The sequence below is a fragment of the Polyodon spathula genome, chromosome 21 (genome assembly GCF_017654505.1).
Source record: "Polyodon spathula isolate WHYD16114869_AA chromosome 21, ASM1765450v1, whole genome shotgun sequence".
NCBI classification, from domain to species: Eukaryota; Metazoa; Chordata; class Actinopteri; order Acipenseriformes; family Polyodontidae; genus Polyodon; species Polyodon spathula.
Genome location: NC_054554.1, coordinates 7,012,326 through 7,084,414, shown reverse-complemented (window position 1 = coordinate 7,084,414; position 72,089 = coordinate 7,012,326). Strand labels below are relative to the sequence as shown.

General features: G+C 37.4%; 2 protein-coding genes across 3 annotated transcripts; both read right to left on the bottom strand.

Moving 5' to 3' along the window:
* Window positions 1-16,808: 16,808 nt before the first annotated feature.
* Window positions 16,809-33,281, bottom strand: LOC121296126 (cysteine-rich secretory protein LCCL domain-containing 2-like). Its single transcript, XM_041221362.1, has 15 exons — window positions 33,027-33,281; window positions 30,859-31,186; window positions 29,339-29,457; window positions 28,391-28,523; window positions 28,032-28,147; window positions 27,598-27,698; window positions 27,346-27,504; window positions 26,772-26,832; window positions 26,611-26,677; window positions 26,369-26,499; window positions 25,790-25,833; window positions 24,759-24,831; window positions 24,165-24,240; window positions 22,362-22,495; window positions 16,809-18,638 (listed from the first exon to the last, which is right to left on the bottom strand). Exons 2-15 carry the CDS (start codon window positions 31,102-31,104, stop codon window positions 18,587-18,589), a joined length of 1,512 nt encoding a protein of 503 aa, XP_041077296.1. The 5' UTR covers window positions 31,105-31,186; window positions 33,027-33,281; the 3' UTR covers window positions 16,809-18,586.
* A 7,853-nt stretch (window positions 33,282-41,134) lies between these two features.
* usp10 (ubiquitin specific peptidase 10) lies at window positions 41,135-71,495 on the bottom strand. Of its 2 annotated transcripts, none has more exons than XM_041221653.1 (14): window positions 71,392-71,495; window positions 62,937-63,005; window positions 61,322-61,367; window positions 59,246-60,601; window positions 54,801-54,892; window positions 53,152-53,261; window positions 52,684-52,742; window positions 52,497-52,600; window positions 51,531-51,630; window positions 51,141-51,315; window positions 50,089-50,296; window positions 48,432-48,576; window positions 46,573-46,638; window positions 41,135-43,014 (listed from the first exon to the last, which is right to left on the bottom strand). In XM_041221653.1, exons 1-14 carry the CDS (start codon window positions 71,440-71,442, stop codon window positions 42,827-42,829), a joined length of 2,769 nt encoding a protein of 922 aa, XP_041077587.1. In that variant the 5' UTR covers window positions 71,443-71,495; the 3' UTR covers window positions 41,135-42,826. The 2 variants fall into 2 exon arrangements, with proteins under 2 accessions (XP_041077587.1, XP_041077588.1); XM_041221654.1 differs by having other exon boundaries at window positions 50,131-50,296.
* Between the last annotated feature and the right edge of the window lie 594 nt (window positions 71,496-72,089).

The window sequence follows — 72,089 nt, the reverse complement described above, 5'->3', positions numbered from 1 at the left end:
TTCATGCTCTATCTTATCCTGTATGCTGTTCACTCACTCAAACAGCTGTCCGATGATGCCTGTATATAGTATTATGCTGTAATTTTAAAGGACCTTTTTTCTTTGGTTATTGTTATAGTGTTTGTGATCATTTGTTAGTCAAAAAAAAAAAAAATACAGAAAGTCACTGCAAATATTATTAGCTTATTTTAGCCTATATTTATTTCATTTTATTTTATTTGATGCCACTTGATTTATTTGGTAAAGTATGGGTGAGTTCAGTTTTGGTGTGGCTACACCTTTCAGATTGGCTGTGCTGTTACAAATATGTGGACACTGATGTCAGGAATAGTACCACAAAGCACCAGTACATCCAACTAAGCAGTAACCATTAGCACATGGCAATTCCAGCGCAATGAAGTCCAGCTCTGTTTTACATTCATCTCTGACTCCTGTAGTAATTATGCTTTTGTAAAATGAACACAGTCTGAGCCAAAGTCTCTTTAATTCCTAGAAATGCCATAACTGTAATTCCAGGGGAAAAAAAAAAACAACCCACATGGATAAACAGTGTTGTTGAAGGTGCTGAAAACCACATTTTCCAAACTGCCTTGATCAATCTCCCCAAAGAAATTCTCAGCTGGCCATGTCTCTCTGTTGGTTTGCAGCCCTGCATAGTTAATTCCAGCTGTTTTTGTCTGAAATTCTGTCCCGTTGCTTCAGCATACAAGGGTTTAAAGGATGAAGAAAAGCGTCTTCAGATTGGGAATGGCGCAGATTTGTCAGAGAAGTATAGAATAGCAAAGTTCCTGATGCCAGGCCTTCATACATTTCCTTGGACACTGTCTCCCTCTATTGGCCAATCTATGAACAAAAACTACAAAACTATGAAGTCATAGATATCTGATTGAGATTAAAACATGCAGACCCACGACAGTCATTGTACAACCCACTAAATAAAACGTACTCTGGTGTGCAAAGGTTTTAGACATGTTTCATTCTTCTACTCTGATGCATATGAGCATCAACAATTTACTCAAATCCTCCACTAGTGTTTTCTACTTTATAACAACTTTGACTTGCATAAAGAAGGAAAAACATTGCGTGAAATAGCTCACATCACTCACTTTTCAAGGTGTGGTATCCGAAGCATAATCAACAAGTACAGAGAAACATCATCTGTAATTGACAAACCCAGGACTGGAAGACTCAAAAGCTGTTTAACAAGGATGAGTAATACTTGAAAATAATATCCTTTAGGAATAGAAAGAAGACAAGCATTGAATTGACAACAGTCTTGCTTGTTAGTAAAACTAAAACAATGGTTTGTTGTAGTGACCTGTTTGCAATATTATCTCCAGGGCATTGAATAAAATGTTCATTCATTCCTGCATCTCCAGGCTCCTAATCTAAAGAACGTTGCGGCTCTCTGGTTTACTTAAGCCTCATGTCAGCCCCCTGCTTCATATTCAATTGATGCAGTAATATATTATTTGATCTGGATAATATGTGTTATATATACGTGTTTAGTACTGACTTGCCCATCCCTAACCAACCCTTTTGGAAATGGACTCCACAGGACAAAGAAACACAAGTTGTGTAGATATTATTCTCACTAGTTCCTTTGACATATGTTTTGAATGTTTCGTTTTTGAGGTGAACTAGGGATCCTCCTAATCGTGTACACCTGTATAATTGGACAGTGGAGGCTGACATATGATTGGTGCTCTGGTCTATTTTTAGCGCATTTGAAGATTGGGTTTAGTATACATATAATATATATATATATATATATATATATATATATATATATATATATATATATATATATTGTTCCCAGTCAAGCATGTGTGACTCAGTGGAAACATTTATTTCAATAAGAGACCGCTATGGGATAAATCAGATCATATCCCCCACAAAAAAATATGTATTACTGATATTTTTCTGAAAAAGGAATTCAACAATGATCTTTCATAATGGATTTTGAACTGCGAGTCCATTAACAAGTGATCACACCCTATGTTCCAATACAAAAAAGCATTTTATTGCACTACGATTTAATGCAATAAAATGTACCATCTATTATCTTTTAATAGTGTGCCTAGAGAACTTGTTATCCCATAGTAAAACTTTGTTGTTATAAATGAAACTGGATTGTCTGTCACATAGACTTCCTAAATTCACTCCTTTTTGGCAATAAATGCCCGTTGAGAGACTAGAAGGGTCAGGAATAAGTCAGATCCAGCGTTGCCAAAAAGAGGAACCAAACTCATAAAAAATGAGACTTGGTTTCCATCAGGGGGAGCATCTGACACCTGGAGGGAGCAGCCAGAGAGAAATAGTTCGGTTAATGACAGGGGCTCTGGTTTGATTTAGTTTTATTGATCAACAACATCATGTTCAGACATCTGGTTAAAGAACAAAGCGTACAATATTCTGAGAACTTCTACACTTGCTGTAACCATTGTTGAACATTCAAACTCCCAGTAACCATTTTAAAAAGATAAGAAAATAAGCAGCCAATTTTCAAAATGTCTGAAAAATGCATGTGTTGAAAATACTCCCAGTCAAGTAGTAATGTTTCAGCTCATGTCATCCTGAGAGTCAAGCCATTAACCAGGCCTGTGGTTGACTTACATAGCCATTGTTTTGTAATCATTAACCGTATGTGTGAAAGCTAGCGGTTAGATGTTTCTGGTTTGATTGCTTCACATTACAAACACGTCACTGCTCCAGTTGCATTTTGGATAGGATTGGAAAGATCTGCCAAAATTGTTGTGTACCCAACGATCTTAGGTCATTTGGAAATCCTGAAATTGACTTAATGTTTTTACATATTACATTAAAAAAAAAAAAATTAACACAATTTAATTATATGATTTAGTTGTAACACAAATTAAATTGGCTATTCAGTCAAGACAATCTTGCATTGAATAACCACCTTTATTATAATACAAAATCTTACAGATTTCTAAAAACACTGAACCCAAACAATGGGTGAAGAAAAATAAGTAGAGCATGTTTATTAGAGCTAATGTTGTGTGGATTTCAGTCTCAGTGGAATTTGATTGGAGCCGGGGTGTAGGAGGGGCTTATTAGAAGTAGACCTACAGCTGAGCACCCTGTTGTTTCAAATGTAAAAAGAATATAAAAAATCGAATTAATTCCAAATGGAACAATTCAGATTTGGCAAATAACCAGCAGTGTGTGCTAGTTAGGGCGTCTCCTAGCTGTAATGAAGCTGGGAAATTACTGTGGCTGCCCCGTTGTAACGTAACAGAGGCTGGCTGCGAACAGGGACAGAAAAGGTTGTTTGCTTGCTCTGTTGTAGAGCAGTAGTGTACCACACATGGCTGCCTCTTATTCCAGCAGTAGGGGTGTTGCAGGGGATGGATTTGGTTCCATGGGGTGTTCAAGGTTAAATGAGGCTCGGGTCTGTCCAATGGGATGGGGTGGGCATATCGAAAGCAGGGGTTAATTGAGGCCTGGGTTCAATACAGATCATCAATGGTCCTTTTTTTTAAAATCTAATTGCTCCAGGTCCTGTCAAATAGTTAATATATGGTTGATATTGCATTAAAACTATAGCAAATAAAGTCAAGTTGAATCAGGTTTCTTTTTGTTTTACATGCATATGCGTGAACTGGTCAAGTTACTTTTTTGTATTTTAAAATATACTTCTCTGACTTAAATTCATTGTTTGGTTGTAAAAGAACACAAACATCAGTAAGTTTAACTAGGGTCAGCATGTTTGTTCAAAAGCCTTTGTTTTTGCTAATGAGTTATGAGTTTGGCTGAACAGATTTTTGGCTTCCTGTCCACAGTCAGTCATACTAACCATAATCCTGTTCTTGGGCTTTGGGAAAGAATGGCCAGCAGTCATCATAGAGCATTAAGACCCATTAATGAACTGATTACCTACAAAAAAAGGAGACAAAAGAGAGAGAAAGAAGCAGCAGCATTCATTAAAGAGCTGTTGACAAGGTGGGAATGTTTTTTGGTTGCTATGGTTCCTATGAAGTAAAAAATAATCAAATATAAGATGTAATTATCAATCAAAATGATATCTAGGAAATACATATACATATATTTTTGGCCACTTTTTAATATATTTGGAATTATGCTTACACCTTTATCATTGTTAAAATTGACGAAGACAGCAGCCAAAACGTTTCAGATATATTTGTTTTCCTGCCCCCAAATACAGACATGCACCACATATCGTAAACGTTTAGGTGCTGTCTCAGCAGTCTTTGAAAAGTGAGTCTTTGAAAGTGTTTGTCCAAGTCTGGGGTCTGGTCCATTATCATCTGAATATCTAATAAACAATGGAAATTATACACATGAAGACAGATTAAAAATAAACCAATGGCAGATGATAGGATAGCACGAATGAGGATGGATGAATAACCATCGAGACAGTTATTTCAAACCATGCTCATGAGCGAAGAAAACACTCCATGTGCCCTTATTTCAAACACATTCAGTGGTTTTAAAGTAACACACAAGATTGTGTCATTGTCCACATTCAGCTGACTAACTGGACTGAATAAAGGAAGTCTTGAACTTGAAATGATAGGTCATCAGAATCTAGGATAATGCTGGTTTGGCAACTCCATTGTAAATACCAAGTTACTGTTTTCTACAGTGTAGTTTTACAGCAGTACTTTGTTGTGATACAGTAAATGTTTGTGACTCATAGTCCCCAGCAAATACATGACTCGATGAGTTTGCTGGTGGGCTTCTTGTGAAATTTTGGAGGTAGTATTTTAAAAGTGTTTAGTGCGTTTTTATAAGAGGTTCTGATCTGGTTTGGGAATTAGAGTAAGCTGTTGCATAGGATCCAATAACACAAGCTGTTTGATCCACATGTGAAGAAGATGTAAGACATGCATTGCTGACAGTTTTACTGGACAGCTATGCATTTTTTTCTTTGCTAACTGAAAACCTATTGCCAGTGTTTACAAACCACACATGTGCTTCTTCCTTCAGAAGGGTGTATTCTTGAATTTATGGAAAAGCACATACTTAAATAAAATACTGTCCTCCATATATATATATATATATATATATATATATATATATATATATATATATATATATATATATATATATATATATATATATAGTTTGTTATTACCAAAGTGCATTACAAACAGTTAGTCTAGCATGCAGACTCAACTTCTAAAAAATCATTTACAAGAAATATGCCTACAATGATTTATTTCAGCAATTTTTTGGCAACACTCAAAAAATACTAATTGAAAAGTATTCATACCCTGACAAGGAAAATGTAATGAATAGTTAGTTGAGGTACCTTTAGCAATAATACATCTTTTAAACGATTAGGATATTTGTCAATGAGCTTTTGGCATAATTCCTTGATGATTTTTGACAATTCTTCAAAGCAAAATTATTCCAGTTCATTCAAATTCCAATTCCAAGAACTTCTCCTGTGTACAGCCTCCTTCAACTCATACCAAAGATTCTCAATCAGATTTAGATGAGGACATAGACTAGGCCATTCCAAAACCTTGATTATATTCTTCTTTAACTATTCTTAAGCAGATTTTGATTTGTGCTTTGGATTGTTGTCGTGTTGGAACGTCCAATTGCACTTTAAACCAAGTTTTTTTGTAGTGAAGGTTTTCAGATGATTGGCTAATATCTTTTGGTATGCTATGGAATCTATTGTACCATGTATTGGAACTAAATTTCCTGTGCCATTAGAATAGAAGAAAAACAGCCCAATAGAAGGATATTACCACCTCCATGCTTGACAGTAGGTATGTTGTTCTTTTCTTTTTATGCCTCACCAGACTTTCTCCAAACGTAACAACCATCAGTGCGACCAAATAGCTAAATTTTTGTTTCATCACTCCACAAAACCTTTGACCAGAACTCATATCCATCATTCAAATGCCGTTTTGCAAACTTTAAGCGATTGTCCTTGTGGCGTTTTCCTAAGAATGGCTTTTTCCTTGACCTTCGACCATTGAGACCTTCACCAAGCAATACTCGACCTGTGGTTGAAATGGAAACCCCAGTCCCATTTGCAGCCAGTTCACTTTGAATATCTCTGGCAGTCAATCTTGGATTGTTATTAACCTTTCTCACAATTCTTTTACTTGTTCTTGGTGAAAGAACCTTCTTTTTTCCAGACCAAGGGATTGTTGTGACAGTACCATGAGTCTTTGCTTCTTAATGATGAAAACAATAGTTGAAATTGGGATTCTCTAATGCTTGGAATCCTTCTTGAATCCTTTTCCAGCTTTATGACAATAAATAATGCCTGTCTGAGGTCTTCAGATAGCTCTGTACTTTTTCCCATATTGACTTATTGGTAATGACAGCAATCATCCTATCCGTTAAACTCTCTCTAAGAATGTTTATCTACAATCCAGCATTTTCTGGACTTTTCTAGAATTAGGTTCTGCATTATCATATTGACATTTCTAGCACCTTGTAGACAATACTATCACAGCATCAAAGAGTATGAATACTTTTGAATTAGCATTTTTGGAGTTTTGCCATATATATATATATATATATATATATATATATATATATATATATATATATATATATATATATATATATATATTATAGATATATATATATAGTTAATCAGTTCTAGTAACTGTTGTGTAACTTGAATAAACATGAATGAAGAGATCAAAACAATTAAATATATTGGTAGCAGTCCTCAGACGTAGGAACAGTACGTACTGAGATTTAAAAACATACACTGTGTTCCAGAGTTTGGATTTCCTCATACTGTACTATCCACTGGAGATCCCTTGGGATACGTTCCTGTAAAATACTGATGTGCTCCCGTTGGCTAGAAGAGCAGATATTGTGCAAACACTGCAGACATTTTTTTTATGATTGTTATTCAGTGTAGGTTCCTATTTCTTTTGGAAAAACAACATCATTAGCTGGTTATATTATCCACCACTTCATTGTTTTTTAATTTGTGTTATATTGGTTTGGAAAGGAATGGCATCTTATTGAAATTCAAGAGGCCCTGTCTAGAGGCAAAGCACTACGCACACGCCAAAACTCAGTACAATTTTGGGAAGCCTTTCCTGTCCTTATTCTTTGCTATTACATGCTTTACCATACCTTCACTATGCTGTGCTACACTGGTACATGGTGAGTTTAAAACCTAAACTATAAGTGGTGTTGGCAGATCCAGAGATCACATGCTTTGAGGTTGCTTGCCAGTGATGATTCATCATGATGGGAATGGAAGTTCCACACAAGGCAAAGCCAGGCAGTATCGTCACAGATGATAACTGATACCACAGTGTCACATGTACTTGTATGTTCCAATTGCAGCCTGGAAACTGTATTGCAGTTTGTATAACGCAGATTTGTCTGGGAGAAAAAAACTTTTCCCAGAAAAAAAAGATAAAACCATCAGCTCTTTCAAAACTATGGGAACAGTATTTACGTTAACATAATTTAGTGTCTTTTATTACAGTTTTACTCAATCAGAGTACGTCAATGTAACCCTTTTTTTTTTTTCAAATGTATTGATTCACAAGCTTGATGAGTTCCACTTTAACATGTAAAATGTACTAAACCATCCTCGTTTGGACACATCAATGAAAGTGTGTTATCCCAAGTCGTCTTGTCTTGTAAGTTACTGACTTAAATGGTAGTAATATTGAGCAGTGTTTATATTACCCAGTCTGTACTAGACACTTAATACAAACACAGACCATCAGTCGTTTCTAACAAGTTTGTTTTTTTATATACTTCCAAACTGATGGCTTCATTTATTTGTAAACCCAGAGTCACAGCAGTCAATTGGTGAATAGCACAAATGTACTTACCAAAGGGAAATGCCCCTTTTCTTGCTTCATTGTGGACTTTTATAGATAGGAATAGCAAGCTGGAGACAATCCAGCACTCTATTTAAACGCCTAACTGCGTTGCTCTTAGAAGGGGACTGAAATGAAGATAAAGCAGTAAAATAATGTATTACTTTTTATTATGATTACCTTGTCCTGATAAAGAAATTCCCAGTGTCACTGCTGCTAAAACATTTAAATATAATTAAGAAAAATCATATTACTGACTGCATGAAAACAAGTACCATTATGAAAATGATTCTTATTTTATTTGGCATGCATCCCACATAGCTTTCAAATAACTGCAGGTGTAGGCTAACATAGAGAAATTTCAGTGGTCTTAACACGTTTTTAAAAGTGTATTGGGTTATGTGGCAGGGTGGTATGTTTTTTATTTTGGCAGGGATGGGATGAATTCTATCCCTGCCAAATACACATGTCGAATGTGGCTAGGTCTTGATTGAGTCATTGACCATCAATCAAGACCCAGCCACATGGTATAAAAGCAAGGAGAAATCCTTTGTTTGGGGAGAGGAGTTTAGGTGAGTGTTTGTACTTTGTTACTAAGTAAAGTGACAAAACGACCATACATGAAAAGAGAATAATTACAGAAACCTTTACCAATCATAGACATCACTGAAGGGCAAAGGCACAAATAGAACCTTCTACAGCTTGCAAACTGTTCCTGATGATTTTAATATAATCACGGTGACATGTGCACGTTGACCCTGGTAAGGATTGATTTGAAATCAGTCTTGTTCCTTACCTTCAACAGCTTGACAAAATTATATTGTAATTTGGACTGTAGATCCTTGTTCAGATTGCTGGTATATCTACAAATCTATTTCCCCACCTTTATCCCCAAAACATTTCCTATCAGAGGTGTTTCATTCCTGATACTATCAACCAGGCTTGGCAGTGAAAGCAGTAAAACCTGTTTTATCCAGGCCGTCTGTATATCACATTCCCAAAGACTCCAGTGCATATGGAAACAATCACCTACCAATTTTAAGCTGATGTTTCACATCCTTCTGTCCAGAAACATTTTAGAGATGTCTTTCTCTTTCATGGAAATATTTACACTTGTCCAGCATTAGTAGGTGGCCAACTCTTCTCTATATACAGTAGTGTGTGCATTCATTAGATCATCTCAAGATTTATCATTTATATCCTTTATATACCTGCCTGCATGAAAACCTCTGGTTGGGAAAATTCCAATTTTCAGTAAGTATCAGTGAAACAATAGACACCTGTGTGAAAATGTTAGACAACTTATTGTGCTTTATTTAAACATCTTAAATAACTTCTAAAAAGTCTCCGGCATTTTATCATTTTACATTTGTGGCTATGTGTTCCTTTTCTCTTACAATTTAAATGAATTGCACGCGTGGCCTATTAAAGTCCTCAATTAAATTATACAATCACTAATTTGCCTATTTCGAGAATTCTCCAAGATTTTCAGTAACAGTGGTTTGATTTCATAAGCACAACCAATTAAACCCACAGAAGCAATGGGGTGTTCTAATCCAGTTGCACAGTACTGTTTATATAACTCATTTAATGGGACTGTACAGCATAGAATCAGGTTGGTACCAAGCAGGATTTTGTGATACACCATTTAATATAACAATGAACATGTTAACATCAGGGTAGAGTATGTATTTAGAGTTTATTCTTTCTCATTGTAATCTGGGGAAGGGAGTTCCGGCACTTTGATATGCACAGCTATGGCTTAAGCATTTTGCCTCACTCTCTAGAATTAACTAATTTGGCTTCATAAAGTCGAATGAAACCTGCTGAAAAATGTTATGCGATCATATTAAATTACATACCGCTTTGTAGTTTTCCATATATCTTAACAAAATTTGACATTTCGAAATCTAACATGAAACACTATACTGCTATTATGGCTCCTGGTAGACTTTTGCAATATAATTTTGATTACATAAATGTTAAATAAAAGATCTAAATTATATTGACATAGTTTTTTTTTGTTTGTTTTGTTTTAAATCATGTCTCAATCCTAAAATTCTAGGTGATGCAAAACTTTTGGCCATAGCTGTACATGATAGTGGCTCATTTCAACTCTGTATCATCAGTGTATAACAATTCTGCTGAGTAATCGTAACAGGGTTTCGATATGATTCCCAAGGGATGTATTCCTTGAGCATGTAAACACAGTAGGTAGCTGCTAGGCGAGCTAGACCACCTAGGTGTAAGACCTGCAATCCAGATTTTCTCTTTAAACTGCAGTTCCTCTCCGAAGTCTACAATTGGTTGGAAATAACTCCTCAGCCGGTTCTAATTTAGACCAAATTGAACCATTGAAATTTTGAGGTTTTGAACCAAATACAGTGTTTCCATTCACAAAGAAGTACTGTGCACAAAATCCCATGAACAGCATTTAAAAGAAACCACGAAGGTTGCCAGACAGTGCATTAGTATTACTGACTGCGTTTACAGAACACAAATAGCTGGTGGTACAGGGGGTTTCTCTTACCAAAATAAAACAGGCACGGCGCATGCAGATTTAGGTTTAACAAGATACATGTGTCCCAAGGCTCTACCTGATTAGCCCTTTCACCACAAGAATCCACTGCCCCATAGACTATGCAACATTCTGCAAATAGGTTGAATTGTTCCCATATGTTTCCAGTCTGTACATACATAGAGGGCTTTCCAGAGCAGCTTGATGTACATGCTTATAGTATAACTTATAGAATTGGCTCAGCATCAGCAGGCCTTTGAAATGATGGACTGCAAAACAACTTTTCAACAAGCATTGACAGGAGGGATTCGTTTACCCCCAGGAATGTCAGCAAGGGAATATAGAGCCCCTGAATAATCATTTTTCCATAAGCCGCAGCTTTTTGTATATGTGCTTTCTGGGGTTAGTCAAAAACCTCTCCCTCTTAGGAACTTGTTTCCCACAAAGATACTGAAGACAGAATAACCATTTCTCCTTTTTGTGATTCCCCAATAATTGACTGTATTAACGTCTAACAACCCATATTTCAGAGACAAAAAAACAACAAAATCAGTTAAAGACATTTATTAAACGCAATCATTAGACACAGAGATCCAGTGGCGCCAAATAAGAAAGCCAGTGAAGTTGTGGATTCAGTGATGATTGTCAAACAGTTTCCAGTAAGCCTGAAAGACTCCACACTTCATATGCACAATTAAACTCAATCTCCTCCCATTCCAACATCAAACCTGGGGCATCCACCAGTTCCATCTGCAGTCTGCCACCCACTCACCTTACACAAACATACACATACAGCACCAGGAATTTGGGAATGAGATTGCTTTACTGTGTATATTATGATTTCATTGTATAAGATGTTTTTGGTCTGTACCAGTACTTACTTTTGCTAACGTGCACCAAAACATTAAAATAAACCAATTGTCAAGTTCTTATCAGTCGATTTTTGTTAAAAAATATTGCAAAGAGGATCAGTTGACAGAAGGATGAGAAACAAAAGACACCTACAGGTCACTTTGTGCTCCCTTGCATCCACATCCATAAAGTTGCTATTGTTTTCATTTTGCTGACAGAGAGACAGCTCTGTCATGATATGTAAGTTGGTTTCTTGTTGACTTGTTTTTCTTTAGAAGAAATGCTTTGAAACCCAAATCCTGACCCAAAGAAAACCAATTGTCCTAGAAAACCTCCCTGCATTTCTGCACATAAGAGTCAAATGCAGGTCCTGTGTCATTTAATTAAAATAGATGGAAAACACCCTTATCCCATAGCTGTGAAATACAGCCATCGTAGCCTTTTAAAAGCAATTTTTTGTTTATGTTACTTAACTGAAAAAGAGATACTGTATGTCTGGGATATGTTAACTTCACGTCAGAATAAAATCACTATATCTGTAAATGAACATTGCCACTTTCACACAGCATTAGTAGTACAGTTAAATACTCTACTGTGTGTGCAATTATTTAATGATACATAAAATGCCCCCCAAAAAACCCAACTTTATCACTGTTGTTTTTTGTTTTTTTTAATTATCATTTATTTTAAAAGCAAAACCAATTTGCTAAATATGTATTTGTAAATTTGCAACACATTTAAAAAAGATAATTGGAATTATAGATTACTAATTTCTATAATGTTTGAAGAAATATATTTTATAAGATTTATTTCACAACATGTTGCAGATATCTATCGTGAGACCATAAAACACTTCTGAGTTTGATATTTGTATTTTTTATTTTTATTTTTTTATAGCTTTCCCGTCTGTGTGGAAGCTTGCCTGGTGATTTACTAGCACCTCCTGTCTTTCTGCACAAGTGCTCCTCCAGGGCTCCCTGCTTCCTCTAACATTGTTATTTAGGACTCCCCAGTGACCCTGGGCCTTCAGCTCTCTCCCTCTATTCAAATGAAACCACTAGCCCTGACCCCACACTCTGTTATGTTTATAATAGGAAGAAAATTGTTACCTTGCTTACACTTTATCAGCTTACCGTCCTCATAAATGTCCGTGTGCACGTTCACTCTGTCATCATCTTGACCCACAGAAAGAATGAAATATGCAGTATATTATAAATAAATAAATAGATGTTTGAGTTGATTGGAAAACAGATATTTTGTATTTCCACGAGATCTTTCAAAGCTTTTATTTCTATTTTAAATGTTTTCCTTTAACAGTTTTGTATAATTGTCCTAGCCTCTAAATCCAGTCCTTCTTCGTATCTGAGCCTGGGAACGTGGCTCATAATACCAGAGTAAATGTCACAGATCGTTCTGGAGCCCCCAAACACACAGCTCGCACTGACACTGAGCCCTGCTATAACTCATATACTTCATGACTGAGCCCTGCTATAACTCATATATATATGAAGATACTGACTCATATTTCCTACAAGCTGTAGTATCAAGCACATTTGTTTACAGCCATTAGTGATAAATTCTCTTTTACTTGTAAAGAGGGCAATTCTGTATTATTTTAATTGTTATAAAGACATGTTGCAATATTCACAATTGACCTATGTAATATATTGATAATAGTTGTATTGCATAAGAGTAACAGAGCAGTTACAAACAGACACAATTAGGGAATAAAAGTAGTAGATAATAATAAACAAATTGACAAATTGTCTTAACAGTTGGTGCCAGAAAGAATAAGTAGAAAGGATGAAGTTAACCATACTGAAACATTGGGCTGCTGGCAATTCTGAACTAAAGAATAAGATTTTGATGCATCTGTTTCCATATGGAAACATTTGAAATGTAAGTCTGTTCTGTATTATAATTATGTTGGAATGTTGTCCAGCATGATAACATGGCTCCAAGTCATATTGTTACTTTCTTGTTTACTTCATCTATCTCAGTTGGACTGAAACCCGATGGATTTTTTCAGACAATTTGTCATTTACTGGATGCCATTTATACTGCTATATGCAGTTAGAGAAAGGGTCAAACAGAAGGCATGACGAATAAAAAATCAGAGACCAACTTGAACTTGAATCGCAAGGCTATTGACAGGCTTGAATCATCAAGACTTGAGCTTAGAATTCCAGATCTGAGTGCATCTCTCTGTAACTACCATTAATATATGTACCGGTATGTAGTTTGGACTGATTTTCTGTACTTGTTTTCCCCTTACTTCAGATCCTCCAGGCTCCTGGTTTTTCCAGTTGGCTGTTCTGAAAAGTTTTTGGCTGGGTTTTTTCTTTCCTTCGTTTGAGCATTCCTGAATATTTTTGAGTGGATGAGGAGACAGTCACATCCATGCTTTGCTCCACTAGCCCCCCTAGCCACAGAACTGCCACCACAACACCCCCATTACATCACCTCAAAGCGCACATTGTGACTGCATTTTAATTAGAAGCAGGGACAGTGGATGTTTTGTGCATTGTAACACTGATTGGTCAATTCAGTTAACAGCTGGCACTCTTTTCATATGGATGGACTTGCCTGTTTTGCCTTAGTCAGGCCATTTTTGCTACAGTGAGTTGGTGTGAAGAACAAATGCCCAAACCCTACCTAAAGTGATAATAATATTCACAGTTTGGGTCCTCCAAATTATTGTTAGAATTGCTAAAATTTGCATGAACTGGGTCCAGTAGACTGCAGTTTGCAAGCCACTTCCACTAGCACTTTAGAATTGGAAAGCCTGGTTTGCTGAACTGCGGGCTACCAAGAGAATTTATTATTCCTTCTTTTTAATTAGTCTCTAATAACCTTTTAACAGCTATGGTGGTATGAACTGGGATGTATGGTGTTGCTGTAGTCTGCAATGACAGTAAAAGATTTTGAAGAGCACTGAGGCTATAGATATCAGAGGGACTTGGGAATTAATGCATGCACACGAGGGATGAAATGTATTTTATTGAGCCGCAAAGCAATGTGTAAAAGAGTCTAAATAAATAATTATCAGTATGATTTTAACCGAGGCCCATGCCTCATAGCTGGCTAAGGCCTTATCCATACCAGTAGTTTCTTTGTGACCAATAGATGGAAAATTCACATTCAAGAACATAAGTAAAACACACAGCTGACATTTTAACATCAAAGCAGTTGTATTACCTTCTTCTATTCATAACTACTGTTTTCAAACCAAAGCAAAATGCAATTGAATTGAACTCCTCATTGATTGCACTGGGTTTCCTTACTGCAAGTGTTTGAATCTTGCAAACAGCACAACTGTCACCAAGACCTGTGCTTATTTGACCTCTTGAATTCCTTCCATTCATTCAAGGAATCTGACCTTTGCAGAGGATTTGTGTACCAGGGTTAAAGGAAGGATTCCTCTGCAGTTAATAAAGGCTGAGGAAAAATGTTGGGTAAATATTAAAAATGAATTATGTCAGATCTTCATTCCTTCCCCGTCTTGGTTTCAATGATTATGTTCTTGGACAGTCTCATGGGTCTGACAGCACTGAACTATGGGTCTCAAGGTATTTACAACTGGAGTGCATAAAATTCTTCATGCCAAGAACACAAGTACTCTATTAGCAACGCGATAGTCAAACACACACGGTACTCACCAAGTTTCAAAATTATTTTTATTGTTAAATTGTGTACAACATTAAAAAATAACTTGAATACATATATTCATCTTAAACTTACAAAATACAACACATTCACAAAGAGGTCTGGGAGGCATTTTTAAATAAGACAAAGACCATGCAACAAGAATAGCAAACATAATTACACACAAGACTTATTTTTCTGCTGTACGAGGTGGATTTTCATCGAGTTTCAGAGGAGACAGATTGCAATAAGCCAATGTGTTATCTAGTTACAGAACTTGAGGACATTATAGCATCAGCAGAAAAGCCATTCTTATCAATAGTAATGAATTATGTTTGATCTATGCTGTTAGCTGTTTTTATGTAATCACTCAAAACAGTAAAGAGCAGGTTTGATTGGGGATTGTATACACATCCATGAAATAGTATTGGCTTGTTTTATATTGCATCACATTATATCATGCTTGCATGCCAATAAAAAGGACACTCAGGAGACAAACAGCTCCCTTACGTTCAAGAAGGATATGCAACCATACAAATATGCGAGGCTGTGTATATGATAAACCTTCCATACTGTAGTAATTATTTATACTGTAGTATATACATATTTCAACACATTTCTTAATTATATTTAGTATTATACTTCAAGACATAATAATAATGTACTTTTATTGAAATGTGTAATTTCAGTACAGGCTAAGTTTCAACTAATGTAGTTACTAGCAGTAGAACAAGCCTGATTGAACACTGTTCATGAGATCTTAATGATTGAGAGAAAGTCCAAGTTAACATGTTAAAGACAGAAAGCCAAATCCAGGCCCAATGCGATCAACACTTGGGTTGCCACCTTGGGAAATTTACACCGATAGACAAATTCAGCATTTTGAATTAGATTGGCTTTTACATAAAGAAGTGATGTAAGAGTCGCTCATTATAAACCGTATTTTTTTATTTCTGAGCTAGTTAGATATTTGTGATGTGTGAAGCTGTGCCATTATACAGTAAAAGCTTGAATTACTTGTTTTCAGCTCTTGAACAGTTTGCATATTTCAAGTTAGCAATAACATTTGATAAGTAACTTGAACTGCAACTGTTTAAGATCTGGAAACAAGTAAAAAGGTCTAATTAAGCAAATTATCAGTTCAATTAAGGATATAGTTAAGTAATTGAGAGCTTGTTTGGAACGAAAACCAGCAGCCACTGGGGGTCCCCAGGACCGAGTTTCAGAAGCCCTGACCTAGAGCATCGATTCACAAAGTGGGGGTCGCGACTTGCAACCCAAATATAGGTTGTGGCAAGGTTTCTGATGGGTCGCCAAACAATCTATAATGACGTTTAGTGCACACTGTTAAGATTTAGTTTCACAATACAACTTCTTATGCTTATATTCAAAGTAAATATAATTTGCATACAAATCATTAGCTGTAATTATGTAAACAATGCATCTGCTTTAAATATGAACCAAAAAAGATAAAGTATAAGGTATTATGTGCGGTTAATTGATTTTGAAAACAGTTAGATGCAAAACAAAAACAAAAACAAAAATAATCATATTGCAGCTCAAAGAAAAAGAAAGAAAGAAAGAACTCAGAATTGCCATCTTATATTAAGTTCAGTTTTTCTTCCATTGGTGACGAGAATGATCCGCGTCCTCACATGTCATTTGTTGTGAAGTACTACTGACTCGCGAAAGCTAAGGCGTCGGCACCTTGAGACACGGCATTCAGATTGCTGATCAATTAGCTAAACAGTAAGACTTTCTTTAAAAAAAAAATCAGTCAATCTCAGAGAAGGAGATGGATGTATGCTACCTGGCTACAATGCATACTGCAAAAAAAAAAAAAAAAAAATGCACAACTTACTGTTATCACTATGTTTGCAATGCTTGATGTTGAATTGAAAATTAAAACTGGTATTCAGTATGTTGCAACACAAATTTAAATTGATATTGTAACGTGGAGGTAAAGGAAGCAATCCAGGCAAGTATTCTGGTCTCAAATGCACGGTTTATTTTACAAGAATGAGCAGTTCAATAAAATAAATGCAGTATATAAACTGTGGCGGCTTGTCAGCAAGTGGGGCATGGCCTCACCAATAATACCCAAAGGCTAAAAAAACATTTAGCATGTATTATTTAACTGAGAAAAATAAACACATGTATGCATATTAAATAAATTTAAGTCCACAGAAGTCTCAACTTGCTTTCACCAGTAGCGAAAGCGCAGCGCCAGAAAGCTGGAACAATGTAGTGCTGATGTACTTCCGCGTGACGCACAATCCTTCCGTGCCTCACAAAGCTGCACATGCTCTCAGTGGAAGCATATATGCAATCAGCTGAACAAAGTAAACTTACCTTTAGTACGTTAGCCATTGAATGGGGATGGTAATAACTATTTAGTGATTTGTGCCTCACCTGTCAAAAAAGTCACAAGCCGCCACTGAAATACAATAAACAATAACAAACACAGGGTTTAAATAAAAGGGTTTAATAAACAGTCTAGTAACACACACAAAGCTATCACTCTCAGCGTATCTGACTCGGTAATAAAAAATAAAAAAAACCCAGCAGATTATCCCACATCGCCAAAACTCATACTCTTCAACCAGCCCCTCCCAAACTGCCAGGCTTGCATTTCGCTGCGTCACGCGCTACCCCAATCACAGGCATGCATTCCTGTCCTGTCACCCATTATCTCAATGCACCCACATTGTCCTTTAATCCCCATGGGATATCTCTCCTGCAGATTCATGTTTGCGATCAGCTGCAGTCCCGTAATCCACACGAAGGGGGGCCTTCGTAGAATGTCCGCAGAAGTGCCACCCCCCGCAGGTTTGACTGCCTTGCCGTTGCAATACGTTAGTTTAATACATTTTTTTTTACTAATAATGAATTTGATAAAAGGAAATATTTTAACATCCTGTAAAACTATCAAAGTCTAAATGCTTATATAGTGTAGTGGAGTTACAAATAAATTACATGTCACTTTTTGATTGTTTAAGAAGTATTTCAGTTGCCGAATAGCGAATAATGTTGGGTCGTGGGTTCATTATTCCTGTGTTTATTTGGGTTGCCAATCAAAAAGTTTGTGAAACACTGAACATGTTTGTAAAAGAAAAAGAAAAATATTCAGGAAAGTTTAAATAACTGGAAATAGAAATACTACAAAGTTTAAGCCTATCAGAGATTACAATTTATCAACATGAACTACCATAGTACAACAACATGACCCAGAATAGCACCATTCATTAGTACATGCAATACAAACCAAACAGATACAAAAATATAACAATCAAAAACCGTTCTTCCAAAAACTGTACAAAGATGCAATTGGCATACATTCCTGTGTGTTTGGTACACTTTTAAGTAAACAAAATATTCATAATAATATATGTAAAATTAAACTGCACCTTAATAGAGATATAACCAGCACTGCTGTCAAAATCTGAATATTAAAAAAAACAATATAATTGTTATACAGTCATTGTTATATACAGAATTTTGAATTTGTTTCCTCACATCCTTATCATAATAAAAAACAACAACTGAAAATGAAACACTGTTATTTATTGAAATAAATGACCAGTTATTTTGCCATAATAACTTTTCTTCTTTGTATTTGAAGTAAATTGCGACTGTAGGGGTTTGAGGGAGGGGTACCGACAGGTTACCGTAGTAACAGGTTAGGGCACTTCCTGTTCCTGCTCGGCAGACATGGGGGCCCTGAAGCAGCTGTGTTTAGGCTCGGCCCAAATGGCGTATCTCTTCACCCCCTCACTGAGAAGAGACGGAATGATTTTCCTTCTGGATTCTTCTTACTACAAAAAATGAAGCGATACTGATTTAATGCCAGAAGCTCAAAGCTATTTATCCAAATTGTTCTCAGCAACATTTCTTTCTGAAAGGAAATTACACCAATTATGATTACGATAACTAATAGCAACCTCTGCACAAAATGATCGAGAAAGATGTATGTCAGGGAAATGCCCATGCACAGGTTCACCAAAACAGAGGGTTCAAGACAAGGTGAAAGTATTGTCAAAAACAGAAAACCCCACAAACCCACATGTGACAGTCTCATGATAAGCACTGAAAAGACAAATATGATTGTATGTAATTCAAAATGGGTGGAAAATACAGCAGGATTTATTGATTGAGTCTTACCCTAGATCTGCATTGTGCCTTCACACATATATAAGACAACAACATATCTAGCTGAACTGTAACATAACAACAGCACACAGTAGCTGAAGAGTCATGGCTGTATTGATAAGAGCAATGTGAGCCAGGAATGTATTGATCTTGATAGAACAACATTAGCTAGGTCTCTAACCCTGTCTTCCTCAGCGAGCAGTGTGGATGTTATTGTGCCTGTCTGTGATCTCCTGTTTCCTCAAGCCAGGTCCCTTAAAGCCCTTTGGGAGAGTGTGTGTAAGAAACTTGATCCTGAGCCGTTTCAGGGCACGTTTTGTGATAACTCAACCTCGCAGAGCGCACGCGTACATAAACAGAGTTAGCCCGTTATATGGCTTTCAATATTTTATCTCCGTGAAAATATTATATGCACGACCAGCATAATAGAATTTTTTTTTAATGTGATAACAAAACAAAAGAAAAACGAATTAGCTAGCTAGACAAAACCTCTATGCTGATCAAAGATCACATCTTGTAATATCTGGTACAAAATGTGCCAGGACCTTATTGTAAGTCACATTTTACTAAAACAGCACGAAAGGGGCAAAATAAAAACTAAACTGCAAAACAGTTTCTAAAACGTAACATCGTTCACGTGTGTATTTTGGTGCTGACCAACAACTTTTTAATGGGTCTCTTTTAAATATTCCATTGTCAGTGGTCTAAAAAATATATTTTAGAAAAAAAAAACACTATCTTACACAGCTCTGTAGTTAATATTCAACTACTTGTCTAGTTCAAAATGCTTTTTGTAAATGTTAATTCACTGTAGTTACATCTGTAAATGTACTTGCGCAATTAGTTATGCATGTGTAATTAGAGATATTTAACAAAAAGTGTCAGCTAGATAAATCAAAATGCAACCTCTACACTTAAAATAATACTGATGTCACACCATCAGTGTCAGGACCCCTGAGGGGGTTACAATGTGTGATAGTGTGAGTTGACTGCGGTGCCTGTACAAAAGTGTGCCTTCAGTCTGTCAGCACTTCATCACTGCAGCACCTCAACATGGCAAAAGCACATTCAGCTTGCATTAACAGCTAGCACACAACCAGCACTCAGCTCATAATTATTATACTATATTACAAATCTCCCCCTTTGAACATAACCCTGGGAATTTACTCAGGCACTGAGAGCATGAGAAATATCAGAAACTCTGTAAAGTACAACTCAACATGGTACTGGGGATCAAAGACCCAACTCCTTCAAAGCTATGTAACTAAAGGGGGGGGAGTTGAGAGCCAGCAAATTCAGTATAGATAAATAGACACAAATACTGAAGATATGAGAGCTTACAAATGTACTATTGTGTAGTAAAGTAATCTCAGTACTGGGGAACTGCAAGCCAGTAAATTCAATATTGTACAAGTCCTAGAGTGTATAATTATATGATTTAGCAGTTTAGGAATTTGACTGGAGTTTAACTGTTTCAATTTAAAAATGGTTGGTTACCCCTAGAGTAGACAACTATGGATATAAAAGCCATCTAACTGAGACACACATAGACAACTCATTACTGGGGATCTGAGAGCCAGCAAATTCAATACAGTATCGACAACTCAGTAATTGGAATATTAATTAGTGTTATGTAATTTATTGGCAGTCGTTATTTTGTAGCAGCTCCTTTGAAAATGGAAAGACTTTATTAAACGTGTGAAAGGAGGGAGTTTCATGAACTTCAACTTTATGACATCACTAAATATTTTGAGTTTAATCAGTGTACTTCTCACATGTTCTCACTGATACAATTTGCATTTTGACTCTTCCTGTGCCCCTCATATACCCTATCCCCACTATCTAAATAATGTCTGGCCAACACGCGTTGAAACCACTTGATTGCCATTCACTTCATTCAAAATGGTCACACACTATAATAATCATTTGATATTCATCCTTTATTTAGGTAGTGGGAATGGGGTATTAGACAGGGTGTGAAAGCAATTCCATTCCTGCTCTTTATATTGATCGCCCAGCAGAATGGGCTAGAATTTACACATTGCTTTGGATAATGATTCCATTAGATTCAATCACACACCTACACCTGTGTTATAAATCTCATTTCACTTTTTACAAAATAGTGCCAATCTGTCTTGCTATTTATAATGCATGTTCCAGGTGTGCCAGTATTATAAACATCCAAGAATACTGAAGCAAAAAGGCAATAGAAAGTGGTACTGCTCAACATAGGCAGCTACAGCATGAGAAAGGGTACTTTCTAAACTATTATATTGAATATAATATAATATATTAAACATTGGACTTTCACTGGTTCCACTATTTATTGTAGTAAAAGAATGATACACCGTTTTTGTGTATCTAACTAAGTTGTGGTTAGACCAAGCAATCAGTAAACAAACAGAGTCATACATTAGGTACCCATGTTAAGACTTAAATTTGAATTCGGGAAACATGGGTTTTTACACAGCAGGTTATTTTAGGTTGTTAGTGATAGTCCCAGGTTGTTATTTCCACTGCCCCAAAGTGCCAGTCACACAAAAGCATTTCCAGACTGTGTGAAGCCGGGCTGTTTGAGATTCCTGTATATGGAGATACAGTACTGGCAGAATGCTTTCAGAAACATCAGTCAGGAGGAGGCAGATGAAAAGGCTGATGGTTAGATTGGGGAAACAGGTTTTGTGTTAAAAAGCTTTTCCATGTTGGTTCTGTTTTAAAAAGTGTACAGTAGCTATAAGTTCATGCAAGTTGTCTTGTAAGCTAGTGGCTTAAAAGCTAGCAGTAACAATATTGACAGTACCTAGTCAGAGCAGAGTCAGTAGTGGTTAGAAAAATGTATGAAGTATTTGCAATGAAAGCTCAAGTTGGTCCACACTAAGTTGGTTCCAGATTCCTCCCATGTCAGCGCCTTGCTGCACGTAGAGGAGTCAGTAAGGAGAGCAAGTTCAGCTTTGGAACTGATTTATCTTGCTGTCAAATACAAAACTGAAATGTCTGCGAGCCCTGACCTTTCCACAAACGATAAGGCATGACGTTGGAAAGCTGTGCTCTTGTTTATTTTATGCCATGTGTTCCTTAATGCTCCTCCCTCCTTCCTTTGTCCCCTAAAACCATATGCATATAACAAGTACAAAGAGGATCCTCGCAAATATGGCTGCCAAGATAGCCCAGTCAAATCACTGAACTCACTACCAACTCCAATGGGCAGCAATGCGTCTCCGTGGGAACCAACACCTACTGTATCAACATGCACTAAGCGTTTTGGTATGGTTTAACAGAACACATTATTTGTTTGGCTAAGTGTACAGTACATATGGGCCATTTACTTTTCTTCATGGAAAAGTGATTAAAATGTAGGGGGGGGTTGTTTTTTTTAAATAAGCTGGTACCTTTCTGAGCGCACTCCGTACTTCAGAGTTCCCACATAATGTTTCTTCTTGTCCACAGGCAAGATATCCACGTAGCCCCCGTCCGAGTCTTTAATCAAGCCTGCGTGGACTGCTGATCGGCAAATACTGGAGCTCTGCAATGGTGAAAGAGATTAATACTGTGCCATGGAAACGTATCATTTTACTATATCAAATATTATTTACATTACTGTAGTTCTCTTCTCTCTTGTCTATATTTGCAGTTCAGTTATTATTATTGTTATTTTTAAATAGCTTGAGAACGGAAAATAGTGACATTGAAAGGGTCAGGAAAAAAAAATGTGGCAGACTGTTGGTATGCCCTGAATGCACCCCAAGCTGCTAAAGAGACCAGGATGTCCTCTACAAGTGAAATGCAAGCTGAGAGAAAGCCTCTGTAGGGCATGAAGGCCCTGGAGGTCTCAGTTTTCATTAAGCCTGGGGATTTGACAATTACTAGTTGTTTTTTCAGCAACCTCCACCCTGATCCCTGAATTCGTTGCTCAAAAATTATTAATTTGTTTACAAGGAAAAAAAATCTAATATTTCAGATTTAATTTCCTATATTTCTGTTTTTCTTCCCTCACATCTGTCCTAGAGTTAGAGACACAAGGTACCCTGGCTCACAGCTCAAACTGCTCAGAAGCTTTGACCCAAATTCTGTATTTTGAAAAACAACATGTTCAGATTTGTATCGCTGCCTTGTACAGTGAGTCACTTTCCTTGCCTGGGGGCTCTATGCAGGACCTGATTCCCACAGTACAGCCAGCTCGGCAGCTGTGGAATTGCTTTCACATCACCCTGCTGCCCTCCCTCCTCCCCTTTTTATGTTTTTTGTGCGAATCACTTTGTGAAAATGTTGTCCTTCTGAGCGTTCTGGGTAAAATGATGCACTTGCAAATGCAAGCTTGGCTATAGCCCAGGTGTTGGTCTTTGTGACGTGTGCAGCTTTTACTCTGTACTGACCTTGCTGCGGGTTTGTGAAGCAGAATATTAATTGTTCAGCACTGGGAATGCTCGAAAATGCCTCCGTCAATTCTGCTTCAAAAACATGCAGCTCAAACACTTGGCTGCTCCTTTTGAATTCAAACTTCACTGGCTTCCCAGATGTAATTATATTGGAACAACTAATTCTGCTTCCAGTAAAGCTTATTCAAGTAAATGCTGTATCTGCATCTTTAGGCGACCCACAAGGCTGATCTACTGTATGTATGAGTCAAACTGCAGTTACAAATAAGAAGAAACAGCTGTGAATTTCCAAACCTATCCCTGTCCTCATGCTGGCCAGTCACTCTACACTAGCAGCGCCCGTGTGCCTCACCTCACTATCTCGCATGCCTTTGATTAATGAAGTCGAACCCCCTCTAATATGTAGCACTATGAGAGAAAATATTTGCAAAATGAAGCTGTATATACTCAACACATGTTTTGAAATTAGGAATAAAGGCGTGTTTGCCAAAAAAAGAGCTAAATATTGGCTGTGTATGTTTCAAAATATTTAATAAACATTTACATTATTCCATTTTAATAAATCACATAGGATGACTGAGAAAACCTTATAAGTATCCCCTTCTAATTCTGAACTGGCATAACTTCAGCAACTTAAAATCCAATGTAGGACTGCTTTTAAAAACATCTTAAAGTGCATTAATGTTATACTGGGTGGTGTTTTGAAGTGATTTCCAGTAGCTAATGTATTGTGGTATTGCTGATACACATATAACTCATAAACACAAACTGGAGTTCTTGCTTGTAAATGAGAAGGGTTCAAAGGGAGTTACTTACATCTGAGTAGATGTTTGAGCCAATAACTGGAGCCCAGTTTGATGGCTCATCCTTACATCTCGGCGGGCAGTGCACTCTGGGGAATAAAAACCACTGATTGCTATTTAAAAGATACAAGGCATGATGCATCAGCACATCTAAAGTAACTACTTTGAAGAGCATGGTTGTAGTCCCTTCTCCAGATCTCATATAGGTCAATACAGTGAGTCAATGTCGTACTGTCACAACATTGTGTGAACGAAACGATAAACAAATTTCAGAACACTTTGTGGACCCTCAATCTTAACACACACACACACACACACACACACACACACACACACACACACACGTGTCCTGATGAAAGTCTTACACACACACACACGTGTCCTGATGAAAGTCTTACTGAGCAGTAAAAGCACGGATGATTCAAGTTCATTTGTCAAAAAGTTCAGATGCTGATGATTCATGTTCAAAAAGATACTGTATAAACCACCATGTACTTTACAGTCTAGTACAGGAACATGGATTTGACTCATCAGGGCTTGCGCTTGAGACAGCAGTCTGAAATGCAGCTCTCCCATGCACACAGTCACTACTTCCCACTCTTCTTACCTTGGGCAGTGAGTGGAAGGCTTCTTGAAGGCACACAGCTCAGCAACAGTTGTGTAGCAGTCCACTCTCTGCTCTGTAGGGAAGATGGCAGGTACAGGTTACGTTCTGAGAAGAATCTCATATCATCATGTGGTTCAACTTACAGCAATCTACAATTTATGGCCCGACGCATCCCTGTTGCTGCAAACTGTCTTGCAACAATGGACACTATTTCAATGAACTGTGCTTTATGGCTTTTAAAACCGGCTATAATTTATTACTTCTAGCTTCTAGTACTCTAAGGAATGCCACTCCCAGAGAAATATGTGAAACAGACTCGGTTCAGAAGTTCAAACCTTATTTCAAAACGTTCTGTTTAGTTGAGTGTATAATGCAACAGGCACTGAATGAGATACAGACACATGTAAATTGAACTGTAACTGCCTAGTCCTGATGTGGAAGGAACATGTCTGGGTGCCTGGTTCCCACACCCTTGCTAGTATTCTTTTTTTTATAGTACCAATGCTGTGCCTGTTGATATGATAGGAATATAGGAATATAAAACACAGGAATTATAGAATCTAAAGGGCCAAAGTTTACATGGGTTTTTTTCATTAATAACAGTTAGTGCAACATAAACAAAGCTATATATTACAAAAGAATTATATATATATATAGGGTTGCTAGTTTTCGGGTTTTATTTTTGATCATGTGATGTCCCTTTAAACATATTTTGAGCCGATTCGCTTTCTTAATCAAACACTAATTACCAAAGGAAGTTGTTTCTTTTTACCCTCATATCTTGATTGAGTTAACAAGCGACATGCATTGATCTCACTTGATTCTATTTGAACCTGCATTTTGTTATGGCTCTAATAGCTGAATTCAGCTTATTAATTTCCACTGCGTTAGTATCTAGTAGTGCGTCGTTAATTTAAACAATCTGGTATTCAGTTTAAAGGGAGGGAGGGAGAAGGAAAATAAAAACCGAAAACTAGAAGCCCTAATTATATATAAATCAAAAGATTTAAAAAAGCAAAGTGAGCTCTTACCTACAACTTTTGAAACAACAAAGGAGTTTGATGCTTTAAACTTACTGTGAAGAAAAAAAAAGATTATGCTTAGAGCTTATCTATCAGTGATTACACATTCTGTACAGTTAACCCCTCTTAACTTTAGATTAAGAGCCAGATTCTCAAAGCTATTTATTCCAAATTATCATTGCAAAGCGCGTTCTTTCACGAAAAATAAATTTCACACGGGGTTTAGTCATTTTTTTGAAAAAAAAAATAATTCTTCGACATTCATCACAATAACACAAAATTTTGTGTTGCCACAAACCGTTTTAACACAAGTTTATATTTTTATGTTTTTTGTTTACTTTCAATGAGTTACTGAATGATATATAAATATAGATATATATATAGATATTAATATATTATATAATATATATTATATATATATAATAATATATATATTATATATCACTGTCCATAACTGTCCATAAAATATTTTACAAATAATGTTAGGGGTCATAATTTTAATTCCGAACCGACCAATCACCAAAATGTGTTGAATATTTGACGAGTGCATTTCCTACATGGTCGATGCGTTCCAAGTCATCTAATTACCTGAACGACTCCACTCCGTTCCTCGTCGACTTTACAAAGAAGGGCAGTTGGCCTTTCCGTGTGATATCCACCAGACCCCCATTGTTATCAATCACCCCATAATGCAGTGCCGCTCTGCAGATACTGGATTGCTGAAAACAAACCAACGCAGCCAGGCTTAATATCCTGTCAGTATCCACTGACCCCTGGGCTACACCATTCCCGGTCTTCAACACTGAGAAAAGCCGCTGCAATTTACTTACTGTGTCATAAAACAGGGTCCCCCAGATTTTTCCTTTGGCATTCTTGCAGTTTGCTGGACATTTGTACCTGTCAAGAGAAGAGGTGGACATCACGAAACATCTTACTTTTGCAAATAGATCATATTAACGTACCTATGTTTACATTATTAAACAAAGCATACCTGTTACATGTTGACCCTTTGCATTTGTCTCTCATCTTGGTTTCACACTTAATCACCTGGGCTGTAAAGTAAAAGTGAAATATGCATTCATACACTTCATCAATGCAGACACACTTATGGTATGGGCAATGGCAGCTGTGCAGTCTCTGTACACAGCCCCAGTGTAGCCCTGTGCTTATGTGCTGATGGCTTAATGTGTCCCTTATGCCCTAACTGCTCAGAACTCTTGTCCCGTTCACCAGTTCCCTTTGTCTTTGCTTCCTCATCCTGTTTCTGCAACCAGAGACATTATTAGCTCTTATTATTGGCTTTTATCAGAAAAGCTGCTTATGGTTCAGCAAGAAATGTCAACTGCTATTTTAATCTTTATTCACTTTCATATTTTTATCTTGGGAAAAACCTGGGTCATTTCTCAACCTGTGTGCTGATATGGCTGCCCACCTTGTCCCTTACTGATTTAATGTTGGTCCTTATTGTTAGTTATTTTATGAGCTGCAGTCCTTTTACCACTTGTATCAATGCCCTATCCCTGTGCTGCACTGGGACTCCATTCCCACAGTATTAATGTCCTTACTCATGAACTTGCTGCTGGTAGCTCCTGGTGTTTTCCCAGGAGTTGCCTTGTCGGGAGTGGTGCGAGGTCGGGCCCAGCCTGGGATGTCCTCGGGAACCTGTGGTTTCTCCACCTCGTTCATATCCTCTGTCTCTGGGTGCTGCGGGGCCTGACTGTCTGCTACACAAGGACAAAAGGGGGGACACGATGTTATTTTCAGTTAGTGTGAAACACGTCTCTCAAATTATGAACTATGATTCTGAGTGGACGTACCTTTGTAGCACAGGTTCTCCTTGCAGCCTCCTCCATAGCTGGGGGGGCACTGAGAGCAGGGTCTGCCGTGCTGATAAGGAGCCTCTCCAATCCAATTCCCTCTGATGACAAGAACAGAGAGGTCAGAAAATCTCAAAGCAAGGAGTTCAATGTAACTAAGTTCATTAAAAATGAACTAATCACTTGCAAAGTAAAAGAATACCAAAATATCAACTTGTTAAAAAAATTTATAAATAAATGAATAAAAGTGAAGCTCACACTTAATATCCTCGTGGACACATGAAAACAATAAGTGGGAACTAAGAGAACTCTGTAAACAGACAGTTAGGGAAAGATGGGGGTGGAAGGTAATAGGTAAAACATAGGAGAAGGAAGAAAAAGGGAGGAAGGCAGAGAGGAGTGATAGAGCTAGGAGGAAGGGGTGTTTCTCTTACTTGGGCGAGTAGTTGCAGACAAGGTAGACAGAATTCTCCCAGATCTCCCCCCAGACGTTAATTCTCTTGCACACATGCACGGCACAGCCCACCTTGTTAGTGGTGGCCCACACGAGCTAAAAACAAACAAATACGTTCTTTAAATTAACAATTCTAAACTCCTCTTCCCCTCTACTTGATGTGATTGAATTTCAGTGTACCTGTACTGCAGCATATTATAACTATAATGTGTTTGGATGGTGCTATAATACTTTTATTATGTGGGATGTGTGCAGTAAATAACTGGATGTGTTGTAATCTTTTACCAGTGGATTAACCTCACTTGATAATGCAATGAAACGCTCAATCTCCTGCCTTACCTGAGTGTAGTGGGTGCACATGGGCCCGGAGCAGCGTTCAGGGCACCAGGGGTTGCACTCCTGGGGGTAGGGGTAGGTGTAATCCTTTACCTCGTCATACCAGGCCTGTACATGGTGGGCTGGGGCGCGGTACCTGAACAGAGACACAGAACATACACTCTCATTGCTGGGAATGAACATTGCATGACTCTTTATTATAAATATTTATACAGAGCAAAGCCTTATCCAGCTGGCTTCTTTCGCAGTACTGCGGAGTTGCTTGGCTCAAGTGCGACGTTTGGACCATTTGTTATTAACCCTTTCATGCATTGATTCATTTATTTATTTATTTATTTATTCTTAATAGCTGAAAAAGTTTTGGACACACAACAAATGTATTTTTTAAAATTATTTATTTATTTTTCATTATTCCATTACTGTATATGGGGAAGAAATGTCATCCTCATATGAGGCTATCAGGCATTTGTGTCTACCATATGTCCCCATATAAAGACTAAAGGGTTTTTATTTAATTTTTTATCTGTCCCATGAAGCTGCCGTGCATGAAATGGTTAAATAGAATAAACTGTTCATTTTACAAAACTTGCAAGTAACAATGATTAGGAATACAGACCCACAATTGCATTTCAGAGTTTCTATTTCATTTTAGTCAGCAATGGAGAGTTATTTTTCGATTAAAATTAATAAATTAAGGCAGCTATAGTATTAGTAATCTATTTATAGTATATCTTTTTTTATGATATTCAATTTTTTTTTTGTTTTTTACAGTTAATAAAAAATAATCATTTTATTATAGATTTCTTTTACGAGTACACACTGCCAAAGAATAAACGTTGCCATGCAGGACAACCGCGTCATTCTAAAATTGATTATTATAGCAATACGTTATCTTGATTATTATTGCTGCAAAGTCACAATGAGCAGAATTCTGCGGTGTTCTCCTCTCACCTCCCCCAGTGCACTGCTAGGTTTTGCCCGATGGACATGAGCAGCTCATTGGGGCCATGATCCCAGATGCACTGCTGGGCCCAGGCTGTGGCAGAGCGCTCCAGCTCCACATCCCAAACCTGCAGGGGAACAAGGACACACAGATATGCTTACACCTTCTGAAGGACATGTGTTCACTACAAGTAAAAAAAAAAAACATGCAGTTATTTTATGTCAATTGGTCCACTAAATCTCTAAACAGCCTGTAACCCCCACATACTCAACACGCCACGGCACAGGTATGCCAGACATTCTTCATAATATGAATCAAAAACATGCACACTGTGCTGGCGAGCTGGTAGATGGAGTAGGCTCACACACAGGCGCATGTACACACAGGACTGGTATCCTGTGCCACTCTGTAAATTTCCAGTGTCCTGGAGGTCCTGAACTCTATGCCCCCCCTCCCTTCACAGCCTGCCTTGTGCAGTTAGCTCGCCTTCATAAAAACCCTGCTTGTTCGTGTCTGGCAGAAACTTTCTTTTCCGTGCTGCTGGAGGATTAGACCTGGTTACACACTGCAACCCACAGACAGACTTATAAAAACTTCTCCAGTTCACCCTGTCTGCCTCTGTCAACATGCATCCTGTAATCACTTTAATTATTGCTCTGATATATTATTCCTTGAGAATCAATGGAAAGGATCTCCTGTTTCTGCTCTAGCAAACTACTTATTTATTATTTTTATTGTTTTTTATTGTTATTGTATTATTATAAAGTGTTTTATTATTTCTGTAGCTACTTTAGTTAATTCTAGTCAAGACAACTATTAGTCTGGGTATCTTTGATTCAAATCCCAAACCCACTTACCCACAAGACATTTTTAAAGCGTGATGATGGAGAATTATTTAGGTTCTGTGAATAAAGTAATAGTTAGGCTGTCTGCAGCTTGGGAAGTCCTTTCTGTAATAAAATTCAGTGCTGTAGCCGCAGCCCACTGAAACAACAGTGTTTGGGCAAGTGCCTGTGAAAGCTTCTGTGTGCAAGCCTGTCCGGCAGAACCAAGGGTCTGTCTGCACCGCAGAGCAGGTTATTGACGACCCCAGGAAGGCTCCTTGTCCTTGTCCAGGCAGCCAGGAGACCCGACCAACCCAGCAGCAGGTTAAACGTCATAAAAATGTACCACTGTCATCTCGCACTGTATTGTTTTCCCATGCTTTTCTCATGGTTATATTCTACATTTACCATAGTTTACCCAGGTTTGGCATGCTTATTAGCATGCTTTACCATACCTCTCAGTGCTTTACAATGCTGCCCTATGCTTTACCATGCATTCCTTTGCTATGTTTTTACTATGGAGAACCTTTATAAAGGAACATCGAAGAGAGCTGGCCAGGCCTGAAAGAAACTGCAGACAATGTGCACAGTAGAGGTGTATATCAATGGATCATGATACGACCTAGCTACTTGTTTGTGTCGGTTCTCAGTAGTGCCCCCTGTAATTGCAGATGACCTGTGGTTTCAGGCTTAGCATCACTCACCATGTATTCCATGTTAGAGGAGGAGGGAGAAACCTGTCCGCGCAGTTTGTTGTGGAGTTTCAGGATCTCCTCTCTGTCGGACCACTGGATGGCACGCCGGGATCGAGTCAGGGTTTCGCTCTCATCCTGGTATCGGCTCAGCAGGTGCTGCAGGGATGTTGAGTTGGGCAGGAAGAGGGCGGTACCATCCTGGGCAGCAGAGGCCAGCAGAGCGAAGGCGCAGAGCCAGGGCAAAGCTGCACTCATCTTCCAGTGCAGTGTCTCACTCTTTCTGTGGAATACAGTAGGCACCCTGGGCTTCTCCTCCTAGGCAGCTTTGTGTCAGTGTCTGAAAGAAAGACATATCCTGAGTAAGCTACAGGGCTCACAAGGCTGGTCTCAGTGAAGTTAACACACCCAGACAGACAGCTAAGTTAGCTTATGCACACCGCCTTGCAAACAAACATTCTGGATTGCAAACATCACTCTCTCTTTACTCCCTCTCCCTCTCCTTCTCTCAAACTACTGCATCACAAAGGCAAACAGCCAGTGAATTGCCCAGCTTTAAGCATGTGCAATGCACAGTGGTAAGATTCCCACTTGCGGCTTGTGTGCTGTTACATTGGTGCCATGATCCCGATCTCATATATTGGCTGCATACGATCCCTGTGGTTAAAGGGGGAACAGTGTAACAGGTAGTGTTGTGTGATTTATTGCCATTGCAGATTCTGACCCCTGTCAGTGAGCTGTTAGCTCCATAACCATATCTCAGGGCAGCAAGTAGACCAGTGCTCCTATAGACCTCAATAAGAAACTAGGTACATAAAGAACTTAAATAAGGAGAACTTAAATTAAATACGAACATAAATCAATTATTTAGAGGCTTTCAACAGTGACCTAGTCTCTGGGCACTGAACTACTATGTCAAAGACAGGGATTAGTAGCCAGTAATGGCAATTTACAAAAAACATTATTCTGCATTTGCTTTGTTTGGATCAACTGGTCTATACAGTAGTTTTTTTTCAGTTCCCTGGTTAATGAGATAAGTCATTTGTAATACCCAGGAAATTAAAATGACTGTAAACTAACACATTGCAATATTAAAATAATAACCACAAACCTGATCCACAAAAACACAAATCCTTGTACTCAAAATGAAAGTAAATCAATTTTAAGCAAATGTTTACTCTCGTGTGAAAACGTATACAGTACAATGTGTATTTTAAACAATACAAATATGAAAAAAATAAAAACTTAATTCCCATGTCTGTGTTATGGTAAAACATCCTACAATTCAACTGTATACATCTTTTCTGACCTTGTGCTGAGGTGCAAAGGGAGGTGCTATGGAGCAGATGCAGGCTTGACAGTAAAGAGGCGCTATGCAATATTGCTACAGTAATGAGAAGCAAACCTCTTCCCTTTGGGTATCACGTGAGATCTGTCACTAAGCCAGTCAGCACATCTCTCAATATTATTTAATGCAGGTACCGACTGCTGCCCCCTGCTGGCAGACTCCTGAATCTTTACACTTTTCACCTGTGTTCACCTGCGTGGATAAAAGCGCCAAATACAGAGGTCTGGCAGTATAGCCCATGTCACCGAGATCTGTTTTTGTTTTACTTTTTCAAATAGTTATATGACCTAAACATTGCCTAAAACATCAGAACTGCCCTGCAGAAAGCACAAGCCTGCATAAAGACAATAGCATGCCTACAGTATTTAATAATGACCTTCCTTACAATCATGTTTCTGCATTCCCCTATTACATAAACATAAAGAACTTTTACAGACCTACATAAAATAATACCAATGCAGTACGATTAAAACTGTATTGTGCTTAATTGCATTGCAGTACAAAAGCAGGATATTTGTGAAAGGGACTATAGCTAGAATAAATAAGAACATGCAGATGTAGACTAATGTGTTGTACTAGAAAAACACACTTGTTAATACCCAGTGACCTATATTATATTACAGCTTGGTCGTTCGTCGCGGTAACACATTTACTAAGAAACGCCAGTAAACAAATGTATTCATGCTTGCAATTAAAATAACTGATTCTTACTGGGTGCATATGAATAACCTATTAATTGCACATTCTACGGTAAATTCACAGAAAAACTGGGATTGACAGCATTTAAATAAAAAAAAATTAAAAAAAAAAAAAAAAAAAAAACTGGTCCTACCTCACAAACTGGAGTATCGGCATGCGGAAATGTAAATGAATTTTATCCGTAGTCTTCACCACTTTTTATTGTATTGTTGTTTTTTTTTTTTTTTTTTTTTTTTTTTTTCAGCTGTTGATGGCGACGAATTAGATAATGTAACTTCTTCTGTTGACGTCTCTAGGTTATTCCGGTATTCTTGATTTTTGTTATTTTGTTATTTTGTTGGGTTTTTTGTTGTTGTTGTTGTTGTTTTTTTTTGTTTTTTGTTTTTTTTTTTTTTTTTTTTTTTTTTGTTTTTTGGTGGAGGGGGGGGGTTGTGTGGGGTTTTTTTGCCTTTAGTTACTGTCTTAGTTTGCGCAGTGGAGTCCCTTTTTATAGCAGGAAACTGGGGAGAAAAAAAAAACCGTTCAGCCCCCTAGAACAAGGCAATGTTCTCTTACCAAATCTCTGACGAAATGATGATGTTGGAAGGAAAAAACATAAAGTTAAATACTTATGACTAGTGGCCACCTTGTGGAACAAGTAGTGTTGTTAGCACAATTTGGAAAAAGAAGAAGAAGAAGAAGAAGAATTATAACTCAATTATTTTACAATAGCTTTGTTTTGCTTTTTTTGTTTTATTTAAACAAGGCAGATCGGTATTAAGCTAAAGTTTGCAGAACTCGTTCTCCCAACCACTTGAAGTAATTTGACTTTGTATTATTATTTCACAAAAGCAGATGGTTAAGCTTTTTGGTTTTTTTTCACACGCTTGTTTTCTGTGTTTTGTGGCTACAGCAAAGACGTTCTGTTTACCAGGTTAAATCCGAAGGGTAATTTTGCAGTTTTTATTATTATTATTATTATTATTATTATTATTATTATTATTATTATTATTATTATTATTATTATTTACCAAGCAATTACCACACTTTACCATTACTGTCCGTGTTGTACTATGTTTTAATATATTGCTGTGCTATTTTCGTGATGTATTGCATACATCTAATTTTAATTACAGTATGTGGTTTAAGATACTTTTACACGATGCATGAATATAAATGTACTTTACTTTTTATTATTATTATTTCCCTGATGATGCCTCTAACGTTTCTGATGCTTTTTTTTTTTTTTTTTTTTTCTGGAGGAGGGTGTTGTCTTAATTTCAAGGTTGATTTGGAATTTTACACTTGCCTCCATTAAAAGGGAATTAATTAACCTTTATTTCAATGGAATTTTAACATAGCACGCAGTGCAACTCAGTGGTATGATCCTGAATTGCAGTTTTGTTTTTAATGGAAGATTGGGTTAGCATACATTATTCTTAATGTTTCACTATTTTAGTGAAACATAATGTGTTCTAAACTCCTGACACTATACATTGTTATCATAAGCATCTAGTGCATTATATCTCTTTTGTGATATACAAATAAGGAATAATGTTTTTCACATTAAATGAATCATATTTTCCATCAAGCTGAACATCACTGCATTTGCAGCCACCAGACAGGGTATTGTGGTACACAAAAACTTGCCAATCACTCTTTCATAGATGACTTTTAATAATAAACACATTTTCTATTTTGCTGAGTAAAGACGGAATTGTCTAACTGACAGGGAATGAGCGTTCCAGAGTGGCTAATCTCCAAATCATTCCTATCTATTGGACCTTAATCATGATTGCATTACATTTGTAAATTCCACTATCTCCTGCTGTTTACAAGTTATGAGAAATCAGCACTGAATTTATCTAAAAACAATTACTATTAGATATAAACAGAATCACTAAAAGCAATTGCAAAAGAAAGGTAAATATAAAATTACATTTGAATTAATTTACTCTTGAAACATAAATAGAATGCTTTGTCTGTAATTTAGGTGGTTCTGGGTCGGTCCACATAGTTCTATGCAGCAGTCAGACCAGCACCAAACCGCAGAAAAGGAAAGCCGCAGTGATTTGTATGGCTGTCTGTCTTGGTGGGCGTTACTTTCAGGTATCAGTGCTTTTTAATTGATATGTATAGAACATTTGAATGATTTCACTTTAAAAGAAAACGTTACAATTCTTTAGCACAATTACTATATTATGCCACAGAGTGCCACTATGCTTTTCTTTTCCCTTCACATAATCTGGATAGAGTTTTTAAACAGGGTTTGTATTTTTATTTTAATACTGTATAAATGTACCCTGGTAAAAGCCCTGGAGTTAGGAGAGCCAATCCTAACTTTAATTCTGTTCAGAGAGTACTTTAAGCCCCCATTGGTCTAAGATGTGTTTTGTTTTTAAAGGAGAGAGGGATGGAGGCAGGGGTCCCTTAGAGGACAAATAAGTTTCCAGGTTCCTGGTCTGAAGAATTTGTTTCAAGGTTTTCTTGCAGAATGTTTTGAGTTATAAGCAACGAGTGATAACCTGGTTTGATAATGTGCTTGCTGTTTGTTTTCTTTGAATTATGCTCATGTTTGCTCATATAAATCATTGTGCTTGTGTTTACACAAAATACCTAATTAACTTATTTTAAATTGAACTAATAAACAAAAAGGCTTTCAATGCACAGTAATTAACCAGGCTTTCAATGAAATGTGATTTCTGTACAAATAAATAGTACTACTCAACACAGCTCTGTTTATTGCATAAACACATTTTTTTCCCGCAATGCTTTGTGGTAGCTCCAAATGTAATATTGGACACAATCTTTGGGCCCAAAACATTAGGAGCGTTTGTAAACTCTGCCAGTATTGAGTGTGCTGAAAGTGAAACACGAGGAGAAGCCCTTTTTTTAGAAAAGGAACATTTCAGAAATGGAATTACTGTCTCACAGAAAAAGTAGCTTTGAGAAGAAACATTCTTTTTAATAAAAACTGGGGCACAGGGTATACTCTACTTGAGTTTGCTATGACTGCCGCTGTGCTGGAGTTGTTCTGTTTCAATGGGTACAATCTGAATAAAGTAGATCAGCGCCTTCGTGTAATCTGCATGTTGGAGGCTGGACTAGGGCAGTGTACTGTGGCTCGCCATCTTGGGTGCTCACAGCCAGCAATTTCAAACCTGGCGAGACAGTATAAAGATACGGTCTGTCCATGACAGGCCACGAACTGGGAGACCAAGAGTCACAACATCTGCCCAAGATCGACAGATCATTTTGCAGCAACTAGTGATGTCAGTTGTTAACCAGCAGAATAAAAAGTCACTGCAGCTGCTCTAAAACAGAGTTTGCCATTTTTCAATAGTGGATTTTATCCAAATATAAGTGATAAGTTTCTTTTGATGCTCAAATATACGTGATATGTTTCTTTTGATGCTCAAACATAAGTGATACGTTTCTTTTGATCCTATGTATATATATATATATATAGAACAATAGAGGCTTCAGTGAGTTACAGGAAAATAATTTCCTCAAGAGTTTCTGTCACGTCATAAATTACAAAATCAACTAATCTTAGACTACATAATGTTAGCTTAGGGCACCCAAGACCAGTGCTAATGGGAGTCTGTGAAACCAGCCTCACAGCCTGGGATTTTCATGCATTAGATTGGGAATTTTTATTTGTGAGTCATACATTCTTCTTCACAGAGTTCCCCCCAAAAAGAAAGAAAATAGTAAACAATAAAAAAATAAAAATTAAAAAAACTGAAATGTCATCATTTTTTAAGTATTCATCCCTGGGTCAATATTTGGTTGAACCACCTCTGGCAGCTATTACAGCCAGTAGTCTTTTTGGATAAGTCTCTATTAACTTTGCACACCGTGATGGAGCAATATTTATCCATTCCTTCTTGCAAACTTGCTCAAGCTGTGTCAAGTTAGTTGGGGAACAGTGATGGACAGCAATTTTGAGGTCTTGCCACATATTTTCAATGGGATTAAGGTCAGGACTCTAACTGGGCCACTCAAGGACACCTATTTTCTTAATTTTAAGCCACTCCAGTGTTGCTCTGGCATTGTGTTTTGGATCATTATCCTGTTGAAAGACAAACTTCTGTAGTTTGATTTTTTTGGCAGAGGGATGCAGGTTTTTAGCCAGGATTTCTCTGTATTGTGCGCCATTCATCCTCCCATCAATCCTGACAATATTGCCAGTCCCTGCTGCTGAAAAGCATCCCCATAACATGATGCTACCACCGCCATACTTTACGATGGGAATAGTGTTACCTGGCTGTTGTGCAGTGTTTGATTTGTGCCACACATACCGCTTAACGTTCAGGACAAGACGTTCTGCCACATAACTGCAGTATCTTCTAAGTGAGGTTTTGCAAACTCTTTGCGGGCAAAAATTGTTTTTTTTTCAGCCAGGGCTTCTTCCTTGCCACTCTCTCATAAAGGCACTTTTGTGGCATGCCTTGGAGATTGCTGATACATGAACATCATCATCCATCACAGCCACTGACTTCTGTAACTCATTCCAAGTCACAGGTGGCCTCAGTAGCTTCCATAAGAAGTACCCTTCTTGTCTGGCAACTAAGTTCAGAGGGGCAGCCTGATCTAGGCAGTGTGGTGGTAGTTTCATATTTTTCCCACTTCTGTACGATGGACTGCACTGAGCTCTGGGATGTTCAATGCCTTTGAAATGGTTTTGTACCCTTCTCCAGATTTGTGCTTCTCTATAATCACATCCCTGACTTACTTAGAATGCTCTTTCGTCTTCATTTTGATTCTTTCTTTTGAAAGTCTCTACCATACTGTGGGACCATACAGAAAGAGCGGTATTTAACCTCACAGATTAATTTAAAGAAGGCGATTCTCTCATTTCTTACACGGGTGGAGTCCATCAACAAATTGCGTGACTTGTTGAGGTAATATATTGCACCCAATTTAGGCTTGCAATTAGAAAGGGTATGAATACTTTTTTAATCTGATAATTTCTACTTTTCATTTTTAGTATATGGTTGAAAGCTTTTGGAATTTTTCTTTTGATTTGACATGGTGCTCAAGTCTTTGTAGATCAGTGGGAAAAATCCTAATTTAATATATTTCAAATTCTGAATCTGAGACTTTTAAATGTGAAAAAAGGGATGGGGGCTGAATACTTTTTCAAAGCACTGTATGTATATGAAAATCTCAATATTAATTTAAACAGACAGACAGCCTGAGGAGAACTACACTATAGAAATTGTTTTAGCAACATCTGTAACTAGTTTAGCTGCTCAGTCCTAATTTGATTAGCATGAGCATCAGATCCAGAGCTGGATTCCTAGAACTATCAACATGTTCTGGCACTTGGATCAAAGCAGGAAGGTGTCTTCTTGTGTTTCTTGCATACGAGCGAGACCCGTCTTGGACCATTATGTCCTCAAAACAGATACAGAAAACACGAGTGTATTAAGGGACAGACAAAATTATGCATATTGTGAGTTTTTTTTTTTTTTTTTTTTTTAAATTCGTTATAATGGATTTGGACATTAAATACAACGGTACAGCAAATAAAAAATTAAGTGGGTAAACCTTACATTATGGAATCTGGAGAATTAAATAATATCAGTATCTTTTATCTCAGTAGTATTGAACTTGGGAGGCTAAAAATAAGTTTCTGGAAAAATGGTAGTCCTCAATAGTGTTTACATTCATTTAAACCAATATAAAGAAGCAGAAATGGCATACTGTATGTGATTAATCTATTTGATCTGAACTGTTCTTGGAAGTGGACCAATTATGTACCTTCTACAAAAGATAGTATTTTAATTAATGCAAATTCCAATAATCTGTTAAGATCTCTGATTCTGGAAGCACATTTGTGCTTTGTGTTGCACATTGTTTTACCTTTAAACCATCCCCACAATTATTTTAAGTTTCCTGCAGCTTCTAAAGCTGGCACTGGCGGACAGGCCTACAGGAGACTGCACCTGGGGTGAAGTAATCTTTCACAACATCATGCTGGAGATATTGAGTCTTCTCCATGGAGATGAAGAGAACAAATGTCTTGTGATGCTACAGATTCACCCTTCATAGCTTGCACTAGCTTTAATTTACTACAGCCAGCAATTAGTCTATAGCACTCCCCAGCTTTATAGGCCAAAAGTGTAATAGTCATTTGTATTGAAGGTTTGAGACGATGTCTTCCTTTCCACAAAGCCCTTTTGTGTTATTTCCTTGCGATTTAACTAGGACAGTGTGAGAGAAATACAGGGCTCAAAAAAAAAGAAAACGTCCATTGCCTTTTGTTACTCTGACTACTGTTTGGTTAAAGATGCATTACAGATGTGTTTAACACCAAGCGGTTCCACCAGGCTATTCTGCATGGAATTAAAGAGAGGTAAACTTTCTAGAAAGTTACTTTTGAATAGCCACATTATGCAATGGAATTTTATAGTTTGCCCACAGGCATTACACTGCTTTAAAACACATTTAACCCTGCACAATTACTCTACTAAAATCTATAAATTACATTTTTGGCATGAGGATAAAAGATTTGTTGTTTGCATTCACTGAGTTATTGCCCCAACAGTCAAGACCATACATTTTTATTACGAAAGGGGCTATTGCTGAAGTTTCACACCTCCCCTTAAAGCAAATACTATAATATTGAGTAGTAACAGCATACAAATTGAAAATGATAAACTAGTTAAAAGTATTGGAATTATTAGGCCAAACCATTTCATAAAGAATTCTTGATGGGGTCTGTTTTCCAAAGGCAACGTCAAACTATGTAAATGAGCCTTGGGTAAAGCACAAGACAGTACACCTACTAAAACTAAACTTCTGGCCTGGTCAATTACATGCATCACCTGATAATGACTAATGGCACTAAAGTCACATTCGATGTTAACCTTTGTAACTGACTGATCTCTCCATAAGCTATGAAACCAATGTGGAACACTGGCCCTGGATTAGGGGGAAAAAATGATTATGAAAGTGATTATGAAAGTGATTTTGGCCCTGGTCTGAATGCTGAATTGGATCAATTCATTAATAGCCAGAAATGTCAAGGTTGAATATCCCTTGAGCATGGGCCACTCAATTAAGAAATAATTTATTACAAACAGAAAGCATCCCACATAAAAATCAAGTAAGGATTAGATTTGCAGACCACATAGAAACCTCCACTTCTGCAAAGCATGCATTACAAAACTCAAGGCATTATTGAGGCAACTCTGACTCTAACCAGCACAAACACTGCATTGATAACACTATGTAACACAATTTTTGTTCCTGGGTAGTAAGTGTTATTTCCCAATTGCTTATGCCTCAAAAGTATAGCAAATGGCTATTATTCCCCACAAACTTTGCTTTTGTGACTATTTCAAAATATCACTATTTCCAATGGGAAAACGGGAAAATGTGTTTTTTCGTTCACATAAAGTCAGAAAAAAACAACATATGAATCCAAATTAACATGTATTTATACTAAAGTAATACAAAAATGACTACAAAAGATTTAGAAGTGAGTAGTTTTTCGAGATTTACGATTATACTGTAAAGAACAAAACAGCAAAGTTTGTGGGGAATAGCCATTTTCTATACTTGAGGCATAAGCAATTAGGAAATAACACTTACTACCCAGGAACAAAAAAAAAAAAAAATTGTTACACAGTGTAATGAGTGCATGTTGGTTTGTAATGATTTAACCATTTAATTCTCACATTTGAGAAAGAGAAGGAGCTGTACTGCTGCAAAATAGTTATTGCGCTGAAGGAGCCATCTGAAATTAAATAAAAATGAAGCTCTGAAATATTGGGACAGAATGCATTTTTAAATAAGTGGGTTAAGTGCTTTCACTGAAAGATTTGAAATGTTAAACAGACTTGCAGTAATATTATATATAAGGGGTGTAACGACTCATCGTGTATTGACAAATACTTACTTTATATATCTTCTTGCATTGACACAAGACCAAAAACGCAACACAAGCACATTGTAGATCAACTGGTTCTTGAATGAAGTGTTTTATATCTTGAACGGATAATGAGGTTTGACTGCATTAATGCTTATGAAAAAGGAGACTATGGCACAGGCTACAGTCAAGTAGAGCTGGATCATCATACTGTACTTCAATTATTCCCACAGTACAACATAGTATATAATCTGACAAGCACACTATACAATGTTGTATGCACCCAAAAGTTTGTGTACTTTGTTTTATTTGTTGGCCAATTAAAGTTCTCTAACAACCCATTTCTCTGGTTAGTTTTCTCATGGATTAATACAAACATGTTCCATTTAATACTTTAATACAAAGGTGACCAGTCCACACACTGCAGCGACAAGCAGATTACATTTCAAAAATATACAAACTTCACCGAGATGAATATTCATTTTAAGGGATTCAACTTTTGAAACACTGCATTTTTTGTAAAAATGTGGATTTGAACACAACTTCTTGTTGTGCGTGAAGCTAATTTGTATAAATGATCCAAATGTAATTTAAGCACAAAGTATACATACAGAAACGTGATTGGGCAAAGGAAAAGAAAATCACTGAACATTAGGAACCACTAAATCATTTTTTCACTTTGATAGAGACTGAAATTTAAATTAATACAAAACCAGTAAATAAGTAATGGCTCCAATACAAACAAATGTGATGATCCTGTTTTATGTGCTTTTAGGAGGTATGCATGTCTTGCAATCAGTCACTGCGTTGTAGAAAGGGCAGCAGTTTAAACAAATTTATATAAAAGATGAAATTGAAGTGAATGAAATAAAAGAAATCTGCAGTGCCACGATTTTAAACGACAAATTTGTAATCTAACTAGGACAAGTTTGAACCATGAGGAGGACTACACAGAGCAAAACAAACTCAAACGAGCTCTGTGACACTACTGGATGGATGTTCACTTAGAGTTCTATAAATATCAATGAACTGTGTACAGTTAAACCTTAAACATTATGGGAGAAAAAAAATGTAATGACAAAAACTAAACAAAGGCAGGCTTATTATGGAACATTTCAATCTTCATTGGTTTTTCTCCAGCTTGTGTACACAGAAAGCATCGTTCTTTTTAGAACTTGCCAGGGAGTGTGAAAGTGACAATCACACATCTCCTCCAAACACCTTTTTATTTTGTCTTTGTTAAATCGCAAAAAAAAAATTGCACTGCACGTCTTTAATATTTTTTATTTACGTGCATTTAAGCCTTTTTAAATCCTAAAGCGCATTTTCATTTATTTTAGATTTTCATCATTCTAATTCTACACCCAGAAACCACAGCGGCTTTCTCAAACAAAGAAATAAGCATTTTTTCAAGCACACAGTAACATTTCTCTTCTCATTTCAATGGCTCAAGTGTTACCTAGATTAAAAAGCAAAAGAGGGGGTAGGCAGGAAAAGAAAGGGGAAGAGGAACTCTTCGAGTCAGGAGACAAGCACTCGAGTATTCATACATTAAGATCTACACAAGTTTGTTTGCTGGTGCAGAGTTCTTTTGCACTAGGCAAATTGAAGAGGTGGAAAATGCAAATCAATTTGGACTGTGTCAACTCCCCTTGTAGAAAGGCATTATGTTCAATTTCTCTGCGCCCTCATTAAAAGGAAAAAATATATACACTTTCCACCAGTCCAACTTTTTGCAGCCTCACCTGGTTAGTTTTTTTTATTTAATTTGTATTTAAAAAGTTCCCAGAATTCAAGGCTGGGGGAAGAAAAGATGAAAAGAGAGTCCTTTTATTCCATCAATCCCCATTCCAACTCAATCTATTTTTTTCTAAAACCCAGTGCTGCAAGGACAAAAGAAAGCCATTTCAGGTAAGTCTTTGCTTTTTTTTTTTTTTTCCTTCATTTTTCAAAAAGATAAAAGGATAAAGGCGTTGGAAAGGCTGGCTCTCTGGAAAAGCAGGGGGAAGTCTTGCAAGAGAAGTTGGGCAGTGTTCTTGTTTCGTTAAACAGTTTGTTTTCGTTTAAGAGCTCTACAGCAGGTCGATACGGCGGTAGTACAGAAGATAAGCTGTGCGCTCGGCAGTCTGCTTCACCACCTGGTACTGGTTGATCACTTTCACTGCCTGGTCATCAATGCGCAGCCAGCCATTACGACCGATATGGAAGACATCCGTGGTGTAATGGCCGCCAGTAGCACTGTTCCCATGATGATAAACAACTGTGAGAGGAGACAATAAAAAAATACATTAATACATGGTACAAGGATGGGTACTGCATAACTTAACAAAATCTGTTGCGTAGTAAAGACTTTAGTTCAACAATACCAGAACGGAAACACTGGCAATCTATTTTCATGCTTATCGAAGTGCCTTTCTATTTTATAATAAGTGTTTTTTCAATCTTGTATTATGTACAGATGGCAGTGTAAATATTAATACATAATTTATTTAGGAAAGAACAGGCAAACTTTCTACATCCCAGGAGATACTTGTAAAAGGATGGATGTCATATTTTATTCCTGGTGATAAACATGTTAACAGGTAGGTAAACTAACAAAGCTAGAAAAGCAAAGGGTTTGTATAGAAGAGGCCACAGCTTTGCATATTCTTCAGTGAGGTACGTCCCTTACCCTCCTCTTATATTGTTCCTGTCATATACACTGAACAGTCTAACAGACGGCAAGTTAGCTTTGCAGAGCAAACAGTGCTGAGCTTCTCTGTAGATGGTGTTGACATTGGGCCTAGAGGCCCTGCAGTCAGCACATGTTAAATATCAACACAGCCTCTTGCTGCAAGCCTGCTGGAAAAAGTACAGCCGTTCACTTCCCTCCATCCTGCCAGCCATCCAACAGAGGCCTCATTAATCCCTTTTCTTTCTTTATATAAATATTGTAGCTGTTCAAATAGTAGTTCAGTCTGTCATTTTCCACATGCCTTTTATTTTTCAAAATCAAGCCCTGCGCTCAAATCCAAGTAACAAGACAAACAAATTGTGGTCTGAAATCAGCTCCCTAGACAGTAATCCCATAACTATTACAGATCAGCACAATTGTCACTGGATTACCTTTGCAGGAAGTCTCAAAATGAGGATGATTGGATGAGCATGGACACTGAAATTTGAATCAATTCTAAGATCTGCATAAATCTCTTAAATGCTAAGGTGTTTTGTATTACATTTGCTTTTGAATGAATAGAATGCATGCATTCACTCACAGAACACAAGGTATTTCTTCTGTTAAATTATTTTGTTAAATCTTGTTATTTATCTAACATTAGAAGAACTCAATGGCAAGCTCCCCAGACATCAGACGAGACTGATGTATCCTGGAATTTACCAAAATACAATGAACATTTTAAAAGGATAGCAATACCCCATCCCAGCCTTTGTGAAGAAACAACTGTAAACATGGGATCCCTGCAAGCTACATGTGTGCTCATGAGTATTAATGTGGTTTAGAGAGTCTGCACTCTTCATGTATATAATTGCTGTCTCTGGTTCTATTGAAACGGGAGAGTTCTACACTCACAATAGGTGACCGCGTATGGGCCAGGCAACAGTAAACATTTAATGCCAAGATAAAGATGTGATCACCACAAAAGGATACAATAAGTGAAACCAGTGTGACAAACACTATTTTACTGTAAAAGCTGACATAAGAGATTATAACTCAAATGTTAATAGTCCACCATGTAATTATAAGCAAAGAGGGAATACACCCCCAAGAAAAATTAAGCCACATGTTAGCTATGGTCTCTATCCCTTCAGCAGGGATGGGTAAAGGAATAAAAAGCTTATCTAGGGAAAGTCTATTGGATTGTTATAGTTACTGTTTCCAAGAATTGCCATACTAAAATTACAAACTAAAGTTTATTTTGTTTAAAACAAATAAAGCTAATGAGAATTTACAGCTCAAGGCAAAGCAGGAGTATCAAGACCCCTAGATCCACTATGGAGGTTTTTTTTTGTCTATTTGGACATTTCAATGAGCCATGCATGCTGCAGAGCAGAGAGAAAATGGGACTTTGTGGGATGAAAGTGAAGATCATGCATATAAAACTACAGGTCTTCACAAGGTGGTGAGGTTTAAAAAACAAGAACTAACAGGGGGATTAACCGAGGACTGCTCTCAAAGTAAGGTCCATTATTTCATATTGGAGAAGTATGAAAAAAATCCCAGCATCACACTTCACCTCTCAAATCATCCACTTCCTGCAATATGTTCCCCTGGTTTAGGAGTCACCGACTTCTAACACTATTGCTTTAAAATGATAAACTAATGCAACAGGAGGCTCCAAAGCCTGACATTTTATTGTTGTAAATTAGGTACCATAGTCTCTGAGTATAGGAACACTTCACCTAAGAGAATACCCCTTGAGGGGGGGAAAACAGATTTCTCTCATTGTAAATGCTCTGCCTAAAAGAACGGGAATTTCGCTTAACACCACCTTTTGGCACCGCTAGTGATTCGTTCACAAATGATACAGTACTGTTTTGTAACCTGAAATTTAAATTCAAAATGGTTTATTTAATATTTTCAAAAAGTGACTTGTCATCGCAAGGAGGAGTGTCTTGAGGCACACTGATTGGTTAAACAATCTTTCCAGAACCGCCATCATGTCATTGCCTCGTTTTGTATTCCGATTTCCATGAGCGCACCTCAGCTCTACAAAATGTTATGTAAACAAACAGTGAAATGCGACGCCGTTTCTCTTGCTACAAAAAAGTTGTTCAAGCTACAGGGGAAAAAAAAAAAAAAAACTGAAATCAGACACAAGTCGCAGAGCAATTTGGTGTTTTCCATTCTGGCGAGTTGCTTCACCATTCTGTTTAATTTTGTGCATGTCTTGAATATTGCGCCTGTACAGATATTCATAATTAACCTAGAGCTGCTGCTGCATTTTCCAACATGTGTAGGGGTGCTGTGTTAACCCTCCCACCCAGCTTTGGTGTGTGATGCTCCCACTGTCGCTTGTTTTAAATCACCTCAAGACCCACTTGTTCTCTCTTGCTTTCCATGCTCCTTAAGCCGGATATCTTATTTTGCTACTTCTAACTTTTTTTTAAACTACTTGACTATACAACATATGCAACACAATGTTCTAGAATTCACATCCTAGCCTTGTATTTTATGTACTATGCATTGTTTTTAACTGTATCTTTTAAAGCGCTTGTGATGGTGGTCCACTACGAAAGGCGCTAAATAAAATAAAGACTGATTGGTTGATTTAGTTTGTCTTACTTCATTATTAGAGTTTATTAACATTCTCTTGCCTATTGCTTTTCTCTTGCTTATTCTACTCATTTCATATGTTGGTGCACATGCGTCAGGACAAATACATATTTATTTATTCATATTGTGTCTGGTTGTTGTCTTAAAAGAACACTTCAGCTAAGAGAAAACTTTGCTTGCTTCCCAAGAGGTGTTCTCTTCGCCAGAGATTACTCTGTTTTTGACGGACAGCTTAATGATTTAGATTATATACCTCTTATTTATTAAAACAATACACTAAAACAGATGCAGTAGGATGACAATACATTACAGATAAATACACTGTAAAAAGAAAGAAAGCCATCCAGGAATCAGTAATGTTAATTTACCTGTTGCAGAAAAGCAGAATCTCATGTCTACAGTACTGAGACTTCAAATTTGGGGTTAGAACAAAATTGATAAAAAAAACCTTAGACATGAATTCCACCAAGATGGAGTTCTTTTAGTAAAGATAACACTACATAAATTGTTACCACTAAAAATAAAAAAGCAACCAAATGTATATACCTGCAAAGAGCCTGTAGGATCGTTGGCCTTTGAAAATCTTGCTTCGCACTCCTGGTGAAAGCAGATCTGGTAGGAACGAGAAAACAAATTATTAGAATCCTGGAATGTCTTCCACAAAAAATCCCTTGCTCTGAGAACAGGTTGTATGGGCACCAAATGGCAGCCAGCAGGGGCTATACTTAAAACTATATTGGGGCCCCCAAAAGGCAATTTAAAATGACATTAACAAGTCAATAGGTTTGTTATACACCAATTCATGCTTGTATTCTAAAAAGTCCGTGCTTCACCTAAAATCCAGGTCAAAACGTCCTAACTAGGTCCAAGTGCGGTGAAATGTTGGCAATAAGTTACTCTTTTTAAACAAACAAGATGTATTTTAAACTCTTAGCAGGAAACCAGCACATTACTGTCCTACAGCAGTCCTGCTATGATGTTGCCTCCAATTTACAGGGAGGGTTCCAGACTTTACAATAGCTGGGTATTATTCCTGTAGTGGTATAGAAATTTGTTTTCCACCCTGGTCTACTGGGAACTTGGCTCTTTGGGATAAGGGAAATAAGATGCTTAAAAAAGAATCTACTTTGTAAAGATATCTTCCAATATATAGTTAGGGCTTGAACTTTTCAGTTTTTATTTTCCAAATCTTTACCTCCCTTTAAATATTAATTAGTAGCTGTCAAGCTGTCTCTGCATCCTAACGAAGAGAAAACTTAACTAAACTGGGTTTAAGATTTATTTCTTTGCTACAAATCAAGGGTGGGCTTAAACAACTCAAACTAGGCAACTGCAAGAATAAAATGCAACTAGGATCAGCAATGCGCAATTCATGTAATTTGTCACGTCTGTTTGAAACAAAGCTAAGGTGAAACAGAAACCAGCCTCAGTCAAGATATAAAGTAAAAACAAGGTGACTGTTTTGTAATGAACAGCTTTCAGCTCAAAGTTTATAAGTGAGTTTATTTATCATGTTTTCAAAAATAAAACCCGAAAAACTTCCAAGCCCTTTTTATAGTTTATGAACTAACACTATGAACAGGGTTTGAGATTAAACAACTGCGCTCTAAAACATTAAGAGGAGTACTTTAGGTTGGGTAGAAGCTTGCTCATTTCAACATTTTCTGGCTGGAGGAGCCAATTATAGATCAAGGTCTGCATGCTTTGGTCAGTGCAGAATTCGGGAAAATCCATTCATTAACAGTTTTACAATATTATTAAATAGATGAGAATCCAATAGCATTGGGCTATACAGAATTAAAATCCCGACTGCCCCTTTAAAAAAAAAAAAAAAAAAAAAAAAAAACAGTTGAAAGGTCACTTGGGTACACTGCATTGTATGAAAAAAGTGTTCCAAGAAATAAAATGTAAGTGTAAATATTTTTTGAAGATGCAAGCCCACTTTGTTTAAAAAATGAATTAGCAAGCGCTGTATGTATTATGTATCACAACCAAGAGTTTACAGTAGCACGACCTGTGTTCATTTATTTGTTAGCTACAAATACACAAATCTTATTCGCTGACCTAAATAGCTACATGTAAATGCGGCGTGCAACACAACCAAACAATTTACAGACACTCGCAGACATGTACCTTCAGTGCATGACACACTGCATTTGAGAGAAATAAACAAAAGCACATAATCAACTGTTTTTACTCTCTGTATTCCCAATTGACAGTTTAGTGAGCATCAGTTGTATAACTCTTTCCAGTGATGACTGTTCTATATGTTGCACAGATATTGCACTGCAGGTTCTGCTGACACTTAAAACAAGATGTTAAATCTAAATAACAAATATCATAGTTAACATTTAAAAGATAATGAAATTAAAATGGCAAGGCATTAAAAAAATAAATAAAAGTACCTTTACTGATTTCCAGATCAACAGGGTATTCTATGTTCTTGATCAATTTCTGGCACCCTCCAGTTTTCTCATAAACAAACCGCTTAAGATGCAGGACCAAAACAGGGGGAAGCTCTTCCAGAGTAACTCTCCGGCTGATCTCAATCTAACACACAAAAAAAACAAAAACATGAATATGAAATTCTCCACTATACCACATTCTTGACCGACTGCTCATTTAAGTTAATATTAGGGCTGCAACGAAGGGTACATTTTGACCTTCGAAGGTTCGGAACACATTACCGCAGGAAGATTCGAACCTGCGACGGTATTAATTTGCATAGTTTACTGGTGACGTCACAATAGCTACTTGTTTATATTTGATTGAAAATCTTAATTTACAGGTAAGCCATATAAATGGAATAAAACATTCACATATTGTTTTAAACTTATATAGAACAGTAATCATGTTCTATATAGTGCGTTGGCATATACCCTGCATCATACACGGCAGCGGCACCATAGAGTTGCTACATATGATTTGGTAGAGGATTTTAATACAACTTTTGTTTATGTAATATGCATTATACAAATCAAAAGATTGCATGTTGCATGTGAGTGACATTGCATTGTGAAACGATTTCTGTTAACAGGTAGAAAGAAAAAAAAACATCGTTATTGAATGCAACTTGACGAACCTTCGAAAGTCTAGAACTACCTTCTAATTCTTGGCTAGTGAACAAACCTTCGAACACAGCTCTAGTTAATATACAAAGAACTGAAGAGAAATGAGGTCAGGTGGCATCTTACTGAACTATTTCAGTAATTTAGATTTTTCTGAGCCAACCATATCATTTTGGCTGCCAAATCCTCACCTCCAACCACTAAGACAGTACTGTGCTGCCCTATCCTTAACTCTGACCACTGCCTTGAAAGTCAAAATCCTTCTAACTTACTGAAAAAGGAGAAGCACACATAGTAAGGAATAAGTACTCTGGTTATGCACAAAGCAGGCACAGAACAAGCAGAAGCAGAGAACACTACAGAGCTTTACAAAGAAAGTTAGAGGCAAATTACAGAGCAAGCTAAGCAGCAGTATAAATGACTGTAATTTGCAAAGAGAAATTCTATTTGCCATGTCCACCTGGACATTGTTCCTCTAAATTATAATAGATTTAAAATGTACCACAGGGTATCAAGTTCATCTAGTTGAGCAAAATATTATGATCTAAACCAGATGCAAATCATAAATTATAAGCCAGGTAATAAGACGCTCTAAAAGGCACACTGTTTAAGGAAAAAACACAAATGAGTAACCAAAAAGAAAAGCAGCCACTGGCTTAACAGCTGGCCTACAGATGCTCTTAGTTTATTAATGATTTTCCATCTATAACCATATAGGAATGTGCTCCCTGCTTGTGAGTAGCAATACAACACTAAGCAGTTCGTTCTGTCAATACACCTTACAAACCAGGAAGGAAATTAACTGCATTTATAAACAAAGATGTTGTTTACACACAACTTGTTTTAGAATTTATATTTTTGGTGCAGTGCAAAAAATTGACGTTTTCATGAGCTTCCTGTCACCAGTCAGAAAATGAATCCCTACAGTGCAGACACTATATAGTACACAGACATGTGAATAGTATGAAGACCCTAGTAAGTGATTCACACACACCCCTGTTGGAGAGAGAAGGAAGAGAGAGTTCTTGATTCCCACCTCCTGCTTGCTTTTAGTGGTGTATCCCTGAACACACTCGCGCGCCACCAGTGTCTCAAGAGCCTCCTGCACTGTGCGGATCTTCTCTGACTGAATGTCCAACTGTAGTGAGAAGAAGGGCTGCAGTGTCGCTGACTCCTTCGAGCTCTGCTGGTAAACCACAGACCTAGACACAAAACATAATTACTACATGTAAAATGTATTGGTGCATGTTTGTTTCAAGTATATTGTACCTGTATGTCTGGAACTGAAATGTATTTGTTTTTGTACCCATTTGTCCCTAAATTACATCCTTTTTTTTTTTTTAAACAAAGAATAGACACAGCAACCTTATTGGAATCCACTAAAAAGGAATCACACCATGGGATATAAATGAATACTTTGAATTTGACTAACTTAAACTGAAAATGTTTTTCCAAAGTGAAATATGTTTATTCATGTTTACAACAATCCCTTTACTGCTCTCTGAACAACTGTTCTTTGTCAAGAGACGCACTTCAGATAGAACTATGAAGGCAGCTGGTGGCAATTCTGTTTTTAGTGGCAGATTTTGTGCCCTGTGCTCGGGTTTTCCTCCAGAACACCAGCCTGGGCAAACAGCCCAAAAGCTCAGATAAAAGATGGCACTATATTCTTCCAGCCCTTACTATCCAACGAAACAGCAGTCTGTGCCAATGTAAAGAAGGGCAAGGTCACCACTGGTGCCATAGTTCTGCGGCTCAGCTTTAGAAAATAAGCACATTTTTTATATACATAACCATGACCATTTGGGTTTGGTTAATATCAAGGTTAAAGTGGCAGTTTTTATGCAATTTAAATATGGACCTTGCTGATGTAAGAATGTACATATTGCAGAAATAATGAAATGGTGTTGCATAACATCCACACATCTGCTGGGAGTGACCTAGCGACTCAGCAGGCAGGTAGCAAAAAAAACACTAAAAAAAACATTCCAGCAGCCTAAAACCCCGGTCATTTCAATTGCTGACGAACTAAAAAGGCAGTTTCACCTGATGTGCCCTCCGAAGATGTCAGTAATAGGGGTGTGAATGAAATCTGCCTGTCGGGTAATGGAGGTTTTATTTTTGGGTCCCACTTGCTCCCACTCATCCTCGCTACCTTCCTCGTTCTCTGCCTTCTCTTCTAATCCAGGCCCGGAATCTGGACCATTTACTGTAGAAACTTCTGTTCATCAATAAAAAAAATAAAAAAAAACATTAGAACAAGCTCCTTTAGGAATAATTTTTCAAAACCACCATTTGTCCTTGTTTCTTGGATCGTTCTAGGGAAAACAATCAATGCAGCGTAAACTCTGACATCTAAAGCAAATACCTGCCAGGTTCTTGACATTCAAAAGAATATGAACTGAAACAAAAATAAAATAGGAGTTATTAACTTACGTTCCTCTTGTGGAGAGATTAGTTTTATCAGCGACAACATCTCCTCATGTAGTCCATTTAGAATGAAGCCCAGAAACTCCTCTGCATCCTCCTGGCGACCCTGGATCAAACACAAAAGGGTTGGCCAGATTCAAATTAGGGGCAGTGAAAGCCCTCAGGAACTAGTGTTCATTAACTGTGTGAAGGTGGTGTGAAATTGGGATAAACACATATTGCAGTTGGGAGAATTGTAAGGATGGAGAAATCAAGGGCAACAGTTGATGAATAAGGACATTTTTATTTCCAAATTTCCACAATACATCACAGAGAAATCTAAACATTCATCCCTTCCTGGCACCATATTTGGTTCAAAAGGTGACTATTGAAAAAAAAAAAAGGACTTTGTTATGGATTACTAATTCTAGATTCATACTACAATTAAAGGGTAAATACTGACCTTTTTATTTTATTGTGTTACATGTTCCATGTGTTGCTACAACTGTTTACGTAAGCTATGTGTATTTTAAATTTTTTACATTGACCACTTTTTTAAACTGCATTCTCTGCCTCAAGATGGTTTCCCATGTACCTGCATGGACCTCTCAGAACTACATTTCCCATCATCCTCCTGCTCACTGGTAAATGCATCTGTTACATATGTGAGCAGGAGGATAATGGGAAATGTAGTTCTGAGAGGTCCATGCAGGTACATGGGAATCCATCTTGAGACAGGGAATGCAATTTAAATAAGTTTAAAAAAGTGGTCAAAATGTAAAAAAACAATACACACAGCTTACGTAATCAGTTGTAGCAACACACGGGAATATGTAACAATAAAAGGTCCTTATGTACCCTTTACATGGTGTTGGTTTATGGAGTGTTTAGACATTCAAGTTGCACTGGAGTTGAAAAAGCTTTACTGAAGACCAACAAGGATAATAAGTAACAGACATCTGATCAAGATTACGTCTAGAACGGTATTTTTACCTTCTCCGAGAGGCTGGACTTGATGACAGTAAGCAGTGTATAGATGTAGGTGGGTTCAAAGGGAATCCCGGGTCGGACATCTTTCACTATTTTGTCTCCAGCAGCTAAAAAGGTAAGCACCAGTTAAATAAGCTTTATTAAGTAGGGGTGGGGTGGCACAAAATATAATTGCATGGAATTACTTTACCTTGCTGTTTTCCCTTGGAAGATACAGGCATATTGCTGAACTCATTCACAAGTCGAACACTATTAAAAAAAAAATAATAATAATAGCTAGTTCACAAAACATTAAGCTTTTAAAATAAGCAGTTGCTATTCTGGACTTTTTTTCCTTTTCTTGTTTTAGTTGAATGGTTGTTTAAAAATATTGTTTGTACAGTAATGAATTATGGCTTGTATTCCAGCACAGCATTTATTTCCACAACTCCACCAAATGATGAAAAATCGCTCGTAAATCAAAAAGCTGATCTGACCTATTGCCATGGTGTTTTGATAAATAAAATGATTTATTTTGGAGTTTATTATAGTGAGCAGGTCTTTCATTTCTTTATTCTTGTTTTGACCATTGCTCTAACTGGACTACTGTATAAAATGGGTTGTCAGATATTTTAAATGGAAGTGGATACTGGGGGAGACCGGTTTGGAAAATACTCACAAGTTGTCAATCATGGGTGTGGAAGTGCACGACCTCTGGGGTTCACTGAACATTGGAATGGACTTCATCAGGTGATACATTGGGGGGCAAGCAATCAGAGCCTGTAGAGTCTTTAAGAGGAAGTCAAGGGGAACACACAACAAAAGGCATAAAGATATTCATCAATATATAGGCTAACAAAGTCCCCCATGAATTAAAAAAAAAACACAGCCTAACTTGTTCAACATTGCATAAGCTTTTCTAGCCCATTACCGATTTAAAAAAGAAATGATACAGGTACAACACTAAGGGCTGGTTCATACTTCTGTGACAACTGAATGCAATATGTCAGGCGCAGACAACTGTAAAAGCTGTGCAGCTTCACTATCTGCTGTATGAAGGACGCATCGTGTTGCATCACTTTGGACTGCGTAGCCGTCGTTCATACTTTAAATAGACTGTATTCGCATAATTGCAAAAATGTACATTTTAGGAGATGTGCAGAGTTAGTACCTCTTCAAGGTTTAAAAAGAACAACTCAAAAGCGACGCTGTTGGTAAATCCATCCTCTCAACTAACAGAACCCAAAACGGAGAACAGTATAAATTAAAGAGAGAGATGCGGGTATGTGACAGTGAGAGATTTTTAGAATTACAGGTGAAAGGTTTGACGATCTGTTAAACAGACTGGGACCATTGCTTCAACGCAAAAATACACATGCAATGCCAGTGACACCTGCAGAAAGTCTTGCAGTCCCACTGCACACAGCAACTGGCAATTCGCAGCAAAGTCTGGCCACGAGCTTTCGACTCCACTCTTTACTTCAGGGTTTTCTTGCTCTTCACAAATCAGTTTTCTCCATCTGGCTTTACATTCACACTGTTTCTATTTGGGCATCTCTATATTGTTTAACTGAGGGGTTATATAAAATGTGGATGTTTACAAACTTCTACTTCAAGTTCCTCCAGGTCTTGTTCCATGACAGTTAGGAGCATACTACCACGCAATTTCAGGTCACAGAGGCATGAGAAAAGACTGTAGGACTTTCCAAAGAAAGAAAAAAATAAATAAAAAAAACACACACACAATCGCAAGAGTGTGGATGACAATTCCGAGCAGATGCACAGGTAATAATTCCTGGTCGGAGTTTGAAGTATGAACCAGCCTTAAATGGATATGCGTGTCAAGACAATGCGAGGGCCAATCAAATTGATGGGTTTGTAGCTCAGTCCTCTTGGCATTAAACAAGCAAAACCAATTCCACATGCAAGACCCCAGAAACAAATAATTCTCATTTCTCACGGAAAAAGACATAATGCATACAAAAAAAAAAAAACACACAAGGTTAATCACATCAAGACATTTTTACTATACATTGGCTCCCAAATGTGTAGTTATAAATCTTACACAATGAACATATAAGCATTGTTGTAACATGCAAGGTACCCTGCAGCTGCCAAGGACAATGTATTTAAGATACTGGAGGAGTTTAGTCACAATAAGACAAACTGGTTGTCCAGATATGTTACAATACAGGTGTGACAGGCTGCATATACCCCTAGATTGTTACATTCAATAAGTTTATCCATGACAAGATCTATGCACAATTAGAAACGGAAAAGTATGTACAAATGCCTGCCTCCACAGCGATAAACATGATGAAAGGATACAGCATTGATGTAGCACCAGTTTCCCTTGTTGATCAGCCCTCTTGGTTGCAACGACACTGGCTTGTGTATCAGCTTCACATTCTCAATCAACTCTTATGTAAAAAAAAAAAAAAAAAAAAAAAAAAAAAAAAAAGGATTTAATAGATCTGTCGATTTCTTTTAGCAGCTATAGTACAAGACCACTGATACCTGATACACAACTGATAGCTCACAAGGTGCAAAGCACAATTACAACACTTTATATTAGAAGATATATTTTCCTTGTGAAAGTGAAAAAGAAGGCAAGCCGATTCAGACAGAATAGTAGAACTGCAGAGGAGAAAATAAGTATGGGATTATTAAGTGGCAGTATAACAAATACATATTACATACAAAGCTACCTGGATACCTGATAAATACCAAAACATGGAATGTTCCTTCTATAGGTCTAAACAATGATAATGCCCCCGCCCCCCGAGAGATGCATATTGCAGTTACTTGCCCAAAGATTACGTAAATGGATTATGCAAGAAATACTAATCAAATCTTAAAGAGTACTCAATTTATTGCCTTGGAATTTTACAACGTATATACATTATGTTTTGCCCCACCCCCCATACAGTCTGTCTCTCAATCTTATCATATTATTGGGTGAATTATTTAGCCCTGTCCAACATACATTCATATAGGAGGTTGATTTTATTGGAAAATTATCAAATGCTTGATCGTATAGTAGAAATCGGTGCATAGTTTAAACACTGGAGCATGTCACTACTTTCTTATTGTAAAGACCTTCTTGTTTCTGCAGCATGTTGACATGGCTTACAAAAAAAAAAAACCCACACAACTTGAGCCACACTTAGTATGCAGAACAATGACTGTGTCAAATTGCGAGTTGGTTTTGTAATATGGTCAAATGGCCAAAAGGACTTTGCTTTCCCATTTTTGGAATATTGCACCAGTTTACTATAAAAAAGAAAAATCACCCCCCTTATCTTTACTCAGATACATATGGTTGGTTACTACTAATCTAAAGACAAAAAAAGGGTAACAACTGATATGAATGCACCAAATTAAAAGAAGCCATATATTACACACACGCTGCTGGTGTTTATTCAGGAGTTTTATAATAGGCTTGACATTAGTGCTTTAAGAGAAGCATGCTACAGTATTCACTTGTGCCAACTCAGATCTTTAACCAAAAAGTTGGTTAATCCATAACCAATTTACCATGTGTCTGTACAAGATATTGTGCTTGCTGTTCCTTTATTGAACAAACTACCTGGTCAGATTTTAAAGCAATGTGATCTTTAGAAGACAACAAGAGTGGACTGCCCTCTGAAATACATTTTGTATTGATGAAAGGTTTGGTTTTTTTGTTGGGTCTTTTTTGGGGGAGGGAGCTTTGATTGATAAAGCACAAACACATTTAACTGTAAGAGCACCACTAAAATTAAGCTGTGGTGATTAAAGTTGCAGACTTTTCTGGAAAATATTGTTTCATAAGAATGTGAATAAAGCATAAAACCCCATTTCTTTTAGAATTTCTTTCACAAGAAACAGAAATTGCAAAAAATTGTAACTTCTTGTTTTTACACACTGTCAACATACTTCTGACTTCTCAGAACATAGTGTGTTGCAGATTTCATAATATCAAAAAGGAGATGCTTAAATGTAAAGGGTCATTCCAGCTCAAATAGAATGTAATCATTGTTATTTTTGCAAGCATGGGTTAAACAGCTCTGTAAATGCATACACCTCAATTAGACAAAGAAATATCCCATGAAGTTGGTCCACTAAGGGTGAATGACTCTGTAGACCCTCCATCCAACAGCATGCATTCATACTACAAAACTGTGGTAATATGTGGCAATCGGCTCTAGTACAAGGAGGGAGGTAACACTAAATAGCAGGAAGCCGAATAAGATAGTTTAAATTGTTTTAGCACCACCTTGTGGAATCCACTGAACTTCACAAAACATGAACTTAACATGATGAGCTGTTACAGTAAAACTAAGAACTAGTACAATTACTTTCAGTGGCTACAAATTGCTTATTTGAAGAATGGGTTTACCTGAATAATTCTCAGGCACCAATCCCATTTATATGCACTACGCCGTTTAGCTGAAAGGTAGCTTTGCACAATTGCTTATTAGGCAATCCCAGTATAAAACTTAAGCTGTGGAATAGGCTTTAAAAAATATTATTCATAGTACATTGATTACATCAGTTTATGAATATTGTAATTATTATTTTTATTTCTTTTTTTTTTTTACCTTATTCGTGTTGATTTGTACCAGTTAAAGACCCCCCCCCAAAAAAAAAAAGTTAGTCAGAGTTACAACCAATCAAGAAAAAAAAAAAAAAAAATTAAAAATTTTTAAAAATCACTATCCACAGCAGCTTAGTAACAAGAGTTGTCCATGGCTTATATTTTAATTGTGTTAAGGAACATGACAGTGCCCACACTTTGATTTAATTTAAGCGATGACTGGCACTTGCTCAATCTGCCCAGCAATAATGAATACCTGCTCACTAGGGACTGACACTGCCGGGATGCTTAATAATGCTGACCAATGATACAACTTTTGGAACAGTTTTGGTTGTTTTTTTTTTTTCATTTTTACTTTGGGGTAGTTCAGATGAATAAATGCAAACTCAGCTAATCACATGTACATTTGGCAAGGAAGTGAAGATGACAAACTGCATTGCTTGCTTGGACATATTTATAAATTCCCTTGCACGCTGGTTAAGACACAAAGATGATAACTGATCGAAAATGTGATTCTTAATTGTTAATTAACAACATGGTCTTGTACTCCGTTGGGGGGGAAATCACTTGATTTTGTGCTGCATTGCCATTATGCCTTGTTCAATACCAAGGAAGTGTGGGATCATACTTTAAAAATAAGTTTTATCAGGTCTTCTGCCACGACAGATGCAACAGGCAGCAAACATGACATCATAACTGCCATATTCATTTTGTTAGTTACATGACTCTCCCTAAAAGCTCTTGTCAAAGATGTTCCAGTCCAATTACAGATAGAATGATGTTTGAGGATGACGTTTCAAACTTACATAGACGGGAAAGCACTGCATGTAAAGAATGATAAATATATGAAACCAAACAAAGGAAAAATGAGGTACAGTAATTTGTTGTGTACCTGCCCGACACATCTGCCCAAACCATTTACCTGCCATGACCAAGCTCTTCAGCAACATCGCCCACGTGTACAGTGCTAATGCAAAATGGCTACAAAAAAGCCAAAGCAAGTTGTGCTTGCAATTGAAAGTTTTGTTTTTTTCGTAAACCTACGCATTGCTACTGTGTAAAATTACCTGACACTAATGTAAGTGTACACAGCACTGTGGCAGGGCAGGTGCCCTGCACATGAAGAATGGGTTTTTGTGTAAATGTAAATTGTAAATGGTGTGCACTTATCGTAATCAATTGAGTACCTGACACTCCTGAGAAAGCCTGGCAGCTGCCAGCAGGGCGTCGGGTATAAACAGATTCCATTTATTCACCTCAGGGCTGCTGCAAAACCAACTGGGCTAAAGAAGCTGCAATTCGCTGATGCGTGTGTGTGTGCATGCATGCGTGTGTGTTCAAGAGTGAGAGAGAGAGAGAACCAGGGTTGGATACCGAAGAGTGAATAAAAGTCGAAACCGCCAACAGCCAGAGTTTATTTATTATTAAAATCGAGAAGATTAGGTCAGAGACTGTAGATCCCACCAATGTTTTGGTACACTGTGTTGTATGTACTCTGAGCGCTACCATTGTTGGCAGTGTCCCCTGAGCTGTTCAGTGTGTTGATATGCAAATAGATCCTGTTCGTCTACGGGTATCAACTTCAACCTCCGTCTCGCTCTCCTGCCTGTCACTCAGCAGCGAATGCACACACCCACATGGCTAACCTGTCACAAGCACTAATAGCCTTGTATCTTTCTAAACACAGGGATTTAGGAGGAGCTCCCCAATAAAAGCAGAATCTCAAAACAGTAATTGTGTGAATATAGTAATTGTTACAGCTGTGTATAATGGTATTTAAAACAGGATTAATTTAAACAACTTTTTACATATCCACCCTTACTCTGGATCCCAACACAGTTGGATACGCGACGGATTACTGTACTCACAAAATGCAGATCAAATAGTTATTCAGAGCTTGATTAGCTGATGTTTTGACTTTTGGAATTAACCACAGATAGCAGGGCACGTTATATTAAACAAAAAAAACTTCGAAATACATGGGACACCAATACAGTCACACACACAAAAAAAAAAAAACACACACACACAACTGTCTTATAAAAACAAACCTTTAAAACCAAAGAGAAATCACATTAAAAGATGATGTCGGGCAAGAAACCCCCAACTTCAAGGATCAACCCTAATTTTCTATCACATGCTACTTTTTATAAAAGGGGTGTGTATTTTACCGTTATTTGCCAGGGTACTCTACCTGCAAGCTTAGGAGCCATGGGATCCTCAGACACATGAATAGGACTCTCTTTAACCTCTCCTGGTAGCTCAGGGGCCTGATCTGTGCTTGAGGTATTGGCAGTGGAGGAGGGCGGCATGCTTTTTATTTCCACGTAAGCCACTGGCCCACCCGGAGGGGGCTTGGAATTGTGAAAGAGGCTGGCCCAGGATTTGGAAGGGGGGGCGGCTGCAGTACCACCCGCTGATATTGCCTGAGGAGCAGCAGACAAACCCAGATCTTCTGCTAGCTTTGCCTCAGCATCAGAGCCTTCAGGGGCCTCCAGCTGTTGTTGCAGTAGCTCAGCCGAGTCCTGTTGTGCTTCCCCACAGCCAGAACTCTCAGCAACCACCTGCCCGTTGGAAACAGAGCTGGTCATGATCTCCTTCTCCTCCTCCTCCTCCTCCTCCTCCTCATCAGTAGTAGTACGAGCTGTGTCATTGGCAGCGTTAACACTAGCAGCAGAAGAAGCAGTAACAACGCAAGATGCCTGCGGAAGTGATGTCCTCATTGAGGAAGAGGGAGGAGTGGGACTAGGACTGTCCCTTCCACTAAATAGCAGTTCAGTGTTCCCCAGAGTGCAAGGCTCGGGCCGCTGCTCAGCAGTCCTGCCTCCCTCCGCCACCCCACTGCTCTGGGAGGAGGAAGAGGAGGTGGCTGCGTTGTTACTGTCCGATAAGGATATGGCTCCGCTCATAAAGTCAAAAATAGTGTCGTCAGGGCTTTCACAAGTCCTACGATTGATGGCTGACGACACTGTTGTGGGTGAAATGGTAGTAATAATAGTGGGGGTGGTAGTGCTGCTGCCAGTGCTACTCCTGGGAAATTCAGAAGCGGTCTCTGCAGCTGTCCCCACCTCCTCTGATCCCAAGCTGCCAAGGCCAGTAGCATTCAGTGCATGTCCATTGACCAGTCCAACTACCAGGTGTGTTTCAGGGTGGACGCGAGCACTGCTGCTGCTGCTGCTGCTGTTGCTGTTGCTACTACTAGACCCCTCCAAATAACTGTAATATCCTGGTGGTCGCTTTTTCTTCTTTTTCCGCTCCCGCTGCCCCAGGCTGCCCGAAGTCCCGTCCATGTCCATGTCCATGTCCAGGCAAGCCCTGTTGCTGTCCACAGATGAGGGCTCAGAGTGTTGGCAGTCAATGGAGTTGAACCCGCTGGAGTCAGTAGCCTGAAAGTTGTCCAGGACTTTCTGTGAGGGTTGGCTGCCCAGAATGAACTCAGGAGCTTGGGGGTTAAGAGTGCTGGAAACTTTGTACATGGAATCTTTCTGTCCAACAGACTCCAGATCAATAACCTCATCCACCCCAAACTTGATACACTGATAATCCTCTCCTGTGTGGATTGGGAAGAGAGATTAGATAGAGACGGATACCCCAAGAATAGAGTAAAACCTACCACTTTTCAAGTGCACACAGAATATCTTACCCATTACTGCCTTTAGCCTTTAGTCTATAGTCAGTATTCTATTTAAGCTAATACACACTTAAATACGATTTAATTTCTGAAGAACTATTTTGCATATGCACAGCACATTCAAGACAGATTTAAATGGCACCTTAGCATGCAAAACCTCGTGTCCTAGAAGGTCAGAAAAAGCAACTGGTTTACTAATCTACCTGCCTTTAAATGTGGGTCTACATTTTTCAACAAAAAGGGGCACCGCGTTATACCCAAAAATCATGGCAAATCTCTGTATTTCATATGTGGAACAGTCTGAGTAAGACAAGGTCTTAAATATGAAATACAGATTTGTTATCTAAATCAACCAAGATAACGGAAATATTCATTTTGCTTAGCCTAAAGTAGTATATCTATCAGCAAGTTCATAACTTTGAATATAACATGGTGACAGTATGCATCATTCCAGGTTTCATACACCTGTGATTTATTACAAAACATGAATCTTTCGCAGAGGTCTAAATGTAACTGTAGATCAAACCTTTAGAAAGCAGGTTAGCCCCCTTTAAATCAGAATTCTATAAAACAAGACTAACTACTGTAAAGGGTCTAAACTAATACAGCAGACTAATCCAAAAAAAAAGTTAACCTTACCAGAGGACTGACTGACACATGGGACTTTGTCATTGAATGGGGGAAGCTGTTGGAAAAATAACAGATTGTTAAACTTAATACATATTACACAGTCAGAGAGGTGCATATAATAACAATAATAATAATAATAACAATAATAATAATAAATCTGTTTTTATATAGCACCTTTCATAGTGGACCACCATCAAAGCGTTTTACAAGACACAAAACTATACCGTATAAGCCTTTACAAAAAGTGTTAGAGCTACTTCTATAACTGGGAATTAAGCATGTGTTACATCAGCACCCTTGTGAGTAACAATGCCTGTTTAGAAAGCATTCAGTCAGGGGGCTCCCGAGAGGCACATCCAGTAAAGGCGCTCTGCGCGAGTACAGAATGTGCCCTATAGCCTGGACGTCACCGGTTCGAGTCTAGGCTATTCCATAGCTGACTGTGGACGGGAGTTCCCAGGAGGCGGTGCTGAATTGGCTGAGCGTCGCTGGGATTGGGGGGTTTAAGTCGGCCAGGGTGTCCTCTGCTTACTGCGCATGTCTTGGGAAAACAAGCCTCTAAAAATGGTGTATAATGTATTCCAACTAAATTCCTACCCACTCCTGTATACACTCATTCTGCACCCCCATGATTTCTGTGCAACACAGGGTAACAAAGACATGAAAAACAAATCCCTTAGGTCAGGGGTCTCACTTTTATTGCAAGGCTCCCCTTTGGAAATGTTTCAGGTTGTGACGACCGCCCCCAGTTATCATATTACTGTACATACTATATGGGAACACTAAATTATCAACAGCGCCACAGCCTTTCTAAAAGTGTGCGTGGGGGGCAAGATCCACGGGCGAGGGGGTTGTGGGGTAGCATCGGATTTCAGGAATACATTTGTTTTTAGCCAATATAAAAATGCACTTATTTCAACCAAACATCAACTGAATGAAACCATGTCATAGTATCAAACCCACAGAAGCAAAGTGTTTAAATCAGCATCAAGCCTGCCATTTGTGCAAGTTGGTTGTTTATTTCAAGATGGTTGTTCTGTGTGAATTTAGATTTAATTTTGCCATCAGCAATGTACCGTCTTGTACTCTGATTTGTAAATAACGCCTGCTTCTTTACGTTCCACTATTTTAAAAGAGGTACAGTAGCCCACTGTCACAGCGAGACAATCATCATGTAATGAACCATATATAGAACTATATAAATAGTAGCTTTCAAAGCTATGTTGTGTCAAACATATATACAGTTATCTATTTCTTTGAAAACAAGTCATTCATTTAGATATTTTATAAATTAACACCAGATAGTCCAAGTGATGTATAAAAAGGACAGAAGGGCAAGATTGGTCTCTGCCTCTATTAGGATTCAAACCAAGACTTATTTAGTTCTCTCCATGGGAACAGACTACTTCTAATCCTTACATAACTTGAGAAATACCAATTTATTTAAAATACACTTTTACAGAACTCATCATTACTGGGACATTCCAGTAACAATGTTTTCAGTAGTAGTGCCTTGCCAGAAATCCCTGTGTTGCAAAAGATTTGTCGTAAAAGTCAATAAATCCAAAATGGTCTTTCCTGTTGAAAGAATTGGTAGTTAAGGTAAATAAATAAATAAATTTACCTCGACATAACAGCGGGGAGTCACAAAGAAGTGATTGAATTCGTCAGGGCTGAACTCCCCAAAGATATACTGCAAGAAAGAGAACAGCCATTAGAACTCAAGTCATTCATTAAATCAGTATTCACCAAAGCACTTGCAAGCTAGCTGTTTTAAATAATTTATGGGGATCAGTTTTGTTTTGTTTTTCTGCTCCCATTTAACAAAAAAGAAAAAAAAAAACAGTACAATGATTCACTTTATTTTTTAGAAATTAAAATTGCTAGGATTTTAATTGAGAACCAACTAAGGTTCCCAGTTCTCGGCTGCTGCCAATCAAAGTATTTTTAATTCTCAACATTCTTTAGAAACAGATTTGGTACAGAGTTTTGGTCTCACATTTCCAATCAAGCCAATGTCTTGACAAATATCTGTTGGTATTTTTTATTTTTAGAAATATACAAACCAGCATATTTCACAAACAGTACTGCAGCATTACTCCATTATAATAACAATAACATTATTGCTTTACTGTGTTCTCTCTAAGACGTTCATTTAGTTAGCCACTGTGGCTAAAGCAACTTTTTTAGCCACACTGGAAAAACCTAAGCCACTTTACAATACTGTAAACAAGTTAAACATACTGTTTCACAAGGCAAACATTTTATTTGAAAACACGTACATATTTAAATGCCAGACCCTACCCTTTACAATACACATACAGCATATTTAACCCTATGTGGTCCTATGTCGGACCAGGTCCAACATTAATTATTTTTCCTTTAAGATCCGATGTCGGACCCTGTCCAACATCATCAAAAAAGCGTCAATCACAAGTCCTTAGTAGTTTTTTCTTCAGAAAAAGCAGAAAAAAGCTTTCAATGGCCCAGAGAGGCCGAGAGAAACCAGAAAAAGAAATGGAGGCTGATCTGAGCAATACGCATAGTCCCTTCACCACGGACATAAACAAGATAGCTGCTTCCGCATCCAGCGCTCAAAGAATATCGCGGATATTTGCCAAGCTTTTTGAGAAGTAATAAAATAATGATTTGGATTGCACTATTGAGAAGTTTTGTGATAAATCGAGTGATCAGATGATTTCTCAGTATGCACAACTAAGAGGAGATATGTGAAATACAGCGAACAGGGGGTGGGGCAGGGCTGGAGATGCAGTACTGAGTGTCATGTTGATATGCAGTGCCTTTTAAACCTGTTTTACTGCGAATCACTTAAAACAGCGCATGTACAATATACAGTTTGTGTGAAAATAAATTAGACCCGACTCACCTAACAGGCGTTAAATAAATGGACCGCAAAGGGTTAAACGTGCTCCTGGCTATAATGTCCTGCCACCCAGCTAAACAAATTCCTGGGGAGAACCTTGGTATAGTAATACTAAAGAAACATATGCACTTTATGCATCCAACCTGCAGAAATCACTGGACAGCAAACTGATTTTTTCTTCTCCTATTTTAACCATTTAAAGAAGGGTTACAACACTGGAAGGTGAGGTTCAGGCTTTCTTTTTTTTTTTAAATCTGCTGTAATTGTTTATGAAATTTCTTCATCAATCATTCCCATTTCAACACATGAAACAAGCTGGAAATGGTTAATCCTTCTTGGATGCCTTGGGTATTACGTGACATACAACACAGCAGGTGCAGACACTTTAGAAAAGTTTGCAATTGGATAGCACCCCCATTTTGGCCACAGGCCTCACTGCAGACAACCTGCACTTTACCTAGGTAGCTATAATTAATATAATCCCAGCAGTGCTTGCTGTGTTGAAGTATTTACCTCATTGACATACCTGAACTAAGGGAAAACCAACTAAAAACTTCAGGTACTTTAAATTTTTCTCTAATTTATAAGCCATGTAATTATGAAATTGCAAAGATTACCACATATATTGTATATCAATTTTATCTGTGTTGTCCAATTATGATAAAGCCTGGTTTGCAACTAGGGAAATTAGAATTAGAAATTAGGGAGTGAGGAGAAAAAGAAGGGCAGGGTTAAAATTGATTATCCAAAGAGATGCAACTGGTCGGCTTCAGGCACAGTCAACTTTCACAAGAGATGGGTCACAGAACTTGGGTGTAATAATGACAGGGCGCGAAATTACCAACGACAATTGCCGCAACGCCTAATTTAAAAAGCTTGCGGCAAAAGTTGCCCCCGTCACTGCCGCCAGTGTCCGTCACCAGCAGATCTGATGTACAAACCGTTCACAAACTCGCTCGATGTCAGCTGGCTGTTCTGTCACAATTCAATTCTGTCTCATCTAATTTTGTCATGCGAGAAAATGACTCATTATTATAATGTATTATTGTTGCCATCCTTCTTACTATACACATTCCAGCACTAAGCCACGAGAACGATGTATCATTGGTTAATACTGGGCTAACAGAGGGAGGGGTGCTATCAGTTGTAAGACTGAGCTGAATTTGATCGCGCTTAAATTCCAGGGATTTCAGTCACAGAGTTGTTGTCTGGCAGTGTCACTGCAGTTGTGTTGTTCCCCCCACCCCCAACTGTGAGCAATGCCAAACCAGCAGCAAATTAAAAGAAGGAAGAAGAGCTGGCTAAAGCGGCAGCTAAGGGTTCCAGAATTGCTGCGATGTTCAGGTAGGAAATGGGTGTACAACAATTAATCTCCCAATACTATCATCAAATAATAACCGCTATTTCACCGACAAATCTCACCCCCTCCCAGTCCCTTCTCAAATGTTTAAGTAGCGAGAATTTGGTCCAGTAGCGGTTTATTTACACTGTAATTTTAATGGAGAGCAAATTACCAGTGTATATAAAATCAGAATGCTCCATAGGACCACATTATACTAAATGAAGTAAGGCGATTTGTATATGGATTTGTGAATATCCTTCAAATATATGCATCTTATATATTTTAAATTTACAGCTTAGTAAAAATCACCTATTTATCATATTACAAATATACAGATTACACAAATCTTTACAGTTGTGCATACTGATAAATCCTCTCCCGATCACTCATTTTATCACCAAACTTCTCAATAATGCAATCCAAGTCATTATTTTATTACTATAACATTAAATAAAAGCTCTGTAAATGTCTGTGATATTTGAGCACTGGATGCAGAAGCAGCTATTTCCTTTGTTATGTGTGTTATCTCTAATGCATGGGGCTATGAGATACGCCTTTTTTTCATTTCATTCGGCTCCTATCTGTCTCACTTGAAAGGTTTTCTCTGCTTTTTCCGGAGAAAAAACGACTAGAGACCTGTGCTTTATGTCTTTTTGATGACATCGGACTGGAGAGGGTTAACAGTTAAACAAATTCTGAAAGAAAAAAGTGCAGTTTAAGCATATGCAATTCTTTGGTCATGAGAACCTACACTGCTGAAATAGCACTAAAATGACAATCAGCTATACTCCAATGGCCTCTGGCCAGCTAATACTATCACAAGAGAAAGAATTTCTCTTCACTGCCTTCAAAATAGAATGCTGTACATATCACAATAAGTTGCCCCACTCATTTCAGTAAGAGTGAGGATTACAGCAAATTAAGTTTTTGTATTTAATAAATGTACCAAACCATGCGAGAAAGGCAATAGTAAAGTTAAGAAAAATCAGATTACAATGTATTCTGACCATGGTGAACTTTTCTTCTCAGATGAAGTAGTTGTGTTTTTTTTGTTTGTTTTTTTGGAAATGAAAGACATCTAGCACAAGACTTTGGTTGCAAATGTGGTCCAGCACCTTTACAGAATGTCACTGAATAAGCTTGTATAAATAGCATGTAGTCTCCAGGGGTAGGCAACCTTCTAAGCCATTCCATTCCAGGACTTTGCTCCAACCGGATCCTAAATTATTTAATTGACCTTGCTGGAGGACAATTAAATAATTAAGGCTCCAGCTAGAACAAAGTTCTGGAAAGGAAGCGTCAAAGGTTGCCTACCCCTGCTCTAGACTATTAGTCAGATGGACTTCTAAAGCATGTTTTACTGCCACACAAAGGCTACGTACACAGACAGGCTGTATGCAGTTGTGAGTTCACCTTTTGCTCTTAATGCTGTTTGTATGCACACAGTTTGGTTACAAAGGGCAGCAACAACACACTAGTTTTCAGAGCAAGAACCCACTGCGGCAGTTATTAATTCAGTTTGGTTAGTTAATGCTCACAAACTGTGTGTGTGTGTATCATAACCGCACCAACACAACCACAGTTGGTGCTCAATGGATTTCTGAGCAAACTAATGATGTCATTATTTATCAGACACATGGCTTTTAAATTTTTTTTTTAAATTTTTTTTTTAATATATATATATATATATATATATATATATATATATATATATATATATATATATATATATATATATATACACACACACACACACTGATACTGATGAATAGTAAATTCATAACAATGGTAAATAGTACATACAATATACTTTTTATTTAATCAAAGCACAGGTGTATAATATTTTGTTGTAAGAAAAAGAAATTGTACTTTTGGGTTTGCAATTTAAATAAAACAATGAGACAATTCAAATCCCCAAAAGCCACAGAGCGACTGCAACTGTTTTTTCCACCGATAACGAACATCTCATCTGTGTGTTCTGGCACTCCAGGAAATGTCTCAGTAAATGACAAAGACGCATATGACAACTCCTTAGACATGCACACATTTTTAATCCAGTCATTTGGATCACTCAAGTCGTTCCCACCAGTCTGGTCTGAAGATCGACCAAATGTTTTGATCTACCGTCAGGTTACTGCAGATCGTCACCACTGTATTTAGCAGTGCAGAATAAGCAAAACGGTGTCTCCGCTGGTTTTGCAGAAAAGATCATAGTCAAGCTGGACGAGCTCTCCATCGATTATGTACAGTACTTTCTTCCAAAAGCATAAATAGAAATCAGCATGTAATGATGGCCCGAATTCAGTGGTTTGTTTAAACATGGAGTGCACTCACTTCAACAATGAAAGGATAGCCTGTATAACACACAACCGCAGTGAGTGCCGTTTGTAAATACGGTTTTGAGACAACTGCAATGTGTGTGTGTACGTAGCCAAAGTGAAGCAGAATTGATGATCATATTTAACATGACAAGTGACTCCTATTTTAATGCTGTAAAACTCCTACAGTCTGTCTGATGAATTAAAGCAAAACAGGCAGTATTAATAAATCAACTTTGCTCTACATAAAGCCCAATATCTAGATCATGCTAAACATTTTTAAACTTAATTCATATTAGTGAATCATCAATAACTCAATTTATTTCACAGTATATTTAAGCGCCTACTACCACTTCATGTAACTCAAAAAAGTCCCCTTTATTTTTTTTGCAGAGTTGGATAGGGAACAAAAAAAAAAAAAAAAAAAAAAAAAAAGGGGGTGACACCCTTTTTGACCACTACAACCTGAAAAGCTGTGTTTTATTGATCAGTCACTAACTAGAAATATATATAATATATACACACACACACTTTTTTTTATTCTTACATACCAAGATTAAGTGCTTAAAGGTATATGCTGTCAAAGACACATGCAATGCCTGAAGTTGCACTTGTTCACCTGGTTGCACTGACCAACCATACTATGATTTGTTATACTGATAATTACATATCTAACACCGGTTAGACATGAACTAGAGTTTTACAGACTTAAATCAGCATGAAAGAAAACTATTAGCCAATTATAGATATCTTATGTATACTTAAAATCACCTACTTTATACTGCAATGCACAGGTCACACAAATCACAGCCCTGTACGGGGCTTCAACAGCAATACTCTGAATACCTGAGTGCAGCACATAGCAGTTCTCATGCTTAACAAGTTGTATTTTTTTTTATTCTTCTATAGTATAGTTAAATAAAATGACTATTACATATGCTGTACCTGTTAGGCAAAGGCAGACATTTTATGCTGGAGTTTAGTTGAAAAAGCCTAAAATGAGAAATCCAAAAACATCTAAATATTACATTTTTTTTCCTATTATACCAAAACTTAGCACATGTTTATGCAGTTAGGTTCGACTGCATTGATGGGAGAGGGGGCCAAGAATGGATTGGTTTTATTTATGTTTAAGAGAATCCTACTGTGATGAAATAACCCAGCACCACAGCAATTGAGGGAACCAAAGCTGCTGGTGATGAGAGTGAAAGTCCCCATAAAGCTGTTAATATATTTTGCTAAAAAAAAAAAAAAAAAAAAAAAAAGAACTAAAAAATTGTTTTTTTCAATAATTGTGAAAGATTGGTTTAATGTTACAATCATGTCTAAAGATGGCCATAACCCCATTCACTGAGCATCAACAGTTAAATATCCTTAAGAGCAGTATGCACAACATAATGCCAATGTGTTGCTGAAATTCCAACAGATCCCAATGGTCTTCCAAGAATCATTCCTGTTTTCTACAGAAGAATTTCTTGCCTAAATGTAATCTGTTAAGGTGTAATTCAGATCTACATTCTGAGTCATTGTCGCTATTGGGGGTTGACAAAACTCCCATAACTAAAGTGTAAAATGACGCTGCTGTGTCCCGGATGTTAATATAAAATAAACAGCCCAGATTAACACCCATGTTCTTTGAGAATTAAAGCTGTGATTCTATTCGAGCCATTCTGGCAGATGATGAAATACACAGGATCTACATTCAATGCCTTAAGTGTCACACACATTTGGCAGAATGTATACAAGTCTAACTGGTTCAGATTTAAATATCTGTTAGCTCTAAACTAATTCACAAACGAGCTTTCCAACCATTTGCTTTTAAAATGCATGCAGATAAGGTAGTGAAAAAAAGTCTGCACCAAATATAACGTTTCAGCTTGTGTAATACTGATCCTTCATAATTTAAGAATATGAATTGGATTCTGCAAATACGGTTCTTAAATAAACAAACTACCATACATAAACAAGAATGAACTGCAACCAAAGCACAATCATTTAACCAATAAATCAGCTTCCAGGCACCGTACCCCGGTCGTGTTACGTAATCAATTCATAGTCCCTGAAGAGATAAAGCATTACAGTATACTGGCAGCAAACATAACTAAAGAGGGGGATGGGCACCCTATGATTCAGCTAAATTTCAATACCCCCATTAACTCTGATGTAGGGAGCCATTCTACTTAACCACATTAACAAATTGCTTTTTTTTTTTTTTTTAATTATCATGTTATGTCAATATTACTGTATGGAATATATATCGTTACACAATTTAAATGTTCGCTAAATGTGTGCAGACTGGACGTTTCTCTTGCTTACAGTTAAACTATTTGATTCTGAATCCGACTTGTACTTCATGAGGTGATGGTATCGCGCTACAGAACTGAAATCTTTAAATCTGTTTGTTTTTTCACAAAACAGACCTATATGAAGCACTTTTTACCTACTGCGAACCTAGCTACCAGCATACCTAGATGACTATTTTTAATCATTATGCTGCCAAGCAATTTTTTTTTTTTAATTTATATAAAATACTATATTTAAGCTATTTTAGTTGAATAAACTATTCCGCCTAGTAAGAATTGCAGCGAACCAATTTAAAGCCATTTAAGAGGATGCTGGGTTCCACTGAGCAGATAATTAGTTTTCATAATTATTTCATAATATGCCCGTGCAAGTATGTCGGTGTTTCCAATGACACTGTTCACTTCCATAGGGAGACGGCTTTGCTGAATAGTAGGCCACAATATATTATGTGATGTTAGTTACATGCCACAACATGAATAAACACACGTTAACAGTGAGAACATAATTGTATTTTATTACTAAACACTAACAAGCAACCTGGCACCGTGCTTTCCTTTCCATTCAGTTTGAATGAGTCTGACCTGACTTAACAGAAGACCGCCCCCACCCCCCCATGCAACAGGCCTGTATGCATGTGATGCAAAGTATTTTTTCCAACACCTACGTTTGCATTGCTTTCTCTCTCATTTGCTAACAAAAATAATTACACAAAGCATACCCTCGTCTAAGATGTATACGCTTATTTTTTTTAAAAGCACAACAACTTAATCGCAAGTTGTTTTTTACTGTATTTTTTTTTAAATTAAGGATTGAAGGAAAACACTACTGGCTTTGCCGGGCCTGCTGCGGTGCAGGTGCTCCAATCAGACGGCAAATTACATTAAAAATGAAACATTTTGTACACAACACTGCATCTGCTTAATTTGCACCGGGGTAGCATCTCTCACTGTATATAATATTTTCCAATGCACACAGGGTTTAACCACGTCCGTGGTGCTGTCTCATCTATGAATGACTGGTTCGTTGGGCCTCATCCATGCTGATAACATTTCAATGAGTTTTCAGCACCCAACGTATGAAATTAACACGCAATTAATGCACTGTCGCTGCTTCGCAATGACAAGGCGACACCCCAGCACACGATGCATTTAACTAACACCTCTAACACGCAAACTGCAAGCCGCAAGCTCACAGAAAAGCCCTCAGAATTGAGAATGAGAAACAGTTTTACCTGGTTACTGTGTGAAGCCATGCTGCCGGTTAGTTTATTTTTTAATGACATATAAAGAAAAAAAAAAACACTTCTACAGAGATATATCTGGAATAGTGTTTTTATTTTCGTTATTTAAAAAAAAAAAAAAAAAAAAAAAAGAGAGAGATTCTTTAGCAATTTCTCTTTTTTTTTTTTTTTTTTTTTTTTTACTATTCCAAGTTTAAAGCTATTCGATTCTGGGTAGTGTTCTCCTCATCCTGCTCATCACGCCGCTTCCCCCGCCGCCGCCGCCGCCATCTTTGTCTCGCCTTTGCGCGCGTCTGGCAGTACGTAGTTTGCGCGTGCTCTCAGAGATGGTGAGACGCGGGCGCGCAGCTGAAGAAGGACTAATGGTCAGAAATGTGCTGTTATAATGTTTTTTTCTTTTTTTTTCTTTTGGTACACAACAGTTTTCTTTTTTTTTCAAATATATATATATATATATATATATATATATATATATATATATATATATATTATATGTTATAAAAGGAAAACGGGTATTGACATTACATTAGATAAGTATCACATACAGCGCGGGTTATAGATTGCAGATAATATTAATTTTAAGAAATAAGTGATAAGCAGTTCATATATCAGTCGGTATTTTGAGCATTTCCTGTATTTAAAAAAAAAAAAATTAAAAAGGAAGCAAACCATGTTACTGTTAGCTCGCA

Excerpts from the sequence above, each read along its gene's own strand:
- LOC121296126 (XM_041221362.1), bottom strand. The coding sequence starts at position 31,104 with ATGAGTGCAGCTTTGCCCTGGCTCTGCGCCTTCGCTCTGCTGGCCTCT. Across the intron at positions 26,833-27,345 it reads TACCAGCAGCAAGTTCATGA|CCCAGGTGATTAAGTGTGAA; the intron begins GTAAGGACATTA and ends TTTACTTTACAG. Across the intron at positions 24,832-25,789 it reads TGTTGTTTCAAAAGTTGTAG|AGCAGAGAGTGGACTGCTAC; the intron begins GTAAGAGCTCAC and ends TCTTCCCTACAG.
- usp10 (XM_041221653.1), bottom strand. The coding sequence starts at position 71,442 with ATGTCATTAAAAAATAAACTAACCGGCAGCATGGCTTCACACAGTAAC. Across the intron at positions 63,006-71,391 it reads TGGCTTCACACAGTAACCAG|TATATCTTTGGGGAGTTCAG; the intron begins GTAAAACTGTTT and ends TCTTTCTTGCAG. Across the intron at positions 52,743-53,151 it reads ACACCCATGATTGACAACTT|TGTTCGACTTGTGAATGAGT; the intron begins GTGAGTATTTTC and ends TTTTTTTAATAG.